The following is a 72,089-nucleotide window of genomic DNA, read 5'->3' on the forward strand; positions in this document are numbered from 1 at the left end:
GGTAGCACAGCCCCAAAATAGGTAGGCGTTCAGGGATGATGATGAGTGTACACTGCCCAGTTCTACAAGAGGTCACTCGTTCCATTGCTTTGTCCATTGGAAAGGATGGGACTTCTGAGCAATACCTCATGAGGAAACGTTCCTCGATCTGATGCTCAAATGGACATCTTGGCATCCCACTACCCCCCCCAGCCTCCTCCCTCCACCCACTTTCTCTGAAGGTCAGATTGACTGCCATGACTTGTTTGCCATCCAACCAAAAGAGACACACCCCCATGCCCTGCCTTCCAGACATCTTCCTCCAAGCCCGCTTTGTAGCAGGAACCTCATTCTTCCAACAGCATCAATTCCACCAGGTAGTAACTCTTCTCATCACCTGCTGGCCCATGAGCAAGAGAATACCCAAGTGCCCAGTGGCATTTGTAGCTGCAGGTGCAGTGTAATCACTACTCCATTCCCTGGTAGAAGTACTGCCCAATGGGGAACCAGGATTTGGCAGAACTTAAATTTGTTGGAGTGAGAGGATTTCTCTCCTCTCCTCATCTCCGCTTTCTTCCTATTCCCTTCCTTCTCTCCTTTCTTTTCTTGCTTCTATTTCCTCCTTCCCTCCCTCTCTCATTCCCTCCCTCCCTTCCTCCTTCCCTCCTTCCTTCCTTCCGCCAACCATATCAAGGTACAATTTACCTGCGATAAAATGCACAGATCTGAACTGTGCAATTTGATGAATTCAGATAAATTCACCATTCACAAATTCACCAGCACCCCAAGCAAGATCTAGGACATTTCCTCACCTTGGAAAGTTCCCTTGGCCCCCTCTTCAGTTCAGGAGATAAAAAGATTTTAAAGGCAACCTTTTCCCTCATTTACTACCTAAATGGTATGTAGACTTTTTATCCCATTTGGCAGCACAGAGGCCCTATTTGAGACAGTTTTTTTGTTTGTTTGTTTTTTTAATCTGGCTTAGTGGAGTGTGTATCATCTGCTTTTCCAAATTAGGTGCTCATAGCTAAGGATGGTGTGGAAGCACGATGGACTGGTAGTGAATTATTTTTAGTTAACTACAAAAATAGACAAAGAAATCAGGAACTCCATGGCTGTATGAGGAAGAGGCCCAGGAAATCTGACTGGTGCACTCTCCTCCTTTCCCTGCCCTGCAAAGCTCAGATGCCGGCCCTGGGGGTGCCCATGCCTGGGAAGTGAAGGAGAAACTTCTGCCTGACCTCGTTCACCCTTTGATTTCTTTGTATCCTCTACCTGCTCTCAAAAGTAGTGGCCTGATTTTGAGAGGGGCATGGGAGAGAATTTCAGTTTCGTTTTCTCAAGTTTTCCTTTCACACCCCGCCCCCATCACTTCCTGAGTCTCCTCCTGTCTTTCCTTCTGGTAACCATCTCCATTCCCTCTTCCCTTCTCCATCTCTCCCTTCCTTCCCCTTCCCAGACCTTGAGCAAGTTATTTAATCTCTCCGACCCTCAATGTTCACATCCATAAAGTGGGGATGAATTAATAGCTATTTGATAGTGGATGTGAGAGGCAGAGCTAATGGTCAAAGGTGTGTGTGGCATGTGGGGGTCTTGAATGGTGACTCTGTTTCTAATGGGACAATGGGCAGAGACAACTGGGAAATCAGTCCAGTCAAGGAAAGTACAATTCGAAGAAGTGAACAGGAGCCAAATCATGGGAAATCATTAACTGATATAATTTACCTCTGAAATGCAAGGAGAATGTATGGAACCCATCACCTACATGTTGAGATTTTCAGATTAAAGGAAAAAAAGAAGGAATGAAACATGATTGCTCATTGTGTTTCTGTGTAATGGGTCAGTTTTAGGAAGCACAGTTCATTATCCTGGCAAAGGTAATGCGAGGGAAATGTGCTGGATGACTCTCCAGCTAATGCTATCGGACTTCCTGTTGTGATAAAAGGATATTTATTCTGGGGCTGTTGGGTGAATGCTGATGGCCCTGAGAATCTGACCCTCGGGGAAGGAGGCAGTGAGATTGGTTATGAAGTAACTTTCCAGGGTCAATGTATTCAACAAATATTTACCAAATAAACATTTATGGAGTGTGTCACGAATGCCAGACTCTCTGCAGAACATTCTGCCCTGACTCTACCTCCTCTGCATCTAAGATTATTATCTAGAAACACAGATGGAATTTGTGACTGAAATTCATGTCCGTATAATAATGCCTCCTTTCCTCTCCCATTTAGGATGAGCTGTGCTAGATTAACTTTTTGTTATATTCCAAATATCTTCCCAAGGTTAGTCACGTCCCATTTAAATAGCTTTACAGAGGTATAATGAGCCTACAGTAAACTGTATAATTTAAAACGTTCGATTTGATCAGTTTGGATATATGAGCATATCCACAATCAACATAACTTTCACCTCCAAAGATTTCCTCCTGTCCCTTGGAAATCTCTCCCTCCCATGAGTCATGGCCACCTCTGTTCTCAGCAACCACCAGTCTGCTTTTCACTACTCTATATTAGTTTATATTTTCTATAATTTTACGTAGATGGAATCATATAGTAGGTCCTCTCTGTTGGTCTGGCTTCTTCTGCTCAGCATTAATTATTTTAAGATCCTTTCGCGTTGTTGCATGTATCGATAATTTAATACTTAGCTCATTGACATTTTTGAAGCCGGTCCTTTTGTAGAACTTCCCTCAGCTTGGATTTGTCTAATATTTCCTCAGCTTATGCATTTTGGGCAGAATCTTACGGAAGTGGTGGCTGAGGTCTCTTGGCCTTCTGTTGAATGGGATATGATTTGGTTTGTTGCATTGAAGATGATATTAAGTTTGGACATATGGTTGAGATCTTCCAGTTTTTCCACTGTAGCACTGTTGTTTTCCTCTTTGTAATTAGGAAGCATTTTGTGGGAAGATACCCTGAGACTATGTGATTGTCCCATGTTTCCTCAAACTTGTACCCACTTGTTTTAGCATCTATTGATATTTTTTGACTGAATTATGGCTATGATGTCTGATATTTTCATTTACTATATAATTGTTATTAGCATTCTGTTGTAAGGAAACACTTCCTTTTCTTTCTCCCCACATATATTTGTTTGTTTTGTTTATCTTTATGAAGTAATGGATTACTATTTTATTCAGAGAGTTAGAATCTTTTACTCTCATTTATTTTGATGCTGAAATTATTCTGGATTTAGCCAGTAGAACCTTCTTCCTGTTGGCTTCTATGTCCTTTTGCCATGTCCCCATCACTCTTTATACATTTTCTTTAACCCAGACACAAAATTTTTTAGGCTCATCTTGTGCTTTCCCTGCCCCAGTCTAGGAATTAGCTATTTATCCAATAAACCCTGGTACTTTTTAGTGGGAAATGGCATACAGATACCAAGATTGGTTGCTAAGTATGCTCATTAGTATTGAGGGGTCTTTTTTTGGAGGGGAGGGTGGTGCATGGTCCAGGAAGGGGTGTCTTTTTTGAAAAACAAATAGCTGAGTGGTAGAATTAGAAGTGATTTGTATTTTCTTTAAAAAAAATATTTTTCTGTGTCTTCTAAAATTTCTATCATGAACAGGTATTCCTTTCATGATTATATAACTTTATACTATACAACAAAGTCATAGCCTTCCTTACTCCTTTTCCCCAATCAAGATATCTTCTTACATAGTTTCATTTAGTTCAAAGCAAATGTACATAGATTTCATTTCCTTTTACTTGTTCCTTGTAACCAGTGTATCAGTAAGTCCTGTTGACTGCCTACAATACGTTCCCAATCCTTTCACGCCTCTCCTTTTCCCTTCTACCATACTTTCCCAAAGCTATTATTCTTTTTCACATGAACTCCAGTAAACTTGTTGCATTGTTTTAAAAAAAAAAGTTATTAAAAAAAACTTACTTAACATTTTATACATCTGAAACATAGATTTAAGGTAAGAACGAGAGTAATAAACTGAAGACTTCCTCGTGAACTCATGACCCGTCTTAAGGAAGAGGGCATTACCAATTCCTGTGAAGCTGTTCATTTGAGTCAAATGAAAATGCCATTTTTGTAGATAAAATAACGTTTGCATATAGACAGTTTCATATGGTTTGATCTAACACTGAGGTGCTTTTCCACAATCCTATTATTCTGCCTTCTCCCTGCCCATGGGAAACCGCCAACCTGAAATGAGTTGATCATTCTCTTGTTATTTGTATGGTTTTAGCATGTATTAGTATACCATATAGCACTAAAAAATGTTGTTTTGCTTCCCTTGTGTTTTTTTGGGGGGTCGGGGTGGGGTTGCATGGTCCTAGAATTGAAGCCAGGTCTCCATCATGGAAGGCGAGCATTCTACCATGGAACCACCTGTGCCCACTATTTTCCTTGGTTTTTGAGCTCCATATATAATGTCTTTTTTAAAAAAAAAATCCATAACTATTCCTTTTATAACTCATTCATGCATCTGTGCACAAATGTATGTTCATTGTCACCACTGTACAGTGCTTCATCGCATGGAAATATAAAATATATTACTTATTAATTTGGTTGTTTCTAATTTTGACTTAAAATGAGAAATGCTGCTGTACCTTTCTTAAGGTAGTGTTTTTCAAACTATGCTTTTAACATAATTGTGTAAAAAATACATTTTATATTGAGGCTCACTATACACACACACACACACAAACATGCACATATTAAGATGTATAGATCTAAAACAGAAGTTTCATGAAAGGATACTTACCTTAGTCAGTATGATGCACTCTGATATTTTCTACTTTGCCTTATTTAAAAAAAAATTAGCTATGACTCCAAGTTTTTTGAAATTTGTTGAGAAATATTTTATGGTTTATTATACAGCCATCATTTTTGTAAATATTCCATGTGTGCTTGAAAATAATGTGTATTTTCTCATTAGGAATGCAAGTGTCCAGATTTTTTCTTGCATTCAAGCTTATTTATAAGTTTGAGTTACTATTCATATCTACCTTTTACTAATTTTTAGATTGCTTAGTGCATCAAGAATTGAGAGAGATATGTTAACATTTCCCACTATAATTGTGGACATGTCATTTTTTCCCCATCAATTTTTGCTTTATGTGTTTTGAAATTATTTTATTAGGTACATGCAAACTAAAAATTATTTTGCTTCCTGGTGAATTGACCCTTTTATTATTTTTTAACAATCATCTTTATCCCGAATAATGCTTGAAGACTTAAAGACTGTTGTGTTTGATATAACAGCCAGCATTTTATTGGCTATTTGCAGTTTTATATTTTTCAAATCTTTCCCTTTCAATCTGTATGTATTCTTAGGGTTTTAGGTGTGTCTCATGAAATGCATTTTATTAATTAAAAAATCCAATCTGATAAGTTTTCTTTTTCAAATAGCAATTTCTATCATTTTATAATAACCTTGATAGCTGATGTATTTAGATTTATTTTCATCATCTAATGGTTGATTGCCATTTGTTCATTTTATTTAAGCTTCTTTTTCTCTTTTCTTGAATTGTCTTGGAGGTAGATTGAGTTTGCCATATATTTTATTTTGTCTTATTCCACACTTTCCCCTCATAGTGATTTGGAAGTAATTGATCTAATCTACTCTTTCAGTGATTACCCTTGAAATGTCACCAAGTAGATTTGGCAAAATATAAAGTTGATAATAACTTAACAACTTCCTAGTACATGGACCTTAGAACACAAAAACTCCACTTCCCTCCTAATTTACCATGCCATTGCTTTCTAGTATTTTAGTTCTCTTTTTGCCTGTTGATTATGCATTTTTATTATTTAACACAAATAAGGTTTTTATTTACCTAGAAGTTCCATTCGTCATAATCCCTTTAAGTATCTCAGACTTTTTTTCTGAGATCATTTCTCTTCTAATTGAAAGATATCTTTTAAAATTTCCCTTAATGAAGATCTACTAATAGCAACAATCTGTTTTTGTTTAAATGAAAAGTATTTATGCTGCTTTATTCTTTTTAAAGAAATATTTTTATTGACAAATCTTCACACACATACAGCTGCAATGCTTCAGGTTCTGCCTCTGCTGTCTATTCTTCCTGCGTCTGTCTCTCTGTCCAAATTTCCCTCTTCCCTAAGGACATCTATATAGTGCACACATGATGTACAGTCAATTGTTGCCTTATTGTTGAAGAACACTTTTTGTAAGCGCACTATTCTGCGTTGATATTTTTCTATCAAATATTATCCCACTGTCTTCTGATTTCCATTTTCACTAGTCTATTTAGCCTACCTTTTTAATTTCAATAATTACTTTTTTTTAATTTCTACATGTTTCATTTGGTCTATTTCATATATGCCTGGTAATTTTTACAGTCTTTTATGGCCTTCATTTCTTCAAATATCCCACGCCTTTTATTATTTTATAGTTTGTAATGGATAATTCCAATTTCTCGAGTGTTTTGCTTTAGTTTCTGCTGGCATTCCCTCACAGTGTCTCATTGCCTTGGGTTGTTGGGGGCTATAGATTGTGGACTCAGAATTGATGGAACTTGATCTGAGAGAACACTTGAGGTCAAAAGAGGGTTACTTTCCAACACAGAGTGTTTTTGTTTCTGCTGGAAGCTTGGAGGTGAAACCAGTCTGGATGTACACTGTCCCTCTAGAAACCAGGGCTTATTTCCCCCGCTTTGCGTTGGGTCCAAGGCATGGCCTCTTCTCCACCATGATGTTCTTAGAATTTGCCTCCAGATTCTCATATTTGCTCAACTGCTCTATTCAGACTTCAGTCTACTCTCTACTCTTACTTCTCCTCCTCCTTTTCTTTATCCTTCTTCCCTTGGAGAAGATTCATTTCTTTATTTCTCAGGAATCCAGCTTATTTTCTCTCATGAGAGAATCCTTCTGAGTACCTAGAACCCTCGCTGCCCCTCATGAGTGGACAGCAGACATAGAGACTTTAAAAATATATCAATCAGATCTCACTCCTTCCTTGCTGCAAAAACTCGGATGGGTTTCCCAGCACACCAAGAACAAAACCCAAATACCTCATCTTGGCTTCAGCCTGCGTGGCCTGGTCTGTCCCTGCCTCACTGACTCTGGCCCTCACCACCTCTTCCTGAGCCTCAAGGCACAAGGGCACTCTCTCTCTCTCTTCCTCCAACCTGCCACCTTGTTCAAAACTGACCTGGTTTCCCAGGGCTACTTACCAAAGTACCACAAACTTGGGTGACTTCAGACGCCGGAAATGTATTCTCTCAAAGTTGTAGAGAAATGGTGATATCTGCAGGAGTCAGCAGGGCAGGCGCCCTCTGGAGCCTCCAGGGGACAGAGGCACCCTCCCTGCCTCTCCTGTTCCCTGGCGCTTGCCAGCCACCCTTGGGTTACTTGCCTTGCAGCTGCAGCACTTCAGTTCCTGCCTCCATTGTCTATAACATTCTCCCCTATGCCTGTCTGTCTCTCTGTCCAAATTTCCCTCTTGCATAAGAACTATGGTCATATTGGATTAGGGTTCACCCTCATCCAGTTTGACTTCATTTTAACTCATTGCATCTTCAGAGATCTATTTCCAAATAGGCTCACATCCATGAGACCTGGGGTCCCATTTCCTTCTTATTTAATTCTGTATTTGGAAGGTGGGGGGAGCATAATTCCAGCCAATCCATGACCTTACAGCTTGCACTGCATCTTCCCTCCGACATTCTCAGCGGTTTCCCTCAGCCATCCATTGTCTCCTCCAGTCGGTTTTTGTGTGCTGGAATCCTTCTCTCCGTTCAGTCCCCACACTGCTTCCGGCTGGCTTTCCAGAACCATCCATTTCAAGCGCTCACCCTCACCAACTCCCCTCACCCCCATCACTCACACATTTTCCTAATATCATTTATCCATAGCCAAAATTGCTGTAATTATTTTTAGGTTTCTGTTTATTTCTGCCTCTTCACTAGAATATAAAATTCCATCAAATCCCAGTGCTGAGCAGAGTTTGGGCACGTGGCAGACATTCACCACATATTTGTGAAAGAACAGAAGAAAGAAAAGTTACAGCTCAGACATACTGTATTAGAATCCTTGCAAAGTACAGTATCTTCTTTTCTGGATAATATAATGAAGCCCAAGAAGAGAGCTGGAGTTGGGAAAGCCAAGGGATCAGAGAGGTGGGGGTGATGCCCTTTGCATTGCCATGTGCTTTCAATTAGAAGTGGAGCTGCATTGTCCTGTTCACTGATTCACAAACCCAGAAAATTGCTGGGGAAGGTCAATATTTGGTTTTGTCTCTCAGCTTAGAGTTTACCCTTTTACCCACTGAATAAAGTGCTCCCATTTCCCATTTTCCTGTTCTTTTTTTTTCAAGTATTCATGGAAATTGCAAGATTTTAGACAAACACATGCACACAAAGTTAAAAAAAAAATACCTCAGAAACAGTCTCTTTGAATCTACATAGACATTCTTACCAGTGGCAGCGTATTCAAAATCATTCTCTCGGGATCGAACTCAGAAGAAATTTATGCAGACGATATGCCCAGGAAATAAAAAAATAATGGTACTTTTTTGTTCAACATCAACCCTTTGAATGGCAAGTTTACACTCTGAATCTTGCTGTGCTTAGTTACAAAGGCCAAAGCTTAGACTACATGTGATTAATAAAAAAGTATTTTTCTTTCTCCCTGCTTCTTTCTTTGCTATGCAATCACACATAAACTGAAAACACATATATACAGGCTGCAAAACTCCAAGTGTTTGGAAATGTTGTTGTCCTGGCAGAAGTGGTTGGTCTTTTGAGATGGCCAAAAGGTTCCTTGATAATATCAGTATTAACTCTTACTACAGGGAAGCCTCTGGCCAGCTCGCCAAGCTGTTCAGGGTTAGAACTTGCCCTTCCTCCCTCCCTCCTTCCATTTTTATGCCTTACTGCATGCTTTCAGCCAACCCACTGAATATTATATTATGAATTTGTTCTGATTCTGAGGTTTGCATTTTTATTCAAACAGGACACTAAGGGAGGCCCTCTGCAAACCTGACTTTCCAACCATTCTCTTCTAGCCGTGAGCAGGACTCACATAGATGTGCGTGTACAACTTGGATACAACGTCTGCTTTTGGTTGAAATCAGTTCTATGGGCCAAACTTTTCAAATAATTTTCTGAAGTCTAATTCTCTCACATGTAGAGTTTTTACCTGCTTCATGGCTTTAAAGCAGTGTATGACACACACTCGAAAACCTTGGTCAATTATCCTTATTAGTCATTATGGTAGAAGAGGCAGCAGCAATATTATGTTTTCCAAGTAAAAATATTGTCCACTGCCACTTAACAACTGAAGTGTTTCTCTTGAATGGATTTTGGGGGAAGTCACACAAAGGAGGAGAAGGTGTTCAGATTGAGTGTTGGAGAGTAAACACATGATCTTTTTATCCCTCTGCTGGTAAATAAGAGCCTCATTGTGTACCACCTATAATTTTTATGTTACCTTTATATGTCATACTATGTTTATATGTTACATACATATATATATCTGAGTCAAGTATTCAAAGGCCTTCCCAAGATGAATGAGACAGTTTGAACACAGGTATATCTACTGATCACAGAGAGAGAGCTCTCTTCCCTCACACTCACCAGACTCAAGTATCTATTTCTATCCACTGATAAGCAGCGGGGATTTTGTTTTATGTCTAAGGAATATTTGAGGATTTGTTTCAATAAAATCAGTTACCATCAGGGAGAAAAGGGGAGACCAGATGATACAGGGTATGGTGGCATCTACCTCCCACTCTGCTCCTTGGGCCAGTTTATGCCTTAGTGGTCAAGAAAGGAAAGGCCAGTAACTGGCACAGCCATTTTGTCAGGAGACTCTGGGAACAAGGACTGATGCTTTGGAGCCAGCTGACAATTGCAGCAGAGGCTGGAAAATGGACCATTCTTCCCCTGTTGCAATCCAATTTTGCTTTGGCTTCTTGGAATGTGAAACCCAGGCAGGCAGTGTAAAGAGGTGCAAATAATGGTATTCTACTGACCGACAGTGATGGGTAAGGCTCCTTTGGTGGCTACAGGACTGTGGATACACTGACAAACAGGAGCGGGAGCCGCTGGGTTAGGATGGGTATTGCTGAGCAGCAGTGGTGGCCGGTACCCTAGCCTGGGATCACAAATGAGACACCCTTTGGGGAAGCCTGAAAAGAATTGACTGAGGAAGGATTATGTGATAGTTTGCGAGAGGACCTGGTCTTGTAGATGTTACTGTGAATTCCTGTGTGTGCGTAGAGGTGAGTGAGGCCCGGTGGCATTTAGGTATAATGTTTTCTCTTCCTGGATGCTTGACATGGGTCTAACGTCCCCTGGGACAATGACCTAATCAGATTTATAAACAACGCTTATTTTAAATTTCAGGCATGGTTTGACCTGCTTCTCATCAGGCAAGATAAGAAGCTGTGGATTAGACCAAAGGCTGGAGAAGGTGACCTGTCTAGGTAGAGGCCAATCTTCCTGCTGGGAACTAGAAAAGCTGGACTAAAAAAAAAAAATATATATATATATATATATATATATATAATTATATGAAGGAATCAGAAAACCAGTAAAAGAGCCAAGACTTGAGGTTACAGAGCAGCAAGAGAATGTAAGCCAGTGAGCCCAACTTTTGGTGCCATTTTTTTCCCTTGGAGGCATCTAATGATCCTCAAGCAGCAGCTGAGAAGTTGAGAACTTCTGGAGCAGTGAAGTCCAAGAATGCTTTCTGCAGTAATGGAAAGGTTTCATATTCTGTGCTGTCCAAAGTGAGAGCCACTAGCCATGTAAGGCTTTTGAGCAGTTGAATTGTGGCTGGTGCAATTGAGGGACTGCATTTTAAAAATATTTCATTTTGATTAATTATAGTTGAATTTAAATAGTCTCATGTAGCTGGTGGCTATCCAGTTGGGCAGCATCCTTCAAGAAGTCTCATGAGATCCTGAGAAAGGCAAATGGCAGGGTGGGAAATGTATGAACTTTGGAATGGACCAGTCTTCTGTTTGAATACCACCTTGGCCTACAGTAGCTGTGTGACCCTAGCTGAATTAATTTCCCTTTCTGTGTTCAGCTTCTTCATCTACACATAAGGAAATAAATAAAGCCTACCATAAAATGTTGTCATACATTAGTGCCTATACATAGTAGGCAATCAATAAAGATTGAATGGAAAAGTGTACAGGTAATGAGTTAGAAAAAAACATCATCATTGTTTGAACGCTATGGTTACGTTCATGTGCCAACTTGGCCAGGCTCTGGTGTCCAGGTGTTTGGTCAAACAAGCACTGGCCTGACTTGTGTTATGAGGCTATTTTATGGATTTAAATAATCAGTGAATTGATCGTTGATTACCTCTGTGGCTATTACATTTACAGTCGACTAGGGGATTGCGCTCAACCATGGGGAAGGCTCACTCCAGCAGCTGAAGGCCTTAAAAGGAGACGTGACGCCTTCAGCAGTGAAGAGGAAGAAGTTCCATCTCTGCTTCACCAGCCAGCATCTCCGGGGGAATTCACTGAAAGTCTTCCTCGGAGTTCCCAGTTTGCAGCCTGCCCTGTGTTATTTGGACTTGCCCATCCTCCCAATCGATGTAAGCCAATTCCTATGCTAAATTCCATAATATTTACATTAGACCTCTCCTGTCAGTTCTGTTTGCCTGGAGTACTTGGACTAGTACAAAAGCCAAGTTTTATTGTCTCAAAAAAAAAAAAATCCAATACTTATGTTCTCAAACTTATTTATGCTTATATTTGCCCTCAAAAAGCCCATCCACATATTATATTTGGAAAATAACAAACTATACTTCACATTATAATTTCTGTATCTTCTATAGCTGCCCAAAAGGCAATATGTTAAGCAATAAATCTCAACTTTACTGTCAGATGAAATTATCTTGGACAAAAATGGCCTGTTCTCCTACTTCTTTGAGTCCTTTTTCTCATTTTCCTTTTTTGGGGCGTGGGGTGGGAGGGGGTGGTGGCAGTGCCTGGTCCTTGAATTGAACCCAGGTCTCCCGCGTGGAAGGGGAGCAGTCTTTCACTGAACCACCCATGCACCCTCTTTCTTCTCGTTTTTACTTAAAAAAAAAAAGCTGAAGAAACTCATACAAAGCACTAGCACTTTACACTTTAAGATGCGTACGATCTTAAGCAGCTACTTTCAGAGAATTTATAGATGCTGCAAAGGTTAGGCCACGTTGCGTCCTGGGCTAGAAAAGGCAGCCCTTGTCGTTATAAAGAAGCTACCGTTCAGGTTTGCATTGACTCGTACCTGCAAGAGAAATGCAGAAACTTCTGTTTCAACTGCTTAGGGTTACAAGGAAAAAAAAACATCTCCCCTCGCACTTCCGGACCTAAGGAGCTCTGCAGTGAAGGACAGCGCATTAGCTAAGACGCCGCAGGTCAGAGACCAGGCACCCCGGGTGCTCCGGGCCACACCGAACAATCCAAGATCACAAAAGCTGTAGCTTCCGGCTTAGGAAGGGAACGAGATGCCTGTGGAAGATATGGAGACGTGGGGATTTTCTATCACATATCCGGCTGTATACCAGATCTGCCATTTCGGCGGGCCCTGGCGACGGGCTGCGCGCAGGGGCCCTTCCATGCCCCCGGGGCGCGCGCGGGGTGCCCAGGCCTCGGCTCCAGGCGGTTTAGTCCTTTCTCTGCGAATGCGCTCCCCATGCAAGAAGTGGCATCTCGGTCCAATGATCCTACATTCTGAAGGGCTTTTATCCCAAGAGAATCCATGCATATGCAAGACTGAAAATAAGTTTGTGCCAAAATGTGTTCGCACAACACCGTGGAAGCAAAAAAAAAATCCTGACAATCTGAAAATGGTTGTAATAATAATACAATATAGGAGCTAGTGTGCTCTGGACGCTGTTCCCAGCTCTTTTCGAGAACCCTATGAAGGAAGCTTTAGCAGTAGCCCCTTCTCACAGGCTTGCAAAGCGAGCCCAGGCTGGGTCAGCCACCTGCCCAAGGTCACACAGCCAGAGGTAAGGGTACCGGGTCAGCCCCAGGGCGGCTGATTTCAGCGTCGGCGCCGTCCTCAGCGGTGCATGAGTGGCATGGTATGCTCGAGCGCGCAGTGCTGGGTCTAGTCCTCTCTTCAGAGCGGTTTTTTGCTTTGACGTTCCTCTGGGTGGCACTCATCAAAGCGTTACTCAGTACTTATTGTGACCATTTCTCTAAAGCATGCTTGATTAAAAAAAAAAAAAAGGAGGGAATTCTCCAGGTGAGAGCTGGAAAGGGCGGAGCGTGCCTCCTGGTACCCACCCCCACCCCCACCCCCACCCCCTTCCAGGGAGGGCTGGCCTTGCAGGGCTGGACCCCTGGGCGGTCAGGAGCCCTTCAGCCTCCTGACATCACCTCCTGGGCGCCGTTTGCAGAGAGGTTTCCCTTGGGTTTCCCCTCCGCTCCGGGGAGCTGTTTTCACCCTTCTTTCCTTGAGTCCCTGGTTTGCTTTTTCGCTTGTGACTACTTGGACTTGCAGCCGAGTTCGCTAAGCCCTTGGTGTGAGCTGCTGAAAGCTGGAGCAGCAACCTGCCTTCCCAGAACGGGAAAGATTCTGTGTGTGCATTTTGGGAACTGACCTTTCCCCCCAACCCCTGTCCCCTGCTCTTATTTTCCTTTTTTTTTTTTCCTATTTTTTTAAAAAATCTTACACCGTTTGCATTTTTGTAAACTGCCTTGATGTATTTTTGAATAAGCCTGTTTACACATAAATAAACCTTTTTTTCTTAAACTTTTAATTTGAAAACAAATTCAAAATTACAGGAACCCTTGCAGAAATAATACAAAACCCATAGAGAGAACTCCAACATGCTCCCCCCACCCATACTTAGACATTCCCCTCCCCCACCCCCACCCCTGCACATAAGGAGCCCATGGGTGTCTGATTTTCTCTCCCTCTTTCTGTTTCTGAGTTATTTTCATCTTGGATATGCGATGAAAGGAATGCTTGATAAATTGTTACAGTGCAGTTCTGTGGGGTAGAAAAAACCATAAGAAACAGAAACACATCTACCCTTGTAATTCCTGGCTTCTGACTCAAGGATCCCCGAGAAGAAAGCTTTTTCTCTAGGTGCTACCCTATTTCATAGCAATGGTAAGGAAACATCCAGGCATCACAAGAAGCCAAATGTTCTGTTTGTCTCTTAATTATAATATGTGAAGGACTGAATTCATGTTCTGGTCTAACGACAGAGATTGTGGAATTGTGATCTTTAATTTATTTGCTTATTCATGCATTCACTTACATTTTTTTTCAACTTTCTAGTATGTGGCACATATCTTTCTAAATGCTTTGCACACATCAAGGAATAAAATAAACAAAACTCCTTGTACTTCTGGAGCTTACATAACAGGAGGGGAGAAGAAAATGAAATAAACAATAAACCTAATAAATGAATAAATAAGTAAAACAAAGAAATAAATATAAAGGAAACACGATTAATAAATAAGTACAGGGTCAGCAAACTGCGGCCCATGGGTCAAATCCAGCTCACCGTTAGTGTCTGTACAGCCTGTAGTTAAAATGGTTGAAAAATTATCAAAAGTGTAATATTTTGTGACATGCAAATTAGATGAAATGCAAATTTGAGTGTCTGTAAATAAAATTATGAGCACACAGACATGCTAATTCTTTACACATTGTGGATGGCTGTTTTTGCCTTTACAACAGCAGGGTTAAGTAGTTGCAAGGGAGACTGCCTGAAAACCTAAAATGTTCACTATCTGGCCCTTTGCAGAAAAAGAATGTGGAGTTGTCATAGAATTAAACAAACTTAGTAGAAGAGAAACAAAATTGAAAGTTAATGAGTTATGTGTTAAAAACTCTGGCATTATTGAAAAAAAACAGAGTAAACCAAAAGCAAGTAAAGAAATAAAAAAAGATATTAGGAGATATTAACAAAATAGAAAACTAAAAAATAACAGCAAAAATTAACAAGGCAGGAGTTAATGTTTGAAAAGAAATAAAGTCTAAAAGTCTGGAAGGTTTAAGCAAGAAGAAAAGAGAAAAACAAGTACACTGGAAAGGACAAAGAGATTTAAATTCAGCCATACTAAAGATGAAAACTCATAACCAACTATGGCGAACAACTTTATGCTGAAAAATGTGAAGACCTAGACAGAATAGTCAATTTTCTAGAAATCTGTGCACAATCAAAATGGGCTCAAGAGTAAATTAAAAACCTGAATGTATCTGTAATCATAAAAAGAAAATCAGTAGTAACAGTCAATGAACAAATATGCGCCAATCTTAGATGATTTTATAAGTGAGAGTTAATAGATTTCCAAAGAAAAGTTAACTTCTTTTCTTATGAAAATACTCTACAGAAGAGCAAAAGAGGGAAAATTGGGCAGAAACAATGCAAGAAAAGAAAATAAGTCAATCTCAGGAACACAAATTCACAAATTTTACAAACACTTGAAAGTACAATATATTGTATATAAGTACATTTCACTTGCGCTTTGCAAAATAAACATAGGGAAATATATTAATGTGATTAACCATACTGTAGATTAAGGAGGAAAAAACATTTGGTGAAACTCTCTGCTGACTCATTACGAGATATATGAGTAAACTAGTAACCAAGTGGAACTTCCATATCCAGATAAATAATATCTACTGAAAAGCTATAGCAAATATTAATATTTAACAGGCAAGATTAGAAGCAGCCCCTTAAAAATCAGGCATGAAGTGAAGTTGACCACTATCCCAGCTCTTTTCACATTTGCTAGAAGCTCCCAGCCAACACAGTAAAACAAAGGGGAAAAAAACGGTGGACAATGTTTGAAAAGGGAGAACAAAAAGCAAAATCATTTGTAAATGTGAGCATTATCAATATGGAAAATACAAGAGAAAGTAGAAGCAGACATATAACCAACAAATGATTGATATTTTCATAATATATAAAGGTTTTTTTGCAAATAAATAAAAAGTACAATGGAAAAAATGGACCAAAAAAAGAAAAGAAAACCTAAATAACCAATAAGTGCATGTAAGAGGCTTAATGTTCCTAAAAACCAAGAAATGCAAATAATGAGTGAAATAGTTCACACCCATCAGATTGGAAAAATGCTTAGGTCTGACAATTCCAAGTGCTGGTAAGGCTGCGGAATAGTGGGAACTATTGTGTAGTGATGTGGCAATACTTAGGTAGTGACTCATCAAATTCAGACTAGGCCTATTTCAAGAAACTCATAAATGAGCACAAAGAGACTTGGCAAAGATGTGTGTTACAACACTCTTTGTTGCAACAAAAATTTGAAAACCACCCAATCATCCATATACCGTGAATTGGATAAATAAATTTTTATATACTCATACAATGAACTCACGCCCATCAGTGAAGATGAATAAATTAAGTCATACATAGCAACACAAACCAACCTTGAAAATGTCGAATGAAGAAAGTAAATGATTGCAAAGGAATGTAAAATGTCTAGGTAAAAATTTAAGACACCCAGTACAGTGTTATAAATTGGTTTGCATCTTAATAATAACATAATACTGAGATAAAGTTATAAAAACATGAATCTGATCAATCCACTCAAGCTTCAGGAAAGGACTTCCTTCTAGAAAGAAGTGAGTGTCTACCTGTACACGTGAGGTTGTACATAAGAACCTGAAGCAACCCATCCAATAGCTAGTGTTAACTCACTGCCTGGACTTTTCCTTGATTTATTTTCTGTCAATGGAAGGGAGGGAAGGAAGGGGGAATGGAGAGAGGGAAGGAGGGGAAAAAGGAGGCAAGAAGGAAGGAAGGTAGGGAAGAAGGAAGGATGGAAAGGAGGGAGGGAAGGAGGGAAATGAGGAAAGAAAGAAATCATCATCATGTGAGACTTCTACTGACACTCCCTTTGGAAACCACCACGTTCTCTCTGCAAAGCCTAAAATCCTAGAGGGCGAGTTCAGTCAGATGGAGTGAAGGAGAAAGACCAGTTATGGAGCCGGGAGGGCACAGGGGCTGTCCACTCCTTGAGGCGTGAAGGACCGAGGCAGGCCTGGGGGGGTGAGTGGAGACGCAGGCCTTGCAGGCTCAGTTTCTCCTTGGGGAATAAACAAAACAGAAAGCAGACCACTGGCCGGTGTGTCCAGCCCTTTGTAAGGTCCAGCCTCAGTAGAGGCTCCGGTGGCCAGCGTGGGGAGTCCAGGAGTCCCTAAACCCCGTCTTCAGGCCTGAGAGTCTAGCAGTGAGCCCCAGGAGAGCTCAGGAAAGCACAGACGCCTGGGCCATCTCCAGAGTTTCAGACTGGGTGGGTCTGGGCTGGGGCCTGAGAATGAGCATTTCTAACAAGTCCCCGGGACGCTGCCGCTGCGGGTCCAGGAAGCACCCTTGGAGAACAGCTGCCCTAAGTTATCTCCAATGTCTGTCCTTACAAAAGCTCCTGGGGTTGGATTACTGAGCACCTGAAGACAAAACTTATACCCTGCGATTTAAGCTCTCTGTGTAGTTCTCTAAGTCTTAGGGAGCTTGATGAAGATAAAATTGTTTTGGAATAGCAAAGTTCAGAACTTTGTATTTTGAGGATGCAGCATCTCCTGAATTCATTGAGATTAAAGACATCTATGCCTCTCCCTGGATTTTTTAAAAAAATCTAAATTAGCCTATTTTACTCCAGGCAAGAAGTTGTTGCAAATTGTGGAGCATCTGTTGGTCTTTCAATTCCCTCCGTCTCCTGAGGGCAGATTTTACTGGGACTGCAGAGGGGCTGTAGGCCCAGCACCACCAGCCACTGTCTTCATGCAGGAACTGCCTGGCCAGCTCCCCCAGCTCGTCTCTTTGGTTTTGATTTGCCACAGAAGGAACAAGAGTAGATGGCGTGCTGGCCGATGTCACCGTTCTCCGCCATCTTCCCCCAAACGGGTCCCTGATTAAAGTACCACTCTGACCCTCTTCATGCATTTAGCTAAGCGACTGCAAACTGGCTCCAGGTCTGGAGAGGCCCCTCCCTGGCCTTTTGGAACTGGCGGGTGGGGGTAAGAAAGGAGACAGGAGAGAGGGGACTTTGACCGTAAGTTGATGGAAGTGGCGGGTGCCACCGCATGGCGGCCAGGGGAGGTGACGGTGTCAGTTCCCGGGGCGCGCGGGCTAGACACTGGCCTGCACCAGCGGCAGAGGGGAGTTCCGGGACTGAGGCAGAGGCCTGCCTTTTGTGTCAGCGCGCTGACGGTTATTCTTCTTGGATTGAACCTCCGAGAGCTCTGATGTGTCAAGTGGAGAGCTTTCCCCACGCCCTGTAGCATTTGCTCCAGTGTGTTTTACTTTTCCCTGCCTCTTGCTTCTACAATCTCTGCCAAATACTGGCTCGACGCTTTTACTATGGAAATAAGATTGTCTGCAGGTTTTAAGGAAGTCAGAGTTTAAATAAGAAAGAATTAAGAAAGAACAACTTACCCTACCTCCCAATTAATTAACTAGTCTAGGTCGTTGGCCGTTAAGTTGGCTCAACCGTTGGTTCCTATGCTGGGTATTGGGGTGATGGGAGGGGATGGGGTCCTACAGGAAAAAGAGATCTGAATTACAGGTGAGGGGTGGGTGAGTCTGGGGTCAGTTTTTGAGTGTGGGCAACATCTCCCCGAAAGGTGTTTTAGGCAACGGGGAACAGGAGTGTTTGTTTTATTTTGTTTTGATTTCCATTTGACAGCTGCCATGGTGATACATTGAATTTAATTCTTGCAAATTCAAGGATATCTCAGATTCATTTTATCCCAATGGAATTTTGTTTCAACGTGGACAGTGTGATAAGTCTCCAGCAACCTGCTCTTCCAAAGGTGATTGCAGGGGGGAGAAGCCCCATGACCTCCGGTGCCTGGGGTGGACAAAGGCACGGGATCCTCACCCACCCACCCAACTCGAGCCTGGGCCCTTTTTGCAATGCCCCTGGACCCTGCTGTGCACAGCTTGGCTGGGATGCATGGACAGGTCTGAGAGCAAAGGGAGCTCCTGGAAGCGACTTCTAGGGATACTAGAACCATGCCCTGTCTCAGCGAGACGTGCCAGGACCACGGCTTCCTGCAGCGTCTGTCCAGCAGAGGAGGGGACAGTAGTTAGACCCTGATGGGGGCACAGAGAGACCCCTTACTGCAACAGAACATCATCACTGACCCTGCACTGCAGCCAGGTCACCAAACCCTTTCCCTCTGGTCTTGCACGTGGAATAAGCTGGCACTCCTGTAACTCTGTATCGTCAGGTGAAATGTGGTCCCCCCCCAAAAAAGATGTCTTCAAGTCAGACCCCCAGTACCTGTGAGTGTGACCTTCTCTTAGACCTTGGAAATAGGGTCTTTTGAGATGTAATCAAGTCAAGGTGTGGCCAGGCTGGGTGAGGGTGGGCCCTGAAGCCAGTGACGTGCATCCTGATAAGGAGAGAGGGGTCTGGAAACCCGGCACACACGGGAGGGGACAGCCACATGACGGTAGAGGAAGACATTGGGGCCAAGGTGCACCAGGGGCTGCTAGCCACCACCACACCAGCTGCAGGCAAGGAAGGGTTCTTGCTTGGTGCTTTGGGAGGGGGCCTGCCCACCCCCTGACTCTGGTCTTCTAGCTTCCAGAACCAAGCGAGAGTAAATATTTTGAGTCGTGCCATTTGGGATCATTTGTTACAGCAGCTGCAGGAAGCTGACACACTCTGCTTCCCCTGGTCCCCAGGCAGGCGACTGCAGCTGCCCTCCACACATGGGCTCCGTGTCATTCTCGGTTTCTCCACTGCTCTCGGCCAACATGCCGTGACATCAGTGTGTGGGGGGGGGAGGGGAGACTCCTCTGGATGATGCACGTGGCAGAGATGTGCTGACCTCCAGGACTCTGCAGCCTCCCACGGGGCAGTGACAATGACCTCCACGGCTGGGTCCACCTTCCGGGGCCCTCTCGCACAACACAGCCGAGCGTGGCACTTGGCATGTGCAGTCCTAGCGCACAGGAGGTGACCATATGATGATTAAGAATCTGTAGATGTTAAAATTTAGTCCTCGAGGCCTCTGCTTGCTCAAGCCAGGCTCCAGGGAACGTGTGGCAGAAACAGCTGTGCCTCACCTCTGTCCCCTACACCTGTCTCACCTCTGTCCCCTACACCTGTCTCACCTCTGTCCCCTACACCTGTCTCACCTCTGTCCCCTACACCTGTACCTCACCTCTGTCCCCTACACCTGTACCTCACCTCTGTCCCCTACACCTGTGCCTCACCTCTGTCCCCTACACCTGTACCTCACCTCTGTCCCCTACACCTGTCTCACCTCTGTCCCCTACACCTGTACCTCACCTCTGCCCCCTACACCTGCGCCTCACCTCTGTCCCCTACACCTGGAGAAGGGGCCCTGCTTGCTTTCTGGGCATGGGCACCCTCTTGCTTCTGCAAATCAGCCAGACCAGCACGGAGTTGGGGCCGGGGGGCCCAGGGACCGTGCCCCTCTGACACCCACCTACCCACGCCCCCACCTGCTGCCCGCAAAACCAAAACACAAAGGAAACACACAAACTCATGCCAGTTCCTGAGCTGTGCACATAAAGTTATGCGCTGAGAAATCCTTTTTTGCAGGACGCCTCCTTTGTGTGGGGGAAGCAGCGAGGGGGAGCCGGAGTGAACATGACAAGGGAAAGGGCCGGAGAAGGGTAACAGCTAAGAGCAGGGAGGGAGGAGAGATGACAGAGAGGCTTCATTGCCAGTGACTGATTCCTGAGGCATCGGATGCCAGGGCCACAGCCTGACATCAACACCCAGGGACACAGGGGTCTTCAGTGTGCCCACCCCTTCCTCGGCGCCCCCACCCCACCACGGGCTCCGTCCAGGTGGAGAGTCGAGATGAAGGACCTGCTGCCAGGGAAGTTGGAAAGCAGAAAATCAGTGTGCTAAAGGCCCTTTGCAGGTTTCCGCAGCTCACCAAAGTGTGTTTGCTTATTTTTCTGGGGGAAAAACCCACTTCTTACCTCAGATTTTCAAAAAAATTCAGCTTGTGGCCTAAAGCAGTTAAGAGCAAAGGCAAAGAAGCTCTGAATGAGACAGTGGAAAACTCCGGAGACAGAGAGAGCAGTTTTAGAGTTGAGAAAAATAAGCAGGGAGGAAGGGCTGGGGCAAAAATTGGGGGTGGGTGAGGGTGGGGAGGGATTTCTACATTTAAAGACGTGTGATTTTGGCTCTATTTCTCTATCTCTGCAGACAAAGTCTTTGTTACAGGAGAGGAAGGCACAAAAAATGGACATTTCATTGCTTATTTAAAAGCCCAAATCCTCAAATAATTTCATAAGTGCATTTTTAAAAGACCTTTAGGGAATCTTTTCCAGCACTCTCCACGTCTATAAATCTGCAGACTTCACTAGACCAGCTTCTACAGTTTCCTCACACTGAACTGTCTGCTTTACATCAAGGCATTCCAGAATGAAGGAAAATTCTTTCTCCTTTCCCCTCTTCACCCAAGCCTCCTTATTGGGTGTTACACCTTGGAGTCTGTGGGTTATTCTAGTAAAGCTGACTTGATAGGGAAATATCCACATAAGAGAGATACATCCATCCACCTGCAATGTACCACTTATCCAGGGCTATTACATGGAGGGTGAGATTAATTTATAAAGCAACCAGTAAGCCAGTTATTTAATTAATGTCTCCAGTGAGGAAACAGAATTAAAGGTTTTTTAAAAACCTTTACACTAGAGTCTCGTCTAAAATACTCTAGTGTAACGTCCATGCTGTGCTTGGCTTTCAATAAATATTTCAGTGAACTAATGAAAATGGTTGGTGTCCTCTGGGGACTGAGTATTTGGGAGACTTCTCACCAGAACACTGGCCAGAAAAGATGGTGTGGTTGTCTGGAAGATATCACCGAGAATGATGATGACGATGTGATGATAAGCAATCGCTGCTAACATTTGTCCAAACAGTATTTGCCAAGTATTATGCCAGGCATTACATAAACGCTAGTTCTTATTACTTTATTTGAACCCTCCTAGTAGCTCTGCAAAATCAGCTCTAATTTCTCTTGTGTTTAGAAGAGAACCGGGGCTCAGAGCTCATGGGCAAATGGTTCAGTTGCACAGGTGGGATGGAGCCTAGGGAGCGTTTGACCCCACCTGGTTCATGCCAGACCTGTGTCCTACAGCCCTGCCCCCATGTTCACCTGAGAATCACAGTCCCCGAGAGCCAGCTACCCCAGGAGCTACTATGTGTAGTTGGAGGAAGTCATCCATTTACTAGTCTATTGTTGGTTTTAATGTTAATTCTGTGTGGGAAACACAGCTTCTTCTAAAACACTCCATTCGATTGGATGCCGTCTAGGGCAGAATTCATGTGGTTGTGTTCTCATTTCTTTCATGTCAGAAATTGTTCTTTGAGAACAAGGTGGCCCGTTTGTTGAGTTTGGATAGCCAAGTTACCATCTTCCCCCACTCTCTGGCACCATATACAGAGTATTCCATGAGCAGCGATGTGCTCCAAGGGTGACAATGGGATGTTAGGATGTGACTTGTGAAGATGCTGATTCGGTAGGAGAATCAGCTGGGCAGCTTTGGTTAAAGTCCACCACTTCAAAGCTCTCTTTGTGACTTACCATCCTGTGTTTAGAAGTTGGTCCATGTTTTGCAGGGGCTCACTTTGAACACGATGCAGCCAGCCTTGCCTCCAGTCCAAGCACTGTGGAAATTCTCATATGGAAAACAGCAGCTGTGAGCACTTCCTATTGGGGTTGGGAAATGGCAATGTACATATTTAACCTAATGAACATTATTAGAAAGGATGTCCACATTTAGTAGAAATTTGCTTTGGTCTGATGCATTTGGAGGTTGCCATCAAGGAAGTTGACTTGATTACTGAATTCTCTGCTCAGTAGTATCTCAAACCATGGCTGTCAGGTAGCAGCATCACCTGTGCTACTGCCTGTATGCACAGCCATCTACAGCATCTACATTCAGCCCCAGGCTCAGCAGTGATGCATCCGTGTTAACATGTTCCCTGCTCAGAGCAGGTACCGAAGGCTATTTTCTGGCAGTATAGACCATCAAGGGCACCTTTCTTCCAATAAAGCCAGCATTTAAGTAATCAAAACAGCTAAGAATTATTTAGCTCTAATAATACATCAGGCACTGGTTTAGGTACTTTACAAAAACTAGTTCTTTGTGGCAACTGTATGAAGTATAGGTACTGCCATTAATTCCATTTTACAGATGGCGAAACTGAGATTAGAGAGATTAAATAGCATCCACACATTCACAAGACTGAAAAATGGAAGAGTTGAAATGTAATGCCAGCTCAGATTGACCCCTGAACTTGGACATACCTGTCTGGATCTGCCCCCTGTCCAGTGGCCACCAGCATCCTCCCTGACTGGGACATGGAGCAGGGGGATAAAGCAAGAAAGTGCTTGATCTAACACCATAACAGATTACCAGGAACTGAAGGGCCTTTTCCCTCCATGGTTGAGCCAGCTGATTGCTCTACTGGTGACATCTTGGACAGGAATTCTATTGGAGCGCCATAGTGGAGTTAAGCTGATATGCTTTGGATTCAGGGAAGTGCAGCTTAAACCCTGACTTTGCTACTAACTAGTTGTGTGACATTGGTTACTGGTCTTCATCTGTAAAGTGGGGGATAATAGTAATAATTCACCCTCAGAGTTTTTATAAGGAGTGATTGAGAACATGCTTCTAAAACACGGTGCCTAACACAGATTCCACACTCAAACATGGCGGCCATTTTTAAATGCTAGGCTTTTACAAAATGGTGCTGTCCTGAAAAGCAAATTGATCTTGGGTTTAAAATAACATTTTAACTAAAAATTAATGAATTGAAAAAAAGAACTATAAAGCTTCTCACTGCAGCAGCATTGTTGTATTAAAATTGACAAGTGGAGAATGGGAGAATCTGAACTCAGGTCTCTTCTATTGAAGTTTGCTGTGAAAAATCGACCTGTTTTGATGTAGTTTTGTTGGTCCCCCAAGGACATGACAACCTGTGTGGTGTAGGGAGAGCACCATGGGCAAAGAAGCTAGCTATACCCCCCTCCCCCAGCATGGTAGCACACTCACATTTTCCATTCCCTCAGCTCCCTAGGTAGCTGTCCAAGTTGGCACCAAGAGACACTAACTTTGCCAAAGGAGAAAATCAGGTAGATCAAGGTGCCCCACTTTGGCAAACAAAGCAAGAGCTCAAGATCTTCCATTCTGTGGGAATTTCCCCGTAGTTGACTCATAGCCCCCTTACTTCATCTATCAAATGAAATGTGTAGGAGCCAAGAACTGGAGAAGGGAACACTTTTCTCTGCTTCTATCAATCCCAGGGCTGGCTGCCGTCCTCAGGTTTCTGTGAGTGCATTTCCCAAAATAGTAACCACACAGTGCTTAACAAGATCCCGCATGACATGGTCCATGACTGCTGAGACTATGCTTTATAGCACCTGTCAGAGAGGGGTATGTATGGGCAACAGTGAGATAGGTCAGGCAGAGGAGGGGAATCCCTGAGGACTGGAGAGCTTTGAGGGTCAGGGAAGGGGAGCATACACAAGGTCCGAACAAAGATCATCAGTGGAGAACATTCATAAGACCACAGTTGGTGGCAGTCAAGGGTCCAGGAGATGATTGTTCAGCAGAAGTAGGGAAGATGCAGTGATCTGGGCAGGCCAGCTGGCAGTCTTTTGACCTTGGGTGCAGAAGTGGGGAAGCTGGCAAGGGCAGGATTCACATGCTGGTGAGTTTGGTGCAAAGGTGCGTGCTTTATTATAGAGACAAGGCATTAGTATAGGTCCTAGAATAGGGTTCACAATCACAAGAGATTAAAAGCAAGATTGACCTCCACATATTCATTCATTATCCCTCCAACAGTGCATCCATCCATCCATCTATTGCATTCTTTTGAATCATGTGGTATAGGAATGGAGATAAACGAAATTTTAATTCCTTCTCTTGTAGTTCATAGCTCAAGGAAGGCAATGCTGAGCCTATTGAGCCAAGGACATGTTCCCTTATCACCCATGACTCCCATCTCTTGCCTCCCATGGAGTACGGGTGTGTACGAGCCCAGGTCCTGCCTTTAGAACTCAGTTATCCATGCCTAAAAGAAGACTAGGAGGGCAGGGAGCAAGAAAATGATCATGCCAACCATTTCACTTTCCCTAGAAGGATGTATCTGATGAATTCCATTACCCTTTCTTTCCAGTTAAAAAGGAAAGGAGGAGCAGTCAGAAGAGCCCTCGATTTTAGAAACCCAGTGTTTCCTGTGGTTTTCTATTGCAACACAACAAATCATCATCAAGTTAGTGGCTTAAGACAACACACACTTATGATCTTGCAGTTCCTGTGGACGTGAAAGTTGAAATTTCCTGCCTTCCCCAGTTCACAGGGCTTATGCTAGTATTTGCTATTTATCATACTTGTGACCCTGATGTGTACTGGCTATTTTACACGCATTATCTCTGCTTGAAATATTTCTTATTGCCTGAGCCCTCTGCAAGGGTTTTTCAGATGAGGAAACCAAGGAATTAGGAATGGAGTCTTTTTTTTTTGGCCCGAGGACAGGTCTGTCTACTTCCACCCTGATGAACAAGCTGGTGGGTTATCCCACAAACCCAATTTTAGCCAGCATGGAGGAGAGTCAGGGCTGTCTGCAATAAAGAGGAAAGAATAACTCACTGGGAATCGTTCCACTACCAGTGCACCAAACGATTTTTCCAAACCAGAGTAGTTAATGCCAATGGTTATTCTTTATTGACCATTAAAAACTATTCCTGGCTTCCTCTTAGTGTGTGGATAATCATAATTATTATGGAAGAATCAATTACTTGACAACTTAACATAAAGTGCCAACAATAGTAAAATTATTTTTACAAAATTTTTTCTTTATGAAGCAGCACACTGGTAAGGGTCACAGATGGTCTCCTGTGACACTGCCCTTCATCTCTTTTCATTCATTTAAATACACGAAATAAGGGCAGAGGTGGATGTGCTTTTCCTAGAGAACTTAGATGTCTTCTTTCTGCCAACTTACAAAACAAGGCTTTGAACCTCCTAAAGAACTAAAATCTCCCCTTTCTCTGTTTCAGGATGAAATATTTTTTGAAAAATGTTAGTGCACTTCTGTTTTTCACCTCTTTAACTGTAACCTTTTTCATCTTTAGGAAGGGCTTTACATTACACTGGCGGATGAGACATTTTAGAGATGGACAGAAAAGAGAATGGGTCAGTAGCTCCTGATTTCCAGAATAGACCCTTGAAGTTCTCAGTCAGAAAATGTTCTTGAAAGCCAGGCTTTGTGGAAACAGAGAGGGGTCTAGGAATTCCCAAACTTGCCATCATATATAAAGAGTGGGGAATGAGGATCTGAACTTAGAAAGACTCAATGATCTGCCACAAGGGAAGTCCTTCACTGGGTGAGGTGGGGTGGGTGAGCTGGTGGCCTGGAGGTGGGCAAGGGAGGGGGAATGGAAAGAGAGAGGTTGGAAGGAGGGACAAGGTAAACGTCATTATATTATCAGCCCTCACATCCTTTCCCCTGGTGAAAAGAAACAGACCCAAAATAGAGTGAAGGGGAGTCCAGAGAAGTGGGGGCTTGCTCCGTGCTCCAAGCCTGGAACTTGGCAGGAGATCGTTAATTCCGCATATCAAACTAGGCTAGGTTAGGGAGTCCTGTTGTTTGGTCAAGTAAGCACTGGTCTGATTGTTACTGTGAGGGTATATCATAGCTGGATTTGTATCTATAGTTAGTTGATTACATCTGCTTTGGTTTACTAAAGCTGTTGGAATTCAATGTACCAGAAATGGATTAGCTTTTATAAATGGGATTGAAGTTAAAGTTACAATTTAAAGGCCATGAAAATATTTAAATTAAGGCACCAACAAGAAGATACTTCCTGGGGGAAAGGCAGCCAGTGTCTGGAACACCTCTGTCAACTGGGAAGGCACATGGCTGGCATCAGCTGGTCTTTGCTCCTGGTTCATTGTTTTTAGCTTCTGATTCCAGTGGCTTTCACTCTAGGTGTCTGTAGGCCCTCACTTACCTTCTCCAGGGCAACTCTGGATTTCATCTCTCAACTTAGCATCTCCAAACGTTTGTGTCTTTGTCTCATTTCTCTGCTCTCTATGTCAGTTCTAAGCTCTTTCTCTCTCTGTAAGCTCTTTTAAGGACTCCAGTAAACTAATTAAAGCCCACCTTGAATGGGCAGGGCCACGTCTCCATGGAAATAATCTAATCAAAAGGTTCCACCCACAATTGGGTGGGTCACATCTCCATGGAAACTATCTTATCAAGAAGTTCTAACCCTATAGTAGGTCTGCCCCCAACAAGATTGGATTAGGGTTAACACACCATGGCTTTTCATGAGGGAGACTCAGGTTCGATTCCCAGCTCATGTACTTCCCCCAAGACAAACAAAAAATTCAACAAATGTTGCTGTAATAATGGGATACTCACATGGGAAGAAGAATGAAATGTGACCCCTGCTGTGCAGCATATTTAAAAAAATGGTTTTTCTGGTGTATATAACAGTTTCAATCAGCATAGCATCTAAAGCTGATTATATCTACAGCCAACAAAAGAGACTGCCCCCAACAATGAGTCTCCTCATTCAATCAGTTGGAGGGCTGAAAGCCAGAGTGAGGATTTCAGGGATTCCAAAGAAGACTTTCCAACTCTTGTTTGACCAGCTTCTTCTAGAAAATTCAACTTTACTTTCATCAGAGTTTCCAGCTTGCAGCCTGCCCTACAGAATTCAGATCCCCTCTGCCACTTGAGCCAATTCCTATAATAATGTGTGCTTTTTCTTTACACACACACACACACACACACACTCATATATACGCACAGATATGTCTAGATACATGCATATACGCACTATACAGCCCAGCAAAGCATAAATGGCTGCACACAAGGCTTACAATGGCTACCTTTTCTTGCGGAAGCCATGGGATCAGGGCTGGAGCCATGGGTGTTGGATGGAGAGCTCGCTGCCGCCGCTGTCGTGAGCTCCGCCGGAACCTTGGAGCAAGGGGCTGAGAGGCGGGGATTTGCACACAGACCCCAACGGAACTGCAACCCCAGGGAGCCAGTGTAGATGCCTCCCAGGGGCGACCACGGAGCCTCACTTGTGCAGCATGAATGGCTGAGCCAGAGATCAGGGGTGTAGCCAAGGGTATATAGCTGGGCTGGCTTAAAAAGCAGCTCTGACTGTCAGGATGCCGGCAGAAGAATGAACACATGTACCAAAGAGCCTGATAAAAGCCAAAGGAGTGGTGCAAACTGAACAAACGTTGACTGTTAAGTGCAAATGGTAAATTTCATTTCTCCCCATTATCAAAGGGAAAGGGGAGCTACATGAGATCAGAGAAAATAAAGTTACCTTTGAGTTTTGCACATGTAAATCATTATCGATATGATTCCCCCCCCCCCCCCCACCATGCCACACAAGTTCCATTTAAGAGTCATTTAACTTCCTGAACTGAAAACAATCCATGTCTACACCAGCCCAGTGCCGGTGCCTCTGGTAGGGAGGGTGGTTGCGGCAGGACCCGGGAGGGCAGGAGTGGAGGCGACACCCCAGCCCTCCACAAGGCTTGTAGGGACTCCGCTCTCCGAAGGACTGCAGATAGAATGTCCACTGCGGAGGGTGTCGCCAGTCCAGGATTTTAACCCACCAACTAGGAAACCACTGGAGAGAGTTTATGGAGTTACCAGTGCCCCGTGCCCTGTTAGTAGCAGAGCCAGGACGCAAACTCACGTTTCTTTATTACCCAGCCCCTTTCTGAGCAGATTGTCCAGGCCCTGCAGGGTGGAGAACGCTTTTCCCTTTATTCGTGTGTAAGTACTCCCTCTCCAAAGCCGCAGCCACAGTCCCTGTCCTCCGCCTCTCCTTTACTTGTTGCAAGTAACCCATCTGGCTTTTCCTTACTTGGATGGCTCAAAGCCGGAAAGCAAAGCAAGCAAACAAGCGTGATGGTGACTTTGGATTCTAGAGAACTCTCCAGCTCATGGATGTCCCTTCTCCTTTGGCCCCTTTTGTACGGGGTGCCCTAATTATGTGACTTCATTTCCCAGTTTGCCTGTCACCCTACCACTGAAGCTCCTTGGGGGTACACAGCTTTTGCCAACCAGGCCTGGCAAGGAGTGACAGGTTCACCCACCGATCCTTGAGAACAGCACCCACTACCCAATGGGCACGTTCAGGCGAAGTGAGAAATGGGTGTTCAGACTTGCCGGGAGACCGGGAGCAGGCCGGCAGGAACGACGGGGAGAACCTGCTGCCAGCGCTTTTTCCACCTCAACTGCCAAGGAGGGGTGTCAGCGGTCGCAGCCGCAGCCCTGGCTACTGGCCCTGGCGAGCTCTGTTCCAGCCTGCAGGGGCACAGTGCATCCCCTCCTTGAGGGGAAGTTCCCCACAGCCAGTTCTCTAATTCCCTCGTCCCAGCTCCTGATTTCCACCCCCGTGCCTCCCCCTTGAAAGGCACAGTGCCTGAACTCTGTGCTGCAGTAAGGAGTAGAACCTGCTGCTTTTTCTTTACAAGAGTGACCACAATAACAGAAGTCAAGCTGTGTCATGAAGTCTTAGGACTTTGGCAAAAGTGTCTTTCCTGGGCCAGACTGTCCTGTGGAGGGGTCTATCGTCTCTCTTTAGATATGCATCCCAAACTGGGATGATAGGAGTTCGGATAGAAAAGGCAGGGAGGTAGAATCTAGCCTTCTTTACAAGTGAGATACAGAGCCCAATAAGGGGCCCCATCCCTGAAATTTTACAAAAGTGAATGTTTTCCCCGAGAAGTCTTTTCTGGAAGGACACTATTTTTAAACGCAGCCAAAATATGCCTATCTGTTCATTCCAGGCTCGATGGGCTCACATCTGCAGTTCCAGTCTTGGAAGTCAAAGAGGTACTTGAAGTGAACTAGGGCCATCATGGAAACTAATGAGCCGCACAGCTAAAGAAAGTAGTATCTACACTTGAATTTCCATACCCAGAATGGAGCCATGTCAAGCGTTTAATTAAAAGCGTTTGATTTTGCTTTTGCTCTCTTCCTCCTCCATTCTCTTTTTCTCTCCTCTGCCAAGGGAAAGATAAGGTAGAAAGGCAGACATAATTACTTTACTATGCGAGCTATCTGGCCGTCCAGGTAAACGCTTATTATTTTGCAATGTGTTTTGCAAAAGAAGAGTAAACTGTGGGCTTCTGAAACATTCCCAGCAGTTCTCCAAAAAGAACCAATTTAATTCAAGCTGGAAGATAGTTCTGATAAATACAAAAAATAATCAATAATTATACCTTTCTACTCCTAACCCTTTCGTATAAATACAGGATGATATTTAAAATGAGCTTTGGAAGTGTTGTTTTCTTTACTGGGTGCAAAGTCAGTCTGCAAAGCACACACCCTGCAACCCATCTACCAGAGCGACAAAGGAACCTGGAATTCTGTGATCTAGACGCTTTTTTCATTGAAAGGGGTATTAACCAGATGGAAAATTAGGGTTCTAAGGAAAATGTAGGCTAAGCAATCTCCTTAATATTTTACTTTGTTTGTTTAAATTTTTAACACAATCAGCCCCGGGACATTCAATGGGAGATCTGGGGGGGAATCTCAAAATTAAATGCAAATTTCCCCCCTCTCAGATTGTAGCCCATTTGACTGCATAGAAGCAGAAACATAATGAAGGAAGTATCAGATAGCATTTTATTTCAATTTGTTTCAAATTCTTTTTCATTCATTTCTATAAATAATAGATTTTCCCTTTCTTCGAAATGACCACCGGCAGCCCCCACTTCTTTTCAGGATTAGCTACCTTTCATCCAGCCCAATGTCCTTTTGACTTTTATTTATTTTATTTTTTATTGTAATAAATACACAGCTCAGAGCCTCCCATTTTAAGTATTTTCAGGGGTACAATGACTGGCAATATCCCTTTAACTCCTTCTTCCTCGAAAGCGGCCAGAAACCTGTGGAATGAATTCTTCTATTTAAACTTTAGCATTTCGGTATTTGGGCCACATTAGTAGCTTTCTCAGTATTCTGCACAATTTAGCACTTGCTTGGTTGCTATTTCCATTTTGTGTACAAAGTAGGGGCAGCTACTGCCTGAAGAGTGTGATGTTCACATTTTCCAGGGAATGTCGTCCCGTCACCTCAGGACGCATCCTTTGTCTCCAGCCACAGCACAAACTGCTTATATTTATGTTCCCCTTAGCTCAGGCGCAGTGAGGAGCAGGCTGGGTTCGATCACTGTTTGGGATTTATTGTTCATTTGCTCAGGGTTCCCTGGGCACACCCTTTTCGTCACTTGGAAGCAGAAGTATCAGAAGCCCAGAAGCATCTCTCTCTCCCTTTCATCCTTCTTTTTGGCATCTATAAATGACCTGTGGGGCCTCATATTCTAGTTCTCAAATGTCCCCCCATCCGTCGCCTCCCACTCACAAACACACACACGGGCACCTCCGTCACTTTGGATGCGGCGCTCAGGTCTCCGCAACCGACCTGGACCCCAAACGTCCTGTCCTGGCTGACACGGGTCAGGCCCCAAAGAAATGGTTCTCGGTATCTCTGGCCCTGTGTGCTCAAGACAAAGGGCAACTGAAGGTTTGTGGCCTTGCTGCTGCTGTCGCAGGTGGACATTTTATAGTGTCCTACGCTAAATGAAGACAAGAAAAGTAAGTTTCTTGCAGTAAGTATATAACAATTTCTAAATTTACATATTTTAATGTATCGCTTATTCAGACATCACTGTCTCATCAACAAAACACCCAAATATGCGCACTAGTAATTAAATTGTTTAATCTTAGCTTTACCCATTAAAAAATTTCTGTTGGTATAATTTTGAAGGAAGAAGAATAAACCACGCAAAACATCTTCTAGTGCGTCAGCTTCACTTATAGCTTTGAAATATTTAGACATAGGGGCACGAGGCCTCCTTTGTACCCTTGACCTGGGCCTGTGACTGTTATGGGCCCACCAGTCCACAGTCCCTAAGACAGCAGGCTTAGGTGATGTGTGGAGTTCCAGGTAGACACCAAAATTCTACCCTTAGGGCAGCATTTCTTTGGCTAAATGCAGTGTTTATTCTGGGTGGTCAGACTTAAAATGCGACTGCATCTGGGACAAACGACACAGCTAGTGAGCAACGCCTTGGAGCAGGTGTTCTCCTTCACTGAAGGGAGATGTGCATGCTGAGGGCCTTGAAGTCATTGGCAGGCCAAAACCAGTTCGTGGGGATGGCCTCTGCTCCTGCAACCTCTTCTTCTGAGCTTGTTTTGCAGGCAGCCAAGCTCCCCTGCAGGCCACATAAGCTGGGCACACAACTCTTTCCTTCAAACAAACTTTGAAACTCCAGGAGCAAAGGTCACCTCCCTTGAAACCAAAATTACACGGACAGAGAAAAATTGGAAGCGAATCAAATGTGAAAGTTTCTTCAATAAGGTCCAGCCTAGAATCCACTCTACCACATAGGGGCAACCCTATACTTAACCAATGGGACACTTCAGTCCCCACCTCTCACCTCCCATTCCCATGAAGTCTCCCTTAACTCTCAGCTCCCAGAGACAGAGTTAAGTCCTGCCACCTGTCTCCTTGCCTCCGTCAGCCTCACAATAAGACTCTTTCTTTTCTCAAAATCCCAGCATCATAGCATTGGCCCCCATGCCTGCCAGGCAGCCCTTATTAGCTGATACCAGTCTTGACTGCATATTGGCTGTTCTTTCAGTTTGCTAATGCTGCTGGAACGCAATAGACCAGAAATGGATTGGCTTTTACAATGGAGGTTTATTAGTTTACAAATTGATGGTTCTAAGGCCATGAAAATGTCCAAATTAAGTCATCAAGAGGAAAACACCTTCTCTGAGGAAATGCTTTCTCTGCTGGTCTCTGGAGCTCCTCTGACACACGGGAAGGCACGTGGCGATGTCTGCTGGTCCCTCTCTCCCGGCTTCTGGTTTCAATGGCTGCCTCCATGCATCTCTGGGTATTTCTCTCTCAGCTTCTCTGAGCTCTCTGAGTTTCATCTGTCTTTGATCCTCTCATAGAGGACTCCAGCAAGGGGGCTTGTCAGTGGGTGGGGCCACATCTGCATGGAAACAACCCAATTAAAGGCCCCACTCAACAGTCAGTCTTCCCCACAGGGGTGGGCTAAAAGAACATGGCCTTTCATGGGCTAAGAGAACATGGACCGTTTATGACAGCTCCAGACCTGCACAGCTGTGAAGGAGGTGAGTGCCGACCTGGCCCATTTCTCAATTTTGCCTTTTGTTAATTCAGTTGACATGTCCTCATGTTTACTCGCCATCTAGTAGTCAAGGCAGATTTTTCATAATGTAGAAGTATGTTTTAAAAGAAGTGTCTACCACACATGATGCTAAATGAAAGAAGTCAGACACAAAAGATCCCATATCATATGATCCCAATTATATGAAATATTGAGACTAGACAAAACCATATAGAAGGCAGATTAGCAGTTATCAGGGGCAGGGGGAAGGGGAGCTGGGGACTGACCTCCTAATGGGTATGGGGTCTCCTTCGGCGTGATTAGGATGTTTCAAAACTAGATAGACCAGAAGATCGTACAACACTGTGAAGGTAGTAAATGCCACTGAATTGTACACTTTAAAATGGTGCATTTATACTATGTGAATTTCCCCACAATAAGAAAAAAGGAAGTTTGCTATTTACTGAGACATGCTGTGTGCCAGGCCCTGCGGCAACACCTACAACCACCCTGAGCACTCAATTTTATTCTGTCCTTTTTATTGGTGAGAAAACTAAAGTTCAGAGACATCAAATAACACAGCCCGGGTCATTCAGATTGTAAGTAGCAGCACTCAGAGTTCAGGGCAAAGGTTCAAGGGGCAGAGAGTGGAAACATGTCTCACCTGCTGACTTAAGTTCTGGGGCTGAGACTTGGTAAAGTGACACTTCCACCGTATTCCATTGGTTGAAGCAATCAGAGTCACCCAGATTTCATAGTAGGGACATAGGCGCCACCTTTCATGGGAGAAGAGTCCAAGGATTTGCAGCCACCTTTAATCTGCCATGACAACAATGAGGAATTCAGGTTCCTTCCTCTCAGCTCCAAACTGGCCTTTCCCCTTCCCTGCATCTGACTGAGCCGGCCCTCCAGGATTTTATTCTTTACGATATTAGAACTTTGCAGAGACAACATGGTGGTTCCCAAGGAGAGTGTCAGTAGAAAAGGGCACGGAAACCAAGTCTCACAGTGATGATGATTTTTCCCTCCCTCCCTCCCTCCCTTCCTTCCTTCATTCTTTTGGTCCCAAATGAACTTAAGGCAGCCAGTGATTTTTCTTCTTTTTTCTCAGTTGACCCTAGGGATGTAAAAGAAAAGAAGACAGAGAAACATCTTCATTTAACTGTTAGGAAATGTTCTGGGTATATTCACTTAGTTTTGGTGATGCTATGACCCCAGGCAGTGTCCACCTAGTTTCTAAATGTGTAACAAGTAAAGGAGGATCTAAAATAAAATTGTAAGTGCACTTCTGATTCATTTTCTGGAGAGGTTTGAAAAATCACATTCATTAAAATGATAGTTTTTATCTCATCTGGTTAAGTAAGAGATGCGACTCTAAAATGCTAATAATGCAAACTCCCCACTAATGTGGGAGATGCTGCTGCCTGTGGGGTTTCTCCCTCTTCTTTTTATTTTGTGTTTTACAAAGGAATTTTCAAATATCAAACTGGATAATAAATGTAGCAGTTGATGGAAAGTTCTGGAATAAAATTTTCTGTCCCCAAAGCCAAGCCACCAGCAAGTCCTCTTGTCCTACCTCCAACGTACACCTCCATTCTTTCTATGTCATTGCATCTTTCCTGCTTCTCATCTAAGCCATCGTTATCTCTGGGCTCAACCACTGCCACAGACACTTAGCTCACCTCCCAGACTTGCCTCTTGCTTTCCCTCCCCCAATTTAATCCCCATCCGGTAGCCGCAGTGATCTGTTTGCAGAGTCAATGTTAAGGCCACTCCCTACTAAAACCTTCCGATGCTTCCATCACAAGGGATTTCTTCCCGCAGTCAACAAATCCATGCTCCACGCGACTCCTGCCTCTTTTTCCAGACGCGTACACCGTGCCAAGGTCCCCAGCTCACTGGGTTCAGCGCAGAGTTTCAAACCCGCCACCTAACGTGCTGAAGTCTCAGCCAAGGACCTTGCACCTTGCTCATCCCTTTGTCGGAACCCCTTTGCCGGCCACCCCTCCCCCTTCATACTCACTCTCCACAGGCCTGGCTTCCTTCCTGCTTTAGATCTCTGACCCTAGGTCCCGCCCCGCTGCCCCCAAACCCTTCCCTGGCCTCTTCATCTAAAGCACCCCTCCCCACTCTTACCCTCCCTCCTATACCCAGGTAACATCTTTTACTAGTTAACATCTCTTCATAAGTTAATATATGTTAATAACCTATAATATATATAAGAATAATCAAAGTTAAGAACATATTCTAATATGTTAACATATTCTAATATGTAATTATCTAAGCTAATAACATATTATTATTTGTATATTTAATAATTTCTTTGAATATTTAATAGATTTAGTATTAACATAAGTTAATATCTTTTCCATCGTCACCTGAAGTTGTCTAGGCACTTACTTGCTAATTGTTGTTCTCACCACCACTAGAATGCGAGTTCAGTGTATGGCATTTGTGTAAGACGGAGAGTTTTAGGATATATGCAGAACTTTTATTTTGACCTTTGTGGCAAGTGTAAGGAAAAGTTACATAGACTCTGCAAATCTTAACTTGCATCTCCATAGATTAAACAAAATATCTTTTCTTTTCATCTTTTTTCCCCTTTCCCTCTATATTCCCTCTTCCTCTTCAAAGTGTAAGATTTTAATAGGGTTGACATTTTTTAAGTTCTTCTCATATCTTTAAGAAGACTTGAGAACCAAACCTTTACCGTCACATTCGTTTGATCTGCTTTTGTAGAAGGCATTTTCTACCTCTTTTCCCATGTTAGAGTGCCTTGCTCCTAAGGAAGTTTACTCTAAGTCTCATTGTTAAGTCTCCGTAAGAGAAATGCTGTCTCTCACAGCAGTCAACTCTTTTAAACAGTGCTGCCTCTGCTCTTGAAAAATACCAAACATCGAATTGTGGTTTCTACTTCAAGTTCACTGAACAATAACTACTCGCCTTGTGATTATTTTCGCACCGTCTCTCTGTTGGGAAAGACTTTGTACGTGTCCGTGAGATGAACCAGGAATTTTCTCTAGCTCATGACTTTTCTCTTGGCTCTCTCCATTTTCCCCCTTGGCACTGATTTGTGGGCTTGAAGATTTAACACCAAATATAATATGGTAGCAAGACACAAAGCAGGTACAGAATATCAGAGGCGAGTTGAAGTTTTCTATTTGTTGATGAACTCAGTATAAGAAAAATAATGACGTTTTCTCTCATGGATCACAGTAAACCCAGAAAACCACCCTTCTCTTAGACTGACAGTTTATTCAGGCTCACTCATTCTTTCAACCGTCCAAAAAATATTTGTCAAGCACCTAATATGTGTCAGGCATTGTTTTAGATGCTATTCACCAGTGATGTCCCATTGTGTGCAATCACGATGAAGTCAATCTTTTTATTTGCTTGATTAATTTTTAAAAATTTTTATCACCCTGAGTGTAGCAGAGACTAAGTGATAGCCACCAATGTCCTCTTCTTCCCTAGTTACTGACCTCCAAATTTCAACTGGACACAGTCTTAAATAAAGATCACATGACCAGACCTCCTGTGCAGTCAGTGTGGCAGCATGACTAAGCACTGGGCTATGACATTGGGAGAGAATATATTACATGACTTTCTGAAAGTGTTCTTTAAAAGAGACTCTGACTTTCTTCATCTCCCCCTCTTAATTGCTGAATGGAATGTATATGTGATTGCCAGAGCTTGAGCAGTCATTTTGGGCCATGAGGTGGAAGCTATGAGTGGAGGACAAAGGAACAACAGGGAATTTTAATAGATTTTTGGAAAGTAAAAATAAGAAAACTTTAGGTAACTGATTTATAAGTGGGAGGCATTTTCAACTTGTGGTACCAGTAGAGTATGATACAAGTGGGGAGAGAATCATTTGTCTTCTAGAGCCCTTAAGATGCTCAGGAATTTAAGGTACCATACGCAGTGGTTGGCTGGGTTGACAGATGTGATTGGTTGAAATTTGTATATGGAGCAGCCAAACTCTTAGGATACCATCTCACTCTTCATACTCAGACAAGTTATTCTCCATTTTCCAACCACCACTTCCAAGGATGAGATGAGTTTTATTTGTGGGAAAAAAACTAAACTAGGAATAAAGGGAATTTCCAGCACCTGATAAAAGGCATCTCTGAAAACCCTACAACTAAAATGAGTCTCCACTGTGAAAGGCTGAATGGCTTATCTCTAAGATTGGGAATTAGGCGAAGATATCTACTAGTTCTAGTCAATGCAATAAGGCAAGAAAAATATAAATAGCATGCAGATTGGATAGAGAGAAGTAACTGATCTTCATTCTCAAAAAACGTTATAGTCTATGTAGAAAATCCCATGGAATATTATAAGTTCTAGAACTAATAAGTTTACCAATGTTTTGGGATACAAGATCAATATATAAAATCAATTGTATTTCTGTACATTAGCCACAAGCAATCCAAAACTGAGGGTAAGTAAACAATAGAAACCTATTTACAAAAGCATCAAAAACAATAAAATAAGTACAAATAAATTTAATAAAAGAATAACAAGACCAGCACACTGAAAACTATAAAACATTGTTGAGAGAAAATTAAAGAAGTACTAAATAAGTTGAAAGATATTTGATGTTCATGAATTGGATGACTCATATTAAGAATTCAATTCTCTTCAAATTGATCTATGCATTTAATGCTATCCCTGTAAAAATCCTAGAGGATTTTTTATAGGAGTTGTCATGCTGATCCTAAAATTTATATGGAAAGACAAAGAAGCTTGAATAGCCAAAAAGTTTTTGAAAAATAAAAATAAAGTTGGAGGATTTATACAATCTGATTTCAAAGCTTACTATGAAGCTACAATAATCAAGATAGCATGGTATTGGCATAGGAAAGAGATATATATTTCAATGGAAGAAGAGAGAGTGTCAGACATAGACCCAAACAAAATAGACCACGATATATAATTTTTTAATTTTCAACACAGGTACCGTGGAAATTCAATAGGGGAAAGAATAGTCTTTTCTGCAAATGATACTAAACTAAACATTCATGTGCAATAAATTGAAGTTTGATCCTTACCACATACCATGCACAAAAGTTAATTGAATGCAAGAGCTAAAACTATAAATTTTCTAGAAAAAAAAGCATAGGAGAATATCTTTATGATCTTAGCTAAAACTTTAATATATATGACACCAAAAAGCATATTTTAAAAGGGGAAAATATTTTAATTAGAATTCATCAAAATTAAAAACCTTCATTCTTCAAAAGACACCATTAAAAACATGAAAAGACAAGTGGGGAGAAAACAGTTGTGAATCATCTCTATGATAACAGCCATGTATTCAGAATTTATAAAGAACTCTATGACTCAATAACAGGAGAATAAAAAACCCAATAAAAGAATGGGGCAAAAGATTGGAATAGATGCTTTGCCAATGGTATATCAATATACAAATGACCAATAAACACCTGGAAAGTTGCTCAACACCATTAATCATTAGGGAAATGCAAACTAAAACCAAAATGAGATTCTGCTCTGTAGCTACTAGAATGACTATAATTTTTTTTAACTAAGTTTTAACGAGGAACCCTCATGCATTGAAGGTGGGAATGTGAAAATGGTGCGTCCATTTTGCAAATCATTTTGGCAGCTTTTTTAAAAAATGTGTCTCTCTACATGTGTATTCCTATATCTATACATATACACACATAGAGGTAGATATGTGATACGTATATCATAGGAAGTTTGTTCACAACTTTTGATTTGTTTTGTTTTAGATACACAGGCCAGGAATCAAATGCTGGTCTCTCACATGGCAGGCGAGAGTTCCACCACTGAGCTACCCAGACACCCTCTAGCAGCTTCATAAAAGGTTCATCTAGTCTTACCAGTGGACCCTGCCATTCTACTTTGAAATATTGACACAATAGAAGTGAAAATATATGTCCAGATGCTTGTACCAGAATGTTCACAGCGGTACTGTTCAAAATAGCCCCACACTGGAAAATCTAAATGTCTATTCGTTGGTGAATTGATATATGTGGTTTGTCATCAGTGAATACAACAATGTGGCTGAACCTCAGAATCACCATGCTAAATGAAAGAAGCCAGAAACAAAACCACCTGTTATGTGGTTCCATTTTTTGAAATTCTAGTAAAGGCAAAACTATTAAGGTATAAAGCAGGTCAGCGTTGCCTGAGGCTGGGGCTGGGGTTGGGAATGGACTGCAAAAAGGAACGAGGAAAAGTTCTGGTGTGTTGGGAGAGTTCTAAAACTAGATTGTGGTGATAGTTGCATAAATGAATAAATAGACTAAAAACCATTGAACTTACAGTGGTATCTTTTGGAATGTAAATTATATCTCAATAAAGCTGTCCCAAAAAAACCCATAAATTAAAAAATCCTACTGTTAATTATGGTAGCATACTCTATATTCATTATACATGCTATGTTATGGCTCTCACCACACTGTGCTACAAATAGGGGCATTTTAGTCCCTCTCCATCAAAAAACCATATATTTTTTGTCTTGATTTATGCAGTACCACATTGCCTCATGCCTCCTACAGGCAACTGTTGAGTCTGGATTTCTTTATTCTTTTAGATCTCCCATCAGTTTTCAATGCCTGGGTGGCTTTCTAATGCCTTTGATCAGAGGTAATTAATTAATCAGGTTTGTATAGGTATAACTTACATACAATAAAATAAAAATAATTTTAAGTGTAAAATTATTCTGGGCAATTGTATACAGTGGTGTAACCTTGACCACAATATGATGTAGAATTTTTCCCTTACTGCACAAAGTTCCCTCCTGTGTGTGTGTGTGTGTGTGACTTCATTCACTCAGTATAATTATTGGAGATTCATTCATGTTGCAGTGCATCAACTTCTTTCTTTCTTCTGTTGAGGAGTATTTCATTGTATGGATGTACCATAGTGTATTTAGCCATTTACTAGCTGATGAATGTTGGAGCTGATTCCAGTTTTTGGTTATTATGAGCAAAGCTACCGTGTGTCTTTGTGTGAACTAATATCTTCGTTTCTCTTGGGAAAGTACCTAGAAATGCAATTGCTGGACCGTATGATAAGTGCATGTTTTATTTTCTACGAAACTGCCAAACTGTCTTTCAAAGTTATTGTAGCATCTTGCATTGCCACCGGCAATGTAAGAGAGTTAATTTTGGTTGTTCCATGTTCCATATCATCCTCAGCACTTTAATGTCAGTCTTTGAAATATTTAGTCATTTCAGTGATTGTATAATAGTATTTCACTACAGTTTTAGTTTGCATTTCCCTAATGACTAATGATATAGCATCCTTTGGGTCTTTATTTGTTGTTTGCCTGTCTTCTTTGATGAAAGGTTCATTCAAATAATTTTCCCAGTTGTTTTTTGTTTTTTGTTTTTGTCTTCCTATTTGTGAATTGAAGAGTTCTTTATATTTTGTATACAAGTCCTTTACCAAACATATGTGTTGTAATTATTTTCTCCCAGTCTGTGGAATATGTTTGCATTTTCTTAACAAAGCCTTTTTAAAAAGCAGTGGATTTAATTTTGATGAAGTCTGGTTTATCAGGGTTTTTATTTATATAAATATAGGTCATTGTTTTGATATTTTACCTTTAAAAATCCCTGCCAATTCTTCTTCCAGTATTAGAGTTTCATAATTTTAGCTCTTACATTTAGGCCTCTGGTCCATTTTGAGTTAATTTTCTTACATGATACAACGTAAGTGTCAAGGTTTGTTTTTTAATGCGGCTATTCAATTATTCTAGCAGCATTTTCTGAAAATATTCTTCTTTCACAATTGAATGGCTTTTAAAACTATATATATAGCTTTAAATATATATATTTGTGGACTCTCTTTTATTTCACAGGTTTTTATATCTATCTTTAAGCCAATTCCCCACTGTCTTGACATTTGTAGCAAATCTTGAAATCCTATAGCGTAAGTCATCCAATTTGCTTTTTCTTTCCAAGATTGTTTTGGTTCTTCTAGGTCTTTTTTATTTCCACACAAATTTTAGGATCTGTTGGACAGTTGATACAAAAATGTTTGCTGGGATTTTACAATGTTTTTTGTATATTTTTACTGAAATATCTTCACACACCATACAGTCCATTCAAAGTATACGATCAGTGGTTCACAATTTCATCACATAGCTGTGCATTCATCACCATGATCATTTTTAGAACATTGCATTCCTCTGGGAAACGAAATTAAAAGAAAGAGGAAAACCCCACACATCTCATTCCCCTTACCCCTCCCTCTTATTGACCCCCAGTGTTCAAGTTTAAGACGTATGGTCGAGTTAGTTTAACTGAGACTGTGGGGTTTTGACATATCTAGGACACATATATACACATCAGCAGAGTAAACAAAGCATCCAGAGGTAGGTCCGTATGAACATGGGCAACCAACTATTTTTTTTTTTTGCAATAAAGTTATACAATCTATTAAGGTCAGGGTTACTGGATTGCAGCTCAACAACTAACGATATTTCTTCTGATCATTCTAAAACACTAGACTCTAAAAAAGAAATATCTAATGAATCAGTGATCACAGTCCTTTGTTACATCCTCATTGCTCAGTTACAGCTCTTCCCTCTCACTTGATCTTTCTCTCAGTCTTTGGGGATATCTGGGCAGTGGCCATTTTAACTTCTTTGCACTGGAAAGAGGTGTTGACACCTCAAAGGTAGAGGAATAAACAAGGTGGTTGTTCTTGGAGAGACTGGCGCCTCTGGGCTTCAGGACCCCATCTGGACTAGGGTCAGTCTGGAGGACTTAAGCTTCTGGAAAACTAAATTTATTGAGAAATACTTTAATGGAGACTCAGATAGAGTCCGGGGCACTCCCTAAGGTGTTTAGCAATACTGTTGGTTGGGGCTTGGCATACTGTGATGTTTGCTGGGATTTTGATTGGAATTTTGTTGAACCTATAGATCAATTTGGTAAGTATTGATACACTAAAAATATTGCCTTTTGACCATAAACATGATGTATCCCTCCGTTTACTTAGATCTTTAATTTCTCTCAGCAATGTTTTATGGTTTTCAGCACATTTTTCCCAGATACACTCCTGTTCCACATTTTTGATGGTATTGTACGTAGAATTCGTATTTTTAAAATTTATTTATTAATTAAAAAATTAAGAAACCAACTAAAACATCAACATACATAATCAGTAATTCACAATATCATTACTTAGTTGCATATTCATCATTTCTTAGAACATTTGCATTAAGAATTTTTATTTTTTAAGTTCAGTTTCCAGTTGTTCACTACTAGTGTAATGAAGAACAGTGTTTTTTTCATTAAATGTCTTGTTTTGAGATCACTGTAGAGTTACAGAAGCTCTGTGTGCCCTCCCCCATGTCCCTCAATGATAGCATGTGCAAAACCATCCTGGCATGGCGGCCACCAGGATGTGGAAGTGATACAACCACCACTCCCATTTGGATCTCCCCGTTCTACCTGCCCTCACTTGGTGTGTGTACGTGGGTGTGTATTTAGAGCCATGTGATTTATCACGTGCGTAGGCTCATGCAGCCACCATGGCAGCCAGGGTGCACAGCGAGTCCCTCACCACGACAGCCCCTTGAGCTCCCCTTTTATAGCCGCAACCACACCCTCGCCCATGCTCTGTCTCTCACAGCCAGTAATTTGTCTTCCCTCTCTACCATTTTGTCATTTTAAAAACGTTACTTAAATAAGATTATATGGCATGGGACCGGCCATGGTGGCTCAGCAGGTAGAGTTCTTACCTGTCACGCTGGAGACCAAGGGTTGATTCCCAGTGCCTGCCCATGCAAAAAAAAAAAAAAAATTATATGGCCTGTAGCTTTTAGGATTGGCTTCTGAAACTCAGTGTTGTTTTCTGGAGAGTCATACAATCTGGGGATATCAACTGTGAATTCTTTTTTTATTTTTTCAACCAGTCACCTGTTGAAGGACATCTGGGTTGTTTCCAGTTTGAGGCTACTGTGAATAAAGATGCTTTTTGAGCATTAAGGGAGAAGAATTGCATAAATATAGGTTTGCATTTCTCTGGGATAAATGCCCATAAGAGCAATTGATAGGTCATGGGGTTGTTACACATTTACTTTTATAATAAATTGCCAAACTTTTTTCCCAGAATGGCTGTTCCATTTTACATTCCCCTCAGCAATGCATGAGTGATCCAGTTTTTCCTCATTCTTGCCAACATTTTGTGTTGTCACTATTTTTCATTTTGGCCATCCTAACAGGTGTGTAGCTATTACCTCATTTGGTTTCTATTTACATTTTCCTAAGGGTAAATGGTACTGAACGTCTCTTCATGGGCTTATTTTCCATCTGTTGGCCCCCCTCAGTGAAATGTCTGTCCATACCTTTTTTAATTGGATTGTTTTTGCACTATTGAGTTTTGAGAGTTCTTGATTCTAGATATTATAACAGAAATAAGGAATTAACAAATGGTTATGATCACTGAATCATTATACAGGTATTTGTTTTTATTTTCTAGTATATTAGAATAGCCAGAGGGAAATACCTGAAATCTCTGAACTATGATGCCTTGACCTCTGATAATGATTGTATAACCATATAGCCTTTCTCTGGTGATTGTAAAAACCTTGTGACTGACCCTGACTTATGCCCCTTTATTCTGGTTTTCACCTTCACAGTCTTGTGATCCTTAAAGACAGCCCCTGGGGTCCATTACTGAAGGGCCTTGGGTCAGCCCAGAACTCACCCACCCCAAGTCCAAAGCAATCCTGCTAGACAGAGCTGGAGCTAACCAAAACTGACATGCCTAGTACCTTAGACTTGAACCTAAAATGACCCATGCTGCATCATGGGACTCACAATTAACGCCCATCGCATATTAAGACCACCATTTTCTTACATATCTTCTGTGGCCAAACATGTAATCAATTTGTGCATGCTCAGTAATTAGATCACCTCTAACCTCGTCCTCTCAATCCACCATGCTCATCCTATAACCTATCCATTTTCTCTTACTATAAAACTATCAGAGTTACTGTAGTACAGGGAGACAGATTTTTAGGCTGAGATGCCAGCTGACCTCTGCGCTTATCAATAAGCTGGTTCTCTCTCTGAAACCCTGGTGTCTCGGGAATTGGTCATTTGAGCACACCGAACAGAGGACCCACCACTTTTGATCAGTATCGGTAATAGTCTTTGTCAGATATGTGGTTTGCAAGTATTTTCTCCCAGTCTGTATCTATGTGTTTATACTCTTAACAGGGATGTTTACAGAGGACACATTTTTAATTTGGATGAGTTCAAACTTCTCAGCTATTTTTTCTTTTATGGACTGTGCCTCTAGTGTCAAGCGTAAGAAATCTTTGCCTATCCCTGGTTTTGAGGATTTTCTCCCCTGATTTTTCTTTCTGAAAATTTAATCATTTTACATTTTAGTTTTAAATCTATGATCCAGTTTAAGTTAATTTGTGTATAACATATGATGTTGGGGCCAAAGTTAATTTGGTTTTTTTGGCCCAGGGATGTCCAACTACTGCAGCAATGTTGGCTGAAAATGCTGTTCTTCCTCCTTCGGATTGCCTTTATTCCCATATCAAAAATCAGTTTGGGGTGGGCCACGGTGGCTCAGCAGGCAGAGTTCTCGCCTGCCACCCTGGAGACCTGGGTTCGATTCCCAGTGCCTGCTCATGCAAAAAAAAATCAGTTTGGATCATCTGTGTCATTTATCTGTGTTTTGTTTTTTTTTAATTCTGTTCCGTTGATCGATGGATCTATTATTCCCCTACCAGTACCATTGCCTTGATTACCTGGCTCTGTAGTAAGCCTTAACATTGTGAAGTGTGATTCCTCCACATCTAAACTTTTTCAAAATTGTTTTGATTATTCTAGGACCTTTCTCTTGCCATATAAATTTTAGAATAAGCTATATCTAAAAAAATTTTTGGGATTTTAATAAAAACTGCATGATATCTCTTGATCAGTTTGGGGATGAGTGACAGTTTTGCAATGTTGAGGCTTCCAATTCATAGACACCATATGTCTCTCTGCTTAGATAGCCCTTCCTAATTTACTTCATCCGCGTTTTGCAATTTTTGGTATGCAGATTTTTTACATGGTTTGTTAAATGTATGCCTAAGGATTTCATTTTCTTTGGATTAACTATAAAGTCTATTGTATTTTGTAATATATTTAGTAATATATTTATTTAGTAATATATTTATATTTGAAGCAGTTTTAGGATAACAGAAAAAAAGGCACTGGAGAGTACTGTGTTTCTATAGACCTCCTCTGCCTCCCACACATAATTTCCCCTATTTTTAATATTTTGCATTATTGTGAAACACTTGTTACAATTGGTGGGCCAATATTGATAAATTATTAGTAATTAAAGCCTATAGGTCACAATGGGGCTCATTTTGTATCGTACTTATCTATGGGTTTTGACAAATGCATAATGTCATGTATCTACCATTACATGACATTTTGCTTTTTTTTTGGTAGAGAGGTTGTAGGTATATAAGAAAATCTGCATAAAATGCAGAGTTCTCATATATCACTCTATTATTAACATTTTGCATTAGTGTGGTACATTTGTTACAATTGATAAAAGAACATTTCTATAACTGTACCATAAACTATAGTCCATGGTTAAATTTTGGGTTCATTGTGTTATATAATCCTATAGATTTTTTTTAAATTCAGTGTAATAATATACAATCATGTTGTTTATCTATTCACGAATCGAGGGACACTAGGGTTGCTTCCATCTTTTAGCAATTGTGAATAAATACCACTATGAACACTGGTGTGCAAATATCTGTTCGAGTCCCTGCTCTCAGTTCTTTGGGGTATATAACTAGCAGAAGGACAGTAGATCACATAGTAATTCCATACTTGACTTCCTGAGGAAGCGCCAAACTGTCTTCTCCAGTGGCTGCACCATTTTACATCCTCACCAAAAGCAATGAGGGTTCCGGTTTCTCTGCATCCTCTTCAGCACTCATAATTTTCCATTTTAAAAACAGTAGCCAACTAACAAAAATTTAAAAAGGAGAAAAAATAAACCAAACCAGTAGCCATTCTAGTGAGTGTGAAATGGAATCTCTTTGTGGTTTTGATTTGTATTTCTCTAGCGGCAGTGATATTGAGCATCTTTCCTTGTGCTTACTGGCCATTTGTGTGTCTTCTTTGGAGAATTTCTGTTCAAGTCTTTTGCTCATTTTTAAATTGGGTTGTCTTTTTGTTGTTGACTTGTAGATTTCTTTAAATATTTCAAATATAAAATCCTTATCAGATATATGGTTTTCAAATATTTTCCCCCATTGTGTAGGTTATGATTTTACTTAAACAATGAAGTTCTTTGCACAAAGTTTTTAATTTGGATGCATCCCCATTTATCTATTTTGTCTTTTGTCATGCGTGCTGTTGCTGTAAAATCTAAGAAACTATCACCTAATACAAGGTGCTTCCCTAAGTTTTCCTCTAGGAGTTTTATAGATCTGATTCTTATATTGAGGTCTTTGATTCATTTTGAATTGATTTTTGCATAAAGTGTACAGTAAGCATCCACCTTCATTCTTTTGCAAATGGAGATCCAATTTTCCCAATGCCATTTTTTGAAGATACTATTATTTCCCAGTTGAGTAGATCTGGTACCCTTGTCACAAATCAGGTGGCCATAAGTGCGAGAGTTGATTTCTGAACTCTCAATTCAATTCCATTGGTCCAAAGGCTTGTCTCTGTGCTAGTATCATGCTGTTTTGATTACCGTGGCATTTCCTTTAGTTTTCATTACTTTTCACCCTCCTCTTTGACTCATGGATTATGCAGACGTATGTTGCTTAGTTTACATGTGTTTAGCAATTTTTCTCTTTATTCTGTTATTGTTTTCCAGTTTGATTCCATATGGCCAGGGGCCATACTCCATACAATTTGAGTTATTTCATATCTGTCAAAGCTTGTTTTATGGGCCATGATGTAGTCTATCTTGGTGAATGCTCCGTGTGTATTCTGCCATTGTCAGGTTCGGTGTTTTATATACATCAATTAGACCCTGCAGATGGATTGTGTTATTCTTCTATAGTTTTGCTTATTTTTCTGTCAAGTAATTCTAGCAGTTGCTGAGACAGGATGTTGACATCCTCAAGCACAATTTTAGATTTGACTTTTTCACCTTTCAGTTCTGTCAATTTTTGCTTCATATAGTTTGAGGCTCTGCTGTTTGGTGAATACACATTTAGGATTGTTATATCTTCCCGCTGGATTGGTCCTATTATTATTATGTAATGTCCCTCTTTGTCTCTAGCAATCTTTTTGCTCTCAAATCTACAGAATCTGATATTTATATAATCATTCATGTTTTTTTAAATGTTTGCATGATGTATCATTTTTCATCCTTTTACTTTTGATCTACCTATATTCAATCTGAGATGTCATTTAAGCAGACAGGTGTTTCTTTTTCTTTAATTGTGAAATATTACATATATACAAAAAAGCAATACATTTCAAAGCACACTGCAAAAATTTGTTGCAGAACAGATTTCAGAGTTTGGTATGGGTTAGAATTCCACAAGTTTAAGTTTTTCCTTCTAGCTGCTCCATGACACTGGACACTAACAGTCATACTCATTTGGTAAATCTTATCTTCTCTGTTATAATTCCACCTTTTCCTTTGATCTTTCTCCCAATCTTTAGGTATATTTGGGCTAGGCCCATCTAACTTTTTCATATTGGAAAGGGCTGTCAAAAATAGGGGACAGAGGAGAAACTAGTTGATGCTCTTGGAGAGGCTGGTCCCTCAGGGTTTCAGGACTTAAATGGCCTAGAAACTCATCTCGAGGTTTGGGGTTTCTGGAAAATAATCATAGCATAAGGAACCTTTGTAGAATCACAGATAAAGCCCTAGGTGTTCTTTAGGGTTAGCAGGAATAGTTTTGGCTGGGGTTTGGCAAACCATGATAAGTAGCTTGCATAAGAGTAGCTTCCAGTAGTCCCTCACCTCTGTTTGAACTCTCTCAGCCACTGTTACCTTAGGTAGACTTTCACCCCTGGCTGTCATGTCCCATGTGTGCAGAAACGTAATGATTTCACTTGCAGAGTTGGCTTAGAGAGAGAGAGGCCACATCTGAACAACAAAAGAGGTCCTCCAGAAGTAACTCTTAGGAATAACTATAGGTAGGCTAAGCTTCTCCAGTACATAAATAAGCTTCACAAGAGCAAGCCTCAAGACCAAGGGCTTGGCTTATTGATGTGGGAGTCCCTATGTTTGAGATAGTATCAGTGATTTCCCTGTGGTAAAGTTTAATAGTTCCATATTTTTTATCTCATCTGCCAAGGTATATTGCCAATACTTTTTTTTCTTTATTTTACTTTTTTTTTCATATAACTGTGCATTTATCATCACAATAAACTTTTCTTCTTCTTTGTGAAAAATAACATATATACAATAAAACATCAAAGCACGGCACAACAATTAGTTGTAGAACAGATTTCAGTGTTTGGTATGGGTTAGAATTCCACAATTTTAGGTTTTTACTTCTAGCTACTCTAAGATACTGGAGACTAAAAGAAATAATGATACAATGATTCAGCAATCACACTCATTTGTCAAACCCTAACTTCTCTGCATAACTCCACCATGACCTTTGAGCTTTCTCCCACTCTCTAGGGGTATTTGGGCTATGCCCATTCTAACTTTTTCGTGTTGAAAGGACTGTTGCTAATATGAGTAGGGGGATGGAACTAGCTGATGTTCTGGAATGTTGGCCCCTCTACATTTCAGGACCTTTCTGGTCCTGGGACCCATCTGGAGGTTGTAGGTTTCTGGAAAGTTAACTTAGTGCATAGAACCTTTGTAGAATCTCAGATAAAGCCCTAGGTGTTTTCTAGGGTTGACAGGAATGGTTTTGGTTGGAGTTTTACACGCTATGATAGGTAGCAGTGTCTAACTGAAGCTTGCATAAGAGTGAACTCCAGAGTAGCCTCTTAACTCTGAACTCTCTCAGCCACTGATACCTCATTTGTTGCACTTCTTTTCTCCCTTTTGGTCAGGAAGGGATTGTTGATCACATGATGCCAAGGCCAGGCTCATCCCCGGGAGTCATCTCCCATGCCACCAGGGAGAATTTTACCCCTAGATGTCATGTCCCATGTAGGGGGGAGGGGAATGATTTCACTTAGAGAGTTGTTGCCAATACTTTTTAAGTTATCTACTCAACATATCCTGGGATGTATCTGGGCATTGTATTAAGCTATTTAAAATTACATGCCTTCACTCCCATTCTGGGCTCCCTGTGTTTGGGTTGTTTAAATGATCTATCCAGACAGGTTAACTTAGATTATGTGCTTCAGAAAATTTAGGTTCTGGGAAAAATAAGCTTCCCTTCCTTTCGTTCATAGAGTAAGTGATGCCCTAAAATATAAACAATGTCTTCCTTACCCTTGTATTCTGACTGACCTTAGTCTTGACCTGGTCAGCTTTGTCCTTACCTCTAACTGAAGCCTGACCTCTTTCTAAATTTCTTTAACAGCTGCCATATGTAGCAATGCTGACATTCAGAACTGCAGAACTCTTCTTCTGAGTCTTGGGTGCCACACAGGTACCCAAAGTTCCAGGGAAATACCAGGTTACAAATATATAGCACAGCCACTCAATATCTAGAAATAATAAGTACTGCTCCAGATTAAATGTGACTGCTCTAAAAGCTTACAATCTAGGCCCCCATTTTCTTATAACTATTTTCTAAATGAGACCCTGTAATATTTGCTTTTTTATTTCTGGCTTATTTTGCACCACACAATGTCCCACAGGTTCATTTGCAACATTGCATGCCTCACAACTTCATCCCTTTCTGTAGCAGCACAATGTTCAATCATATGTACACATGTGTACACACACATTTCACCATTCTACCTCTCAGTCAGTGCATCCTTCAGCCACCTTCATCCATTGGGCATCATGTATAATGTTCAAAGTCAGCAGTCCATCAGTGATCTCAATTTTAGACAACTGTCATTACTCTCAAGAGAAAAATAACCAATAAACACACCGTCACCAAATAGAAAATCCAAACCTCTCCTTAACTCTTGTCCCTCCCCACCCCCCCATTATTTACTCCTGATATTGCTGTGGTACTGTTGATGTTATCCTGTTAAGTGTAGCCCATAGCATGCAGTAGCAGCTTTCTCCCTATACCCCAATGTTATAAACTCTTTGTACAAGATTCAAAGTGTTTCTTTTTAATCCACTCAGTTGATATCTGCCCTTCTTTTTTTTGGGGGGGGGGATATTAGCATGCCTTACATTTAGGAAGATTAAGTCTGCCATTTTATTATTAGCTCCCTATTTGTTTCTTCTCCTTCTTTTTATCTTTTCTTATCTTCCTGTGGGTTATTTGAACATTTTTCAGATTATACTTTGATTTATTTATAGTGTTTTGAGTGTATTTCTTTGTTTACTTTTCTTAGTGTTTGCTCTGGGTATTAAAATATATATATATGACATCATATATGATTTATGACTTTAATGGTATCAACATTTTACTTATGACTTTACTGGGACAACATTTTACCACTTCGAGTGAATTATAGATACCTTAAGTAACTTTACCTTCTCTGAATTTAAATTTCATTGTCTTGCATAACAGATGGTGTTATAATTTTCATTTCAGTAATCAGTATAATTTATAGAAGTCATGAGAAAAAGGGTGGTCTATGTACATTCCCATATTTATCTTCTTTATGTTATTCTTTCATCCTTCCTCAGCTCCCAAGAAGCTTTCTTTCTGTATGAAGAATTTTCTTTTATTGCTTTCTTTCTGTATGAAGAATTTTCTTTAGCCATTATTTAAGGGTAGATCTACTATGGACAAGTTCCTTTAGGTTTTCTTCTTCTGAGGATGTCTTTATTTCTCCTTCATTTCTGAAGGAGTTTCATCTGATACAGAATTTGCAATTGACAGTACTTCTCTTTCATATGAGCTCCTTATTGATTCCCTTTGCTGTGCTGTGGCCTCACTTGGTGTTATTGCTGAGAGCTCTGTTCAATCTGGGAGAAGAATGGGTGTCAGGGAAGGAATGAGCCACCTGTTGCTAAGCTGAGGCTCAGAACATGTGGGGCTTGGGTTAACTTCCTCTGTTGGCTGGGGACCATGATGCCCTGCTGCTATGGGGGTCCTCCAGTCCTGGTGTCCCAAACAACTACACCTTCCTGTAACTACCTCCACAGTTCTCTTCCGATTGCCTCTTATGTTATTTCCTGGGTTTTGAGTATACTTAGCAGGCAGGAACTGGGTACAATTAGTCCATACCATGTTGATTTGACTGCAAAATCAAACTGGACACTTGATTTTGCATATTGTCCTTACATTCTGCAATCTTACTAAGTTTACATAGTCCAGAAACATTTTTTTTCTAGATTCCTTAGGACTTTTATATTTTCCTTAAAAAAAGCCAGTTTTACTTCTTTTCCAATCTGTATGTCTTTAATTTCTTTTTCTTGCCATATTTCACTGGTTAGAAGCTCTAGTATATGTTGAATAGAAGTCGTATAAACAAACATACATGCTTTTGTAATGATATATGATCTTATTTTAAAATTTATAGATTCATTTTGCTAAATTTTAAAAGTATTTTTCCTCTATGATTATCAAGAATTTGGTCTGTAATTTTCTTTTCTTATAATATCTTTGTCTGGTTTTATTATAGAATGATACCAGCCTCGTAAAATGAAATAGATATTTTCCTCTTCTCTTCTATTTTCTGAAAAAGTTTATGTGGGATTGGTATGATCTCTTCCTTAAATGTATAGTAGAATAATTAGCAAAGCTACTAGAATTTGACTTTTGTTTGCTGGAGATTTCAATCATGAATTCAACTCTCAATTCTTTCATAGATACTGTACTATTCAAGTTATTTATTTCTTCTCCAGGGAGCTTGGATAGTTGGTGTCTCTAAAGGTATTTCACCATTTAATTTAAATCATCACATTTATAAGCATAAATTTCTTCATAACATTCCTTTATTATATATTTTCTGTTTGTGGAACCCTTTGTGAGCTCCACTCTTTGATTCCTGATATTGGTGATCTGCCTTCTCTTATCCTGGTTAGTCTGGCTAGAGATGTATTAATTTTTCTATTATCAAATGCATTTTCTGCAGTTATTGACAAGATTATATTGCTTTTCTTTTTAATATTTTAATAGAATGAAATACATTGAATGATTTTCAAATGTTAAATCAACGTAACATTTCTGTTTTAATGGCTCATTGATGACAAACCCTCTGCTCTGGCTATCTCCTTGCTTTCTTTCTTACTAGTACCTTCATGATTATTTTAGTCATCAAGATAGCATTCCAATTAGAAGGAGGGAAGGTGAAAAGGTACCAATAAAGACTATCCCCTCCCTATCTGGAAATAAATTCTTTTCCTACAAGTCTCTTCAGCAGATTTGTGGTGTGTCTCATGAACCAGACCTCATAACCATGAGCCATGGCTATGTTTGGTTTGGAAAGCCAGACTTTCAGGTAGGGCTGTTACCCTTAACCAAATCTGATTCAAAATAGCAAGAAAGAACAACTAAAGAGTCCATGACAATTAAATGTAATCCATGATCCTGAAGGGGATCTAATAATGGAGGAGAAAAGGCTCAGAGAACATTTTTGGAACATAAGAAAACATTGGAATATAAATTGAAAGCTTTATATCATTGCTGAAGTTCTTGAACTTGATAGCTGCACTTAAGGTGGTGCATAGTGAATATCCTTGTACTTGGAAATGCACAGAGAAGTTTATGTGTTCAAGGAGCGTGAGGTATACAACCGACTTGCAAATGATCAGAAAACCAATAGATAAATACATAGACAGATGGACAGATTGATTGATTGATGATGGAAAGATAGAGTGATATAGCAAATGTGGCAAAATGTTAAAATCGGTGGATCTGGGTATTGGAGATTATGTTGGAGTTCTCTGTATGGGTTTGTATTATTTTTGCAACCATCCTGTAAGTTTGAAATTATTTTTAAATAAAAAGCTTTCAAAAAATAGCAAGGAAGAATGAGTAAGTAGGTGTCAATGGGTAGGCATCTCCTCCATTAATCTTACCTACTTCTGTATTTTTCTTCTTTATCTGTAATGGTTCTATATCTATTTGGGGTCAATTACACTACATGTTATGTGCATGAAAATATCCTTTCTCAACCTAAGGCTTCCCTTTCTGTTCCACTCCATACTGTCTTTTCATCAAGTTTTCATTTTCATGGAGCTGGGTGCTTTTCAATCTTTTAATTTATGGCTGCTGTTTTTCTCTTACTTAAAAATATCTTTCCCTCAGCTCGGACTGTTTCCTCTGTGGCAGTCATGTATTACACAGTTCATGTATTGCAGAGCTGTTTCTCCAGAGGAGCTGTGTGCTTGTTTCTGCCAGGGTTGTACTTGTGTTGGGACAGTTTGGGGAGTTTCTTACATTGCAGAGTCTTACAGCAAGAGGACAGCATAAATTCCAGACTGATGTGTGGCTCTGGCTTGCCATTTTAATCTCTAGTTAAAAACGTTTTGTTTCTCTATCCAGATCCTTAGACAGCAAAACAAAACAAAACACCTCTCTGCCATTATCCTGGCTGGTGATGGGAACTTTTTAGCCTTCCTTAACTGCAGGGCTGATCTTCCAGGAGTGCTGGATTTATGCAGGAGTTAAAACACCCGGACCCAAGCCCTCATCTCTTGTCCTTGTATGGGTGTTACAATCCAAGCCCCTAACTCTTTGCCTTATAACTTGGCTTGATACCGCTCCAACTGCCAAAGTTGTGGAAACAAGGTCTTGCGTCTTCAGCACTCCAGCTTTCCATTCGCTCTTTGCTTCTGGTGCTTTCTTTCTAGAAGAAAGTGAGCTCAGCTCTGTACTTGAACATGGTTTTTGTTCTTCTTTATTCAGCATTCCCAGGCTTGACGCAGAAGTTTCACATCTACTCTGGCTCCATGCTGATGGGAGAGGAAGTACTAGGGATATTTTCATGTGTCCCTTAGCACTCATGGGTGCCTGTACAAGGGATTTTGGCCGTTGGACATCAACAGCAGGCTTAAATTGTTGTCTCCAAACCTTTCCTACAGTTGTGCACATGGACAGACTCTTTCTGATCGTGACAAAATTTTCAAGATTAAACTATTAAAGTTGTGTCATTGTTCAGCAAAGGTGAGAGATTAAGATGGAGGGAAGAATTTTTTCTCATATGATTCTGACCTTCCTCCTGCATTCTGACATGTGTATCAATAGCTCAGGCAAGGGTGGCAGAAGGCGGGGAGTCCACCTTAGAGGCTGGAGTAATTCAGCTCTTACAGGGACAGGGTTTTGTGAAAGTCAATCACCCTGGATCCCCCAAAAGGAAATTATTCCAGATAATTCGAGTTCGAACATTTTTTAAAGCAATAAGGAAGAGCTACATCAAACATCACTTTTCCATATTTCAAAAATATGATCCTATCTTAGGAGGGGCTCAAATAGATACATTGAACGACTTGAGTGCTTTGAATGAAAAATAGAAGAAATACTTTGACAATTCAATAGCCCAGAGAGAAACAGTCAGTTTGGCTACTGGGCCCTGAATAAAGGCTTATCTGTAGATGAATAGATTCACAGAAATAGAAGATTCTTCTGAGAATCATTTATTCCAGTCTCCATGAAAAGGCACCTGGGTATAAATGTTTGAATCATGCTGGATTTCTACCAAGGTGCTGACCACACAGGAAGGAGCCTTAAGTGAGCCCTTCCCACAATGAATTTATCTTGCTCTTAATTCTTCCCAGAGGAAAATAATAATAAAGAGTTATACGTTTTTCTTTAGCGTTCCTTTCTAGAAAAGTGTATGAATTTTCTTCTGTTGCTAACCTGCATCCTCTTTTATTTACTTAAGCTTTATAGCTTTATATCTGCAGGTTCCTCCTAAAGGTTTAACAACTCTTCACTGAAAGAAAAAAAATTGTCATGTTTGTCAATTTCTAAGGTACAAACCCTCCCAACCTGCCTTTTTGAAGCTAACCATTTTGGTAGCTTCAATGCCACATAGCACACCACTATATAATAGCTCATTACACAGATACAATAGACATAAATCGTTTTAAGGGGACATATGATAGTAAAATGTAGTAAAATAATTAGGAAGTGATGAGTTTTTCTTTAAAGGTAATGATAGTAACATGCATGTAATTATTTACTCTCGTGCACAATCTTCTCTTTTCTTAATGCATAGACAAATATATATTGCTATGTATTTGCTAATATTCTTCTGTATGTGTGTTACATGAATAGGTTCCTAACGTAGATTTTATTCTGTAACTTGCTTTTATTTTCCCCTTGAAAATTTGCCCTTATCCCCTCCTCCCAGCCTCTGGTAAACTCTTTCAGTCTTGGTGAATTTGCTATTTCTAGATATTTTATATAAGTAACATCATTCAATATTTGTCCTTTTGTGTCTGGCTTACTTCTCTCAGCATAAAGTTTTCAGGTTTCATCTGCATTGCAATATGTCTTACCACTTTAGCCCTTCTAAATGAAATGATGAATTTTAACTATGATCTAATGATTATATATATATATGATCATTGTAGAGTATGATCCTATTTGATCCTATTAAGATTATTTATGACATTAAAAGTTCATTTTTAATGATGATTTTGTTTAACCACAAGGCTTGGAAAAGTTCCCAAAATTTAACATTTGGCCTTTGCAAGCCTCTCCACGCTCGCTCCAGGCCACCACTGTTTTCTTTGAGGAAAGGGAAAATAACAGGACACCATTTTCCTCATTGAGTTTAGATTTCAAACACTGACAACAATTTTCTAAAGAAATTGTAGACATAATTTACACTTGATGATGTCTCTTTTCCTAGGATTCACTTTCTTGACCAGAAATCTGGAAATAAGGTTTAATATCTCCCAGAACTGGGGTCCTGCGATCCCACCTTAGTTCCTGGAAGGAGGTTTGCTTTGTCTCTCCCTAGCCCAACCCCCTGAAAGGGGCTAGCAGCCCCTGGAGGTCACCTGGCTCTCTGGCCTTCTCGGTCAGCCGCAGTGATGGATGTTTGGACTTGGCTTTCAGTGTTTGGGGCTGGGTCACTCTCATCCCTGGGGGAGCGATGGGTTGCATAGTCCTTTGCTGAAGACAGTTCTCTGGAAGGAAGAAGAGTGAATGAACGAATGATTGAATGAATGTTTGACTGACCCGTGAGGAAACAGGCTGAGGGAGTTCCAGCCTTCAACAAACAATTAGTTCTTGTGTCTGAGCATAGAAAAAGGTGTATGGCTTTCTTCCTTGCTCCTTTATACTAAAACCAGAAACCGCATAGACAAACCTACACCTCAGTACAGTGTTTAAGGCAAACATCCTATGTAAAGTCATAGGAAATAAAATCTAGCTGCGTATTAAAAGAATCACGACCAGCTGTTGTTTGTTTACGAGAATGCAAAGTGCTTCCGCTTTTGATAATCTATTAATGCAATTCACTACAGTAACATTCTCAAAAAGAAAAGCCAAAGGGTCTCCACGATAGCAGCCGAAAAGGCATTTGACACAATTCAACACTTACTGCTGACATAACAATTTGTAAATTAGAATAGAAGAAACTTTTTTACAAGGATAAGATATCTACAGCAAATACAACACAATGGCAAAACATTAGAGCCATTCCTGTTAAAATTAAAAACAAACAAGAATACCTGCAATTGTTGCTATATCACCTTTTCCTGGCGATCCTGGAAACTGCAATAGAACAAGAAAAATATCTCAGAGGTGTGAATATTGGAAAGAGAAGGACAAAACTCTCATTTGTGGTAAATGATGTGACTCCTGTATCTATTTTCAATTTCAGTGTAACAAATTATCACAAACATAGTGTGTTTTATAACAACACTTGTTTATTTTCCCAAATTTCTACAGGTCAGGAGTCCAGGCAGGGTGGGCTGTGCTCCCTACTTAGGGGTTCAGATCCAGGGGTTGGCTGGGCTGAGTTCTCATCTGCAGGTCCCGAGGAAGCATTCACTTTGTTGGCAGAGTTCAGTTCCTTGTTGTTTTTAGGCTGAGATTCTGCTGCCTTGACACACGGGCCCTCGATCTCAGCCACGGAGAATCTTCCTCGCGTGGAATCCCTCTTGTGCTTTGACTCGCCGACATCTTCTGTTAGCAGCTGGAGACAGGGCTCTGCTTGTCAAGGTCTCACGTGATTAGGGCAGGCCCACCTGAATCATCTTTCTATTTTATCTGTTGGTACTTGGAATGACATCGGCAAGAATCCTTCCTGCCATAACATACCACGACCACAGGAGTGACACCCGGTGGCCAAGGTCACAGGGGGCATCCTAGCATTCTGCATACCACAACCTTCTTCCAAGCAAGTCCCAAAGCCAGAACTAATAGCACGGTAACCAGAGAGGCTACCAAAATGCAAAAGCCAATCATTCTCCAATAATTAACTATAAAACATACTGGGAAAAATTCCAGGCATGAAAAAAGGAAAATTAAAAGTCAGAAATAGAATGGACAAATATGCAAGACCCACATAAAGAAAATTATAAATGCTTACTGAAGGCAAAAAGGAGAGCCAAATAATTGAAGAGTCTGGAGCACATTCCCTCTGAGGCAAAACCTAATATTCTACCCATATCAACCTCTCTAAATAATTCTATAAATTCAGTGCAATTCCAATTGAAATTCTTTTTTCTCTTTCTTTCTCTTGGGTTTTTAAATTTCTTTTTTCCTTATGTTTATTTTTCTCAAAGAGTGAATAATTCGCCGGGGAATTTTTGAAAATGCACAACAAGTGGATGCAGTGGGTTGGATTGTGTGCTCCGATTTTAAACTATTCTTCGTCGTAAGCCCATTGCTGTGGGTGTGAACTCACGGTAAATAGGACCCTATGAAGATGTCATTTGTAGTTACGTGGGGGCCAACTACATCAGGGTGGGTCTTTGTCCTGTCCCTGGAGGCATCACAGATAGAAGAGCCCAGAAGACCCACGTAGAGAAGCCCATAGGCAGCCAGTGGGACCAGGAAGAGAAAGGAACCAGGATGGAAAAGCCAAGGAGCCCCAGGATTACCTTCCAGGCTCCAAAACTGCACGACAATAAATCCCTGTTGCTTGCGCCTGCCCGTTGTGAGGCATTGTCAGGGCAGCCTGGAGAGCTAAAATAGGAGAATGTGGCGCACTAGACATTAAATCATACTCTAAACTAAGCAGATAAAATAGTGTGTGGACTGCATTGAAGCAAAGAGAATGATGTAAAAACAGAATAATCATGACAATTTAGAATATGCTAATAGTAGCATTCAACTGTACGGAAAGATTGGCTTGGCCAATAAATGGTTCTCTGTTTAGGAAAAAAACTGCTGAATTCCTGTCTTACAATGTATAGAAAAATATGTTCTAGGTGAATTAAAGAGTTCAATATGAACAATGACTGCAAAAACCTTGAAATATTAGCAAAGAGAGTAAATTGCATTTTATAATGTGAGGGTGGACTAAAGGTTTCTGAGCAACGTGAGATACCGGCAGGAAAAGAGCAACGGATTTGACTGCATAAAATTTAAATCTATGAATTGAGAAGTTCTCGTATACTATGTTGAAATTCAAGCAACAAAAGGACAAGAACCCCTAAAAACATCAACTCTCAGTTAACTGCCCTGTGACATTAGCCCTTTTGTGTAAAAGGTAGAGATATGCAAATCTACACAATCATGCATAATGCATTGTTAAGGAATCTGAAAGGATACGTACAAAATAATAACCACAGCTGGCTCTTGGAAAGGAAGTGTAACAGCTAGAGGGAGAAAAAGCAAGCAGAGGGTAACTTCAAATTTTTATTCTGCGTAAATTTCATACAGTTTGAATATTCTTTATCTACATTTCATTTATTTTTAAAGTTTATATTTTAAATATTTCAGAAACAACATATATTAGAAAAAGTGTATATATATATATATACACCATACAGGTATATAAAGTTAAAATTTTAAGTTCTGTAGCAATCATGATGCTTACCCCACTCTTACTCCTTAGGGATAATAAATTTTGTGGGTGAATCGTTACAGAAAGCTTTCTTTCTTTGAAGAATTAATTTGAGATCATTTTGAAGAAAAAAATCTAATAGTAAAAATAAAGCGAAAAACATATATAACCTCACAAGCATAGACCATAACTGGCTCCATTCATATCGTGGCTATTTTCTATGCACTTATACAAATGTAAATAGCTGATGTTATGAGATACATATTGCTGTGTAAACCTTATTTTTTCATATCACAGTGTATATTTTAAACCATGTTCATGTTAATCAGTATATGTTTTATTAGGATTTTTATGGCTGTGATTGTATCAAGCACCATAATTAAATCAATGACCTCACTAATATTTGAACATTTGAGTTATTTCCCTTTCCAATGGTAAGCAGTACTTGTTATTAACACATCCCTGTTATTTATTTTCCTTCTGATTTTGTAATTAATGTATTCTTAAACAACACAAGAAATAGTAACAGCACTTATTTTTGTCAAAAAGAATTGTCTGGCAAAAAAATACAATCAACAAATTCAAATGACCAATAATCAACAGGGAACTATATTTGATGAACAAAGTTGATATCTATAACATAAAAAAACACTTAATAAGAAAAATATTTTTAAGTCTCAATACAAAAAAGCAAAGAATATGAAAAGATAGTTTTGAAAAGAGGAAATCCTAATAATCAATAAACATAAGAAAATAGAAATTTGACTAGTTGTCAGGGAAATGCAAATTCAAGCAATAGCAAGATACTATTTTTGCCCAATAAATTTGTGCTTTGAAAATAAAAGTAACTATGATCATTTTGGAAAAAAACAAACAGCAATCCCTATTAAAAAGTTAAAATACTCCTGCCCTTTGACCCAGCAATCGCCCTTCTCTGAATCTCTTCTATAAAAATAAACGCATCTGGGGGTGGGGTGATGCGAAGGGAGCTCAGTGGTAGAATCCTTGCCTGCCATGTGGGAGACCCGGGTTCGATTCCTGACCAGTGCACTTCCCCATAAAACCAACCAACCAGAAAACAAACAAATAAACAAACAGAAATTCAACAAATGGTGCTGCAATAATAGGATGCTCACATGGAAAAAGAATGAAATATGACCCTGCCATACAGCAAACCCAAATAAATAAACACACCAGTACCTGATGATGTCTATTGCAACTCTTTTTTTTTTAATTTTGGCCAAAATGAGACTACAAAACCTGTGAAAAGCAATTTGCAGGGAAAGGTATGCAGTATGAGTCCAGTTCTGTGAAACATAAAATAATTAAAAAAAAATATTACATGTAATTACGTCTGCCTCTGGTCATGGGAGGATGGTAAAAGGTGTGAGAAATGGTCCACCTGGCTTTCAGAGCCTTAGATGCTCTGGAAAAGCAGTGGAAAAGCAAAGAGGAAGATGGGTGCTTACTACAAAGGGATAAAGGTTAAATGATGATGAGGATGATTTTACTGTGAGCATAGATCACTTTAAAAAGATGTATTGTGTTCTGGTTTGGTAACGCTGATGAAATGCAATATACCAGAAATGGACTGGCTTTTAACCATGAGCATTTATTAGCTTACAAGTTTTACAGTTCTAAGGCCATGAAAATAGCCAGATGAAGTTTTGAGCAGGGCAACTTTCTCTGAAGACCAGTTACTGGCCAACTTGGGCTACTCTGTTAGATAGCCAGAGGCATGGTGGTGTCTGCTAGTTCTTCTCTCCTGTGCTTCGTGGGTCCAGCTTTTGGCTTCAACTGCTTCCTCTTTCAGCTTCTGAGACTCTGTCCTTGCCTTCCAGCTTTTCCGGGGCTTTTTCTATGAGCTTCTCTGGGTTTTCTGTGTGTCCTTTGTCTTCTCATGAAGGATTCCAGTAAGGGAATAAGACCCAGCTTAAATGAGGTGCGTCACGCCTCCATTGAGACGGCTAATCAAAAGGTGCCACCCACAGTAGGTGCATTACACAGGGATGGATTAAACGAGCACAGGCTTTTCTAGAGTACATAAGAGCCTCAAACCACCTTGGACCCTGAGGTACAGTGAAGAACTTTGCACACGTGTACAGGTTATGGGGTAGCAATGGCTTCGTCGCTGCCCAAATGACCACTTGTGCGGTGCAAGGTAATGGGTGTGTGCAGATAAGACCACGGACTGCCGAAGCACATGACGGGGTTGGGCAGCACCGCTGGAACAATCTCCATGATTAAGTCTACGTTTCTGTTCTATTCCCTCCTCGCCTCCTCCACAAGCGTTCCTTGGAATCCCCCCCTGCTGGACTTCTTCCTCAGTACGGGCTCTCAGAGGATGCCCAGGAGCCCTCCCCCTACACTGAGGGGATGGACGTTAGGAAGCTGCAGCTTTCCCTTCTCCCTCCCTCTTGTCCTTCCTGTCCTCTTTCCTTGGCCAGCCCAGTACCACTCTGAGGGGATATGCCATAAGACTCATGGGCTGGACACAGCACTAGCAGGATGAAGGTAGAATCTGGGAAACCAGTGTCCTCATTCTATTCAAAACAGGAAAGTCTGGACATTCTAAGAGGAGGATGAGGAGAAATTTGCAGAAAATGTGTGTAATTTCACGAATCAGGAGAAGTCAAGATACCAGTAGTTTGGAGTGGATCCTAATGAGGGAGGATGTCCCCTGAGCCCGTTAAAGGTTTGCTGCTGGCTGCCTGCATCCCTCGGTATTGTCTTAGTGTGGCCTGGGTGGCAGATTGCTGCAGTCAAAACATTCTGGGGTGATGCCCGTGACTAAATGTGATGCCCAAGGCCTGGGCACTTGACACTCATGATGCAGATGAAAAAGAAAAGATGCTTTCATAGCCTGTGACCTCAAAATAAAAATCCCCCAAAAGCTAGACTGCAGCAGTCATTCAGCTTCTCCAGCTATGAAAGAAAAAAAAAGAGGTTTTTTTTAAGACCCCAAAGCTTTTTAAAGATAAAGACCTCCCCATTTTCTATGGCACTCATTCGTGAGTTTTTCTGGAGCCTGCAGGGCAGGCAGCATCTGTCCTCCATAACAGCTTCCCTCTCCTCACCTCATTAAATGCTCACACAGATGGGATCTAGTTTAAATTAATGGCGGGAGATGCACTCCTTCCAGTTGCCTTCTTTTTTAGTCCTTTTGCATGTCATATTCAAGGTGATAAGGCCTGGTACCTCTGAGCACAGATACTGGAACCAGACTGCCTGAGTTTGGTGAGCTCCAAACCGGCCACAACCATTATGATCTGCAAAAGACCTCTTTGGACATTAAATGTGCTCAACTGAAAATCTAAACGGGTTTCCCACTTGGGACCCTCAGCACCAAAATACTGCAGGAGCATTAGCAGCTGTTCTTGTCCTCCATGGGTAAAGAGCTTTCTAGGCCTGCTCGTTTATAAGAAAATCAAATTGAAAAGGCTTTTACCATAACCTGAATCATAGCCATGAAATTTTATGCGTTGTGTCATTCCTTTGTTTATGCATTGTCCTAGGTTCTTTACGTACACTGTTTCTACCTCTTACAACAATGCAGCTAGCCAAAAGAGTGCCATCGTTCTTCCATGATAAGTTACATAACAAAACAAGTTGTGAAGTTGGAATTCAGCTCTGTTTAGGCCCAAATTTCAGACCTATTTTTTTTAACTATTATTTCTTGCCTCCCCCATCATCAGTACCTGATAATGGTATGTGGCCATATAGTAGATCCTCATTATTCATAGATCTTGTATTTTTTTTTTAAATTTGCCTAAATTTATTTGTAACCTAAAATCAACAATGGCAGCACTTTCACGGTCATTCGAAGACCTGAGCAGAGCAGCAGAACGTTTGAGTTGCCAGGGTGCTTGCTCCTAGCTGAGGATGACCAAGTGACATTCAACTCCCTTGTTTTAGCTCTCAGACTGTAAACAAGTGTCTTTTCGTGGTATATTTATTGCCAAATTTTCCCATTTTATGTGCTTTTGTTGGTTTTCTATTTAAAATGTCCAAACGGTGACTTTACTGCTTAAACTGCTGCCCAGTGCAAAAAGGCAGAGATGCGCTTTATGTACAAAACACATGTGTTAGATAAGCTTCCCTCAGGCACAAGTTCCAGCACTACTGGCTGTGAGTTCACTGTTAAAGAATCTACAATATATATCAAAGAAGGTGTCTTTATAAAAAAATACACATAAAACTCAGTTATGTATTGACCAATTGATGAAAATGTTGTGATCAAAGCCAGGTCCTAATCTACATTTCCTGCAGGAGCAATAGTTCAGTATTCATTAATTCAGTGTTTGTGGCAATTTTACAGAACATTACCCTGAATATCAAGACTCGGCTGTCATTGACATATGTGAGATGCAAGGCACACTTTCCAGGAGAGAAGCAGGAATTCCTAAAGTGATAATCTCCATCGTTTGCCTCATTCACAAATATTTACTGGTGTAACTGGAAATAAGGCAGTCAAAACTCTGCCCCTTAAGAGAGCTTATATTATAGTAGAAAGAGAGAGATAATAAGCAATTAAATAAGTTATACATATATATATATAATGTCAGATAGTTATAATGGAGAACATAAGACAAAGAAGGGGATGAACAGGGAGCTCTGGGTGGAATTGGGCTGGGGAGAGGGGCAGTTCTCAGTTTTAAATGAGATGTTCATTTCTAAGTTATTCTCTGACGTGAGCATTACCCTCGTGGTGACTCTAAAGGGAGTGAAGTGGGAACCGAGAGTGTGAGAGGGTGAAGACGGGCAGTTCTCCATTGGGAAACCCAAGGGGACAGGCAGTGGCTGCAGCCATGACCTGGAACTGAACTCCTTGATGTTTGTCACCACCCACGTGTGGTTATTTAAATTATTTAAAATTAAATGAAATCTAAAGTTCAGTTCCTCGGTTGCACTCACCACATTGCAAGTCTTCCTCGGCCCCCGTGCTGTCTTGGACAGTGCACGGCTGGGACATTTCCAACATGGCAGGACGTCCTGTCAGGCAGCACAGTATCCAAGTAAGGGAGTTAGGGGAGGTGGTCAGTGTGTGGGGACGCTTGAAATTGTGAGTTTTTGATGTGCTGTAGGTCTGGTGAGGATGAGGTCAGGGTGATGACCATGTGGAAGGTGGGTAGAACTCTATATAATTAAGAGATATAATTAATTATATTATATCTGCCTTTTGCAAAAGGCACCCACAATACAAAGAACACAAAACCATCAATCTCCAAGCAGTACTTTCTGTCCATTAGCCTGCCTTAAAATTGCCACTATCCTCTTTTTCCTTCTCTTCCTCTTCAATATCATCATCAATATCTTCGTACATTTTGCCAGCAAGTCTCTTTGTCTTACTTTGATTTTCTTTCTATTATAATATGTATATGGAAGAATGTTGTTTGCAAATACAAAATCAACAAGCTTTTTAGATAGCTTAAGTATACAAACACCTAAACTTACAAAATAACTGGTTGATGGAACAAGTACTGGTTTTACAATCACCCAAGGTACTTCATTAAGAGTGAGAAAAAAAGACTGCAGTATAGATGTTTAAAAGTTAAACGGTAGTAAAGGCAATGAATTATACTAGATTGGATCTTGGGTCAAAAGCAAAAAAAAAATTCGCTATGATGGACATTAAGACAAAGAGGGAAATTTCAATATGGACCATATATTTGGATAATAGTACTGTATCAATGTTAATTTTCCTGAGTGTTACATTGTATGATTTTTATTAGGAGACACCTGCTAAAAAATTCAAGCATGAAGGGTCATGAAATCAGCAATTAATTCTCAACTAATTCATCAAAAAGCGGGCATGTGTGCATATGTGTGTAACATGAACGTCACCTGAAGATACAGCACAACTACGGCAAAATGTTAACAATTGGTAAAACTAAGTGAAGGCTGTGAAGAGAATTTATTTGATTGCTTTCAGGGCTTTTCTATAGGTTGAATATTTTGTAATAAAAAGCCGGAGAGAAATTAAAGGATATTTTAAAGTGAGGCAATAAGAGTAACTCGCCATTAATAATAGCCATCTCAATGGCCTATCACTTATGAGTCTTTCTCTTAAAAAAGAGAAATCTCATATAAAACTGCTTTTTATATAAATTTTCCCAGAACTCATCTAATTTGTTACATGAGATGGAGTTGAAAACCATTTTCTTCTGTTCATACAAACACTGACTACAAAGCTAATAAATAAATATTGTTTATTTTACAATTTAATTCATTTGTTTCCAACAGAGTTTCTTCCTTCCCTTTAAAAAATACTGATCCCAATTTAATAAACTGGATATGTTTGTACTTGAATTTCAAGTTTAATTTCCCCAAGAATTTTTAAGGAAATCTTAAACTTTGGAGAATAAAACCTTAGTGTATCAGAATCAAACCCTTGAGCAGCCCAAGTGCAAATTCCTTTAGTTTCTTGAAGTTGTTGACCTTTTCTAAAGGCATCAGTACATTTCTATAGACCAAGGAGACCTCAAGTTTAAGGGATACACAGACACACATACCCATACACACTGAGGGGTCATCCAGCAGCCACATGCTTTGGCTTCCATGGACCTCTCTGGGTCACAGAAGACAGTGGACAAAGAAACTTGGGACTCAGCACAAAAGAAAATAAATAAACTTGCCCCGATCCACTTGCATCACTTAGGACACTTTGTTGTAAGCGACGAAGATTAAACTAAAACTGGATTAAAGAGGAAAGAGAATTAATTGCCTGAATTTTTTGTAATTGACCTTTTTGTAGATCCAAAAGTGGGCAGGTTTCAGATCTGTGCAGGTTCCATTGCTGAAAATCCCCAAGAGTTGGGTTTTTCCCCTCTCTCAGCTCTGCTTTCCACTGTGTGGGCTCTATCTTCAGACACTTCTTCCATGGGAGCAAGAAGCTACAGAGGCCCCAGAGCTGTCATCCTCTCTAGTGTGAATCCATTGAGAAAGAGCAAATGCGCTTTCCCAAGCATCCCAGGAGCGAGTTAATAAGTTCTCCATGTGACATGCCCATCCCTGAGCCAGTCACCAAGAAGAGGCATGAACAGGCCCCAGGATGCTTGGAGCCAACCGGCCACGGGCTGAGACACACTCCACGGAACCATTCCACAGAACAACGTGCACTGAGAACAGGGTCAGGTGAATTCTGCTGCATCTGCCATCACAAGTGGGTGCATGATGATGGGTTCCCAGACCACCCAGAAATCACTCCAATGATTTAAGGGAGCATGTACCTGGGAATAGAAAGGGGAGGGGAGCTTCCAGAAGGAAAGAGAAATGTTATCTTACTCTTCTGGAACACCATCTGTGAATCTGCAAAAGACAAAATCTTCTCCATATGATTGGAAATTCCTTTTGGTTTCTGAGACACATTGAAACAGAAACTCATCACCATTTCCCTTCTAGCTCCCCACACTGTTGTCCAACTGGGGACTCCTGATAGTTACCTCCAAGCTGGAATTAGAGGCTTCTGGAATAGAAAAGTCTGAGCACTGAACCCAGTGTTATCAGATCTCATCTTTTTCAGTAACATTATACTGGAGGGTCCAATAGTGTATGGTGCACTCGGGATAAGAGGAGGTTTGAGGGAGTGTCTAAGGCTGGTTACTACATAGCAGACTCTGAGCTAGGCTCTGAGTACAAGTGACTTATGCAGAATTGACCCGGAAAGTGCTAGTAGGGGAGTGGAAGTGAGAGAGAGAAGAAAGCCAACACAGGGAGCTTTATTGATGTTATTGCTACAGGCAACAGTGGCTCAACACCATTGGGGATCTCTCAAGGAAAGTATAGAACACACCCAAAGGGCAAAGAATTCAGGGTCTTAGCCTACCAACTCCTTTAGTTCATTGGTTGAGGGTTACTTTGGCCTGCCTTGTGTGGGGGTCAAGCACACTCCTGGGATGTTTGCAGTGAATGCTTGCTGTAACTGACTTGGGTGAGTGCTGAGGGGGTGCAGGGTGGGGCACCCACAAAGTCAGCTATAGGAGAAGATGTGGTTTTATGAGCATCATTTAATAGATACTCTTGTCTAAGAGGTGGTCGTAACCAAGAAACAGGGCAGACTTTCAGGTCCCTGAGAGGTGGGACCATTTTCTTTGGCACATAATTCTCAAAAAAGTCAAATGGCAGATTAGAAACCACAGCAAGGGGCTGGACCCACAGCAAATGGCTAATGCAGCCCACCTAGGTGGCATTGGCAGAGCAGATGGTGAGACTGCCAGGCTTTGCATTCTGCAGAGCCCCACATCACACACTGTGGAGACGTCTAAATGACCAACCCAGTTGGAATCCTGAATATGTTCATTCTCTTGTTGAACAGAGTTACCCAGCAGGCTTAAAGCAATGAAATAAAAGGACAACTAAAACAGAAAAAGGTGCTAATGGTAGTGAGTTCTGGTGCAATCTAGGAACTAAAACAAATTTAGTAAAAATTTAAAAATAAAAATTGACCCTTGGGTGGGCCACTGTGGCTCAGCAAGCTGCAATCTCACCTGCCATGCTGGAGACCCAGGTTTGATTCCCTGTGCCTGCCCATGTGAAAAAATTAAAAAAAAATTCACCCTCAAAAGGCAGATGAAGAAAGGGGTCTTGGTATTTTTCTACTTATCATCAGAACTTAGCAGAGTGGAAATATTAGGTCTCAGTAGACAAAGAGAACTGGGTTTAATCCTCACCTTCCATAGAAACTATGGGTTTAGGGGGCATATTATGCAATCTCTTTGAGCTTCTGTCTTCTCATATGAAAAACTGGGTGTTCTAGTTTGCTAGCTGCCAAACTATGATATACCAGAAACAGAACAACTTTTAAAAAGGGGAATTTATTAAGTTGCAAGTTTACAGTTCTAATGCCATGAAAATGTCTAAATTAAGGCAAGGCTCTGAAAATGTCCAAATTAAGAAACCATCAAAAGGTTACCTTCACTCAAGAAAAGCCAATGAAGTTCAGGGTTTCTCTCTTGGCTGGAAGGGCACATGGCAAACACAGAGACCTTTGCTCGCTTTCTCTCTAGGTTTCTTGTTTCATGAAGCTCCCCTGAGGGAGTTTTCCTTCTTCATCTCCAATGACCTCTGGCTGGGTGGGCTCTGCAGCTTTTTCTAAAATGTTTCCTCTTTTAAAGGATTCCAGTAAACTAAACAAGACCCACCTGGAATGGGTGGAGTCATATTTCCCTCTAAGCAGGGTTAATACCCACAATTGAGCATGTCACATCTCTGTGGAAAGAATCTAATTAAGTTTACAATCTATAGTACTGAGTAAGGATTAAAAGAAATGGCTGCCTCCCCAAGATAGATCAGGATTAAAACTTGGCTTTTTACATAATCCTTTCCAACCAGCACACTGGGACATGGTAATTTATCTTTAGATTTGTCTGGAGGGTTAAATGGAATGGCATATGCACAGCATCCACATCATAGGGTCTCAGTAAATGAAAGGATAGTTTCCCCCAGAGCAGGCTCCCATCACTAGGTGAGAACCCAACTAAGAGTTTTATAGCTGGGACCTTAAAGGTAAATGATCCTGTTATTTCTGAAAAAAGGCCCCTAAAAAGTAAGAACGAAGAAAAAAAAACCAACAAATGACAATGGCAAAAATACAGATCATCTACAGAGATAGTTGGCTTTTGGTGAGCTATTAATATAATAAAGCTATTCATGGATGTGGAGCGTGTCCATTTTCTTGGCATGGATCCAATTTTATGTGCTCTCTTGAGGGATCCTAAGTAGATATAGTGGGAAAGGACAGAAAAGTCAAGTGAAAGCTATGATGGGCGAAGCCCTCAGCCCCAGCTCTCTACCTCCCAGAAGAGCTTCAGGAATTGTTAGGGCCTGAATAAGAAAGCCAGCTCAGGAGCTTTTCCGTGTGAACATCTTGGGCTGAAGCCACGGAGAACTTGACTTGGTGCTTCAAATAGAGCCCTGAATCAAAAGGCTTCCTGATAAAAGATTCCAATGAAACAGTGAATTGTGCTGTCACAAATGACGATAGAGGATTCTGAAGATCTATTTTGGCGGTCACTTCTCTTTCCTTCGTGGGCTGAAGTCATAACCAGCAGTGCAGGCACTTGGGATCAGAGATTGTGCTCCGGTGCTGTGGGGAGACATGCCTAATCAGGGATGGGGAAGGATAACTATTTGGGGTGCTTGTCTTTTACTGTAGGATTTCGAGGCTAACTGGCTTTATTGTTGACAAGTGAAACCTCAGTCATGTGGAAGCTGCAGCTTCTGGAATAATCTATTTCAAAAGACTTGATGCAAAATGGAGTTGTTTGACAGTGGTGATGTCAATACCCAGAAGCTGCCATCTGGAGACCAAAGCAATGGACTACGATCGGCCAGTATTCTATTCTGTATTCAGTATCCAAGAAAGTTGCCTTGGTTGATTTGACTTCAATGCAATAGACAGCACTGCTTCTTATCAGTCTTCCCCTGTCGATTGGGATGGAGAAGATTGTGCTCCAACCTTACAAGATTGACCCAGTCGCCTCACAAGAGGGGTGGGGATCCCACCCACGTTTTGCCTTATAGAACCAATTTGAGCCCACAGAACATTTTAAAAACTTTTCACTTTGAAATAATTTAAGATGTAAGAAAAGTTTACAGAATTAGTACAAATAGTTCCAACATAATTTTCATCTTGATTCTCCAAATATTACCATTTGATCATGTCTCACCATTCACTATAGATAAATATTATTCTTTTCTGAACCATTTGAGAGAAAGTTGCAGACCTAACCCCCTTTACTCCTAAATACTTCAACATGTATTGTTGAGGACCTTCTTTTATATAAGAGAAGTACAATTACCAAAATCAGAAATTAACATTGATACAACACTATTTATTCTCTTGGCCTCATACAAGTTTGGACGGTTGTCCCAATAATGTCCTTTAGGCCAAAAGAAAACAAGAATTCCTGGTCTAGGACCATATATTGCCTTTAGGTGGCATGTCTTTTTGGTCTTCTTTAACCTGGAATACTTCCAAAGCTTTTCATGACTTTAATTTTTTTTTAGCACAAACTAGTTACTTTGTAGAATGTCCCTCAGTTTGGGTTTAAAAAATGAATTAATTAGAAAGTCACCCTTTGGCGATGGTCATACTAATAAGTGATTCAGACAATTGATGCTAGAATTAATGGGTGAGTGTCTGATGAGGAAGAGAATGTTCACCACATCTGAAAGCGCCTTCCTACAAAATACTTACTGATTGTAGCTTTACAGTGGGGAACCCTGGCAGACCCCACCTTAACTAAGTGATCAAACTTGACATCACCAATATTGGGGCAAACCAGAATATGCCTCTTAATGTGATGCACTGAGGACCCAGCATCACATTGGTTGTCTTTCCACCAAACATGCATCACCTAAATCTATTCAAGAAGAAATATCTAGCTAACCATCTGAGAATGTTAATACAGCATGAAGAAATTGTGGAATTTGGGCTCTATTTGGATGAGAGGAATTTGCAATAGTGGCTGTGTTTGTAAAGCAAGCTTGGCAGAACTTACTAACATTCAGAACTCTAATACCTTTTTAGGTTCTCCTTGCCTGTCTACGGTCCTTGCTCTAAGCTGAAGACCTCATCATTATTGCTAGCCCACCCTAATTCCCAACAGGTCTCAGTTTTAGCTCCTTCTTTCCTCTTTTCCCTATGGAGACTTAAAGACCAATCAGTTCCTTCAGTTTAGGATCAAAACTGCGACACAGTCAGGGTCATCCCTGATGCTTGACTGGGCTTCACACATGCATGTGCTAGGAACTGTGGCCTGCATTTCGTTTCCCCTGTTTCCTCTCCATGGTGATTGAGAACAAGGGCTTGGAAGCATGGCAGATGTGGGTGTGAACACCAGCCCCATGACTGTCTACTCTGACCCTGGTGAAAGAAGTATACCCCTGTGGTAGTTAGATTCAATTGTCAACTTGGCCAGGTGAAGGCACCTAGTTCTGTTGCTGTGGACATGAGCCAATGGTACGTGAACCTCATCAGTTGCTGATTACATCTGCAGTTGGCTAGGTGCCTGCTGAAATGAATGATGTTTGACTTAATTGGCTGGTACTTAAATGAGAGAGCTCAACGTAGCACAGCCCAAGCAGCTCAGCACACCTCATCTCAGCACTCGCAGCTCAGCCCAGGCCTTTGGAGATGCATAAAGGAATCACCCTGGGGAAAGTTGTTGGAACCCAGAGGCCTGGAGAGAAGGCCAACAGAGATCACCCTGTGCCTTCCCACGTAAGAAAGAACCTCACTTGAAAGTTAGCTGCCTTTCCTCTGAAGAATTAATGAAATAAATCCCCTTTTATTAAAAGCCAATCTGTCTCTGGTGTGTTGCATTCTGGCAGCTAGCAAACTAGGGCAACCTCTCTCCCTGGTTTCCAATCTTAAAATGGGGGCAAAAGTGCCCCTATGTTAGGGCTGTAGAGAGTTTAGGAGAGCATGATTGTAAAATACATGGAGTTCAGCATATAGTAAACATGCAGTCAATGTCATCTGTTTATCAAAATTATCTTGAGATAAAATCTTGTACACTCTGGAGCTAAATTACCCGGGTTCAAATCCTGTCCCACCACATCCTAACTCTATGGTCTCAGAAGAAAGACTTAGCCTCCATTTTGGGATGGTTGCAAGGAATAAACAAATGGTGCCTGGTACCTAGGGAGTGTTCTGTGAGCTTGGGCTCTTCTTCTGGTTATTAGCTCGTCTCCTTTTTAAAAAGCTTATCTTGGGGTAAAGCTTCTGAGTTTGCAATGAATGTTTCCATGCTAATGCTGATCCTCACTAGAGTGAGAAAAGGAATTTGTCATCTCCATTTCCTGGATAAAATGACTGAGATTGGGGAAGTTAAGCTATTTCAGCAAACCACACAGATAGCACATAGTTTGTGTCTGTGGACACAAGCATACTGTTCTTTACGTCATTCATTCTTCCAAGCATTGTCTATTAAGAACTATTTTCCAAGTGCTATACCAAGCACTGAGAATGCACATCCCCCCTAAATGAGAGGAACTGAATGAAAAGAGGAGATGGGTCCATCCCAGGATTAGAGCG

The 72,089-nt window shown here is 41.0% G+C and overlaps 1 long non-coding RNA gene across 1 annotated transcript; it reads right to left on the minus strand.

The window, feature by feature from the left end:
- Positions 1-12,100: 12,100 nt before the first annotated feature.
- On the minus strand, positions 12,101-27,080 carry LOC143658930 (uncharacterized). The gene is made up of 3 exons (XR_013163372.1): positions 26,916-27,080; positions 22,479-22,604; positions 12,101-12,197 (listed from the first exon to the last, which is right to left on the minus strand). It is a non-coding gene; the product is annotated as an uncharacterized LOC143658930 (long non-coding RNA).
- Positions 27,081-72,089: the final 45,009 nt, after the last annotated feature.

The sequence above is a fragment of the Tamandua tetradactyla genome, chromosome 2 (assembly GCF_023851605.1).
Source record: "Tamandua tetradactyla isolate mTamTet1 chromosome 2, mTamTet1.pri, whole genome shotgun sequence".
Taxonomy (NCBI): domain Eukaryota; kingdom Metazoa; phylum Chordata; class Mammalia; order Pilosa; family Myrmecophagidae; genus Tamandua; species Tamandua tetradactyla.